At 35.5% G+C, this 72,089-nt stretch overlaps 1 pseudogene; it reads left to right on the forward strand.

The window, feature by feature from the left end:
* The first annotated feature begins 33,069 nt into the window (after positions 1-33,069).
* LOC141391874 (kinesin-like protein GA13060) lies at positions 33,070-42,685 on the forward strand (annotated as a pseudogene).
* The last annotated feature ends 29,404 nt before the right edge of the window (positions 42,686-72,089 follow it).

Genomic DNA, 72,089 nt, shown 5'->3' on the forward strand with positions numbered 1-72,089 from the left:
AATATTCAAAATATTAAAAGAAAAATCAGCGACTGCTGGCAAATATTGCAAAAAATCCAACACTGCTGGAAAATATTTTGAAAAATATAACACTGCTTGAAAAACATTTTAAAAATCCGCGACTGGTGGAAAAATATTTTAAAAAATTAACGATTGCAGCAAACATATTTAAAAAAACACGACGTCTGCAAATATATTTTTAAAAATCCAAAACAGCTGGTAAATTATTTTAAAAAATCCACGACAGCTGGAATTTTTTTTTTTGAAAAATCCACTACTGCTGGAAGAATATTTTAAATAATCCACTACTGCTGGAAAAATATTTTAAATAATCCACTACTGCTGGAAAAATATTTTAAATAATCCACGATTGCTTTGAAAATATTTTAAAATAAGACCTACAGAGCCGCTAGAAAATTGGATAAATATTATGTTTTTGGTCCATTTCAGCCACCACCAATAAGAATAGGGATCTATTCTGATCTGAACCCGACCTCCATACAAAATTTTGTGACGATCGGTCCATAATTGCGGCCTGGAGCGTGTTTACAATTTATAATGGACAGACGGACGGAAACACATCTCAAAATAGCTTTATCTCGTCGAGATATGAAGATTGGTATACCACATGGGGGGTCTTCGACGAATATTTCGCGGTGTTACATGAATTTTTACCAGAACAAACTTATAATACCCTTTTCCACATTGTGGTATAGGGTATAAAAATCTACTACTGCTGGAAAAATATTTTAAGAAGTCCACGACTAATGGAAAAATATTTTAAAAAATCCACGACTGCTAACAAATACTTAAAAAAATCCACGACTGTTGGAAAAATATTCTAAAAAAAGACTACTGGAAAAATATTCTAAAAAACACAACTACTGAAAAAATATTATAAAAAATCCACGACTGCTGAAAAAATATTTTAAAAAATCAACGACTGCTGAAAAAATATTTTAAAAAATCAGCGACTGCTGGCAAATATTGCAAAAAATCCAACACTGCTGGAAAATATTTTGAAAAATATAACACTGCTTGAAAAACATTTTAAAAATCCGCGACTGGTGGAAAAATATTTTAAAAAATTAACGATTGCAGCAAACATATTTAAAAAAACACGACGTCTGCAAATATATTTTTAAAAATCCAAAACAGCTGGTAAATTATTTTAAAAAATCCACGACAGCTGGAATTTTTTTTTTGAAAAATCCACTACTGCTGGAAGAATATTTTAAATAATCCACTACTGCTGGAAAAATATTTTAAATAATCCACTACTGCTGGAAAAATATTTTAAATAATCCACGATTGCTTTGAAAATATTTTAAAATAAGACCTACAGAGCCGCTAGAAAATTGGATAAATATTATGTTTTTGGTCCATTTCAGCCACCACCAATAAGAATAGGGATCTATTCTGATCTGAACCCGACCTCCATACAAAATTTTGTGACGATCGGTCCATAATTGCGGCCTGGAGCGTGTTTACAATTTATAATGGACAGACGGACGGAAACACATCTCAAAATAGCTTTATCTCGTCGAGATATGAAGATTGGTATACCACATGGGGGGTCTTCGACGAATATTTCGCGGTGTTACATGAATTTTTACCAGAACAAACTTATAATACCCTTTTCCACATTGTGGTATAGGGTATAAAAATCTACTACTGCTGGAAAAATATTTTAAGAAGTCCACGACTAATGGAAAAATATTTTAAAAAATCCACGACTGCTAACAAATACTTAAAAAAATCCACGACTGTTGGAAAAATATTCTAAAAAAAGACTACTGGAAAAATATTCTAAAAAACACAACTACTGAAAAAATATTATAAAAAATCCACGACTGCTGAAAAAATATTTTAAAAAATCAACGACTGCTGAAAAAATATTTTAAAAAATCAACGACTGCTGGCAAGATATTTTAAAAAAGTTTACGATTGCTGGAAAAATATATTAAAAGCTCCACGACTGCTGGAGAAATATTTTAAAAAATCCACGACTGCTGGAAGCCTTTGTTTTTAAAAATCCACGACTGCTGGAAAAATATTTAAAAAATACAGAACTGCTGGAAAAATATTTTAAAAAATCCACCACTGCTGGAAAAATATCTTATAAAATCCACCACTGCTGGAAAAATATCTTAAAAAATCCACCACTGCTGGAAAAATATTTAAAAAATCCACGAATGCTAGAAAAATATTTTAAAAAATCAAAGACTGCGGAAAAATATTAAAAAAAAATCACGACTGCTGGAAAAATATTTTAAAAAATCCACGACTGCTGGAAAAATATTAAAAAAAAATCACGACTGCTGGAAAAATATTTTAAAAAATCCACGACTGCTGGAAAAATATTTTAAAAAATCCACGACTGCTGGAAAAATATTTTATAAAATTCACGACTGCTGGAAAATTTTTTTAAAAAATCCACGACTGCTGGAACCATATTTTAAAAATTTAAAGACTTCTGGAAAAATATTTTAAAAAATTCACAAATGTTGGAAAAATATTTTAAAAAATCCACGACTGCTGGAAAAATATTTTAAAAAACCAAGACGGATGGAAAAATATTTTAAAATATCCACAACTGCTGGAAAATTAATTTTAAAAATCCAAGACTGCTGGAAATATATTTTAAAAAATCCACGATTGCTGGAAAAAATATTTTTAAAAATCCACGACTGCTGGAAATTTATTTAAAAAAATTCACGATTGCTGGAAAAATATTTTATAAAATTCACGACAGCTGGAAAAATATTTTAAAAAATCCACGACTCCTGGATAAATATTTTAAAAAGTCCACGACTGCTGGAAAAATATTTTAAAAAATCCACAATTGTTGGAAAATATTTTTCAAAATACATGAGTTTTTGCAAAAATTAACACATCTATCACTCTTGAAAAATTTAGAAAAAATGCACATTAAAAAAGTAAAAAAGGTATCAGTCGGCTTTGCTGACAGAGATATACTCTCAGCTCTCTCTCAGTGTGGATTGAAATACTTTTTTCCCAAAAAAAAAAAAAAAAAACTTATGTATTTAGGGAGGTTTTCAAAATTTTGGGCATATGCACCGACAAAAGTATGGATAAGATTAAAGCTCAAAATTTCCGGGGATATCGATAGATAGGGCTTTTTTATCACACTAGCCTACGAAAAACATAATATCGCTGTAAACAGGGCCACTAGGAAAACCTTCAGTAAAAATGTCCAAAGGATCCTCGAACCACACAAAAATGTTGAACCATTGTGTCGGTGGTACCACAATGGTTGGACAGATATGGCCCAAATTTTAACATAAACTAAGTTTCGACAATACAGTTGAACCTCGATTATCCGTGAATCGATTATCCTAGAACCTCCATTATCCGTGATAGAAAAGAAATGTTGGATTTTTTTCCATTTCTTCTATTTTTCGTTATAAACTTCATTGCCCGGGAGTAAAAAAACACTTTCCAATTCATTTAATTAAGCAAACATATTTGACATAGCAAACATAGCTTACCTTCATTCCCAAGCAAAAGCCTTTAATGTTTAGGGTAACCTAAAAAACACGATTTGGGTTGCAAAGCTTAAAGATTTTCTTGGCCCAATTTTCCATTCGTTGTACTTCTTAATTTTCTTTGTAAAATATCCTTCACACACATTCTTGGTGTTTTAATTTTGTTTATTGTCCTATTATGATAAGGGGCGAGAATACTACCTTTGTTGTTGGTCTTAACATTTGTTCTTTGATTGTTATTTTTGGTTGTTTTTTATCATGCATGCCGCTTTACTATTGCCAAAGTTTCAATGAACTTGACAGCGAAAATATTTTGATTTAATTGTGTCTACCATGCAAAACCAATTTGAACAGCCAACAAAACGCTAAAAACTTCAAGTCATTGCCAATCAACCACAACCCACAAGCGACCAGTGGAAATAATTGTCAATGTTTGTTTTTAATGTATACAGATTTAACCTCTTCGTGTTAAACCCGTTTTTTCCTTCTACTTATTTCTCATCGACCTCAATGAATTAAGTTTCATCCACATTTTTGTTTCTTTCTTTGGGGCGACTTTGTTTTGTTATTTTTCAAAATAGAATTTCCGTTTATTGGTGGCGTAAGCTACTACGCATCCAAAACGACCCAAAACGTTCACGTACACATAATTCGTGGAGTTTTGTTTAAGTCAACGGAATTCATTGGCGTTTATCCCCTCCTCTCTTAATTATTTGTTTGGTTGCGGTTTCTTTGGGCTGCGGCAAAACCAAAGGAATGGGCAAAGGATTTCAAAAGACCTTTGTTATCGCTTATTTATGTGAGCTGTACGCATTCGAAGAGCCAAAAAGTGCGATATAACCGCTCACAATAATTAAATTGTGAATTGGTGTTAAAAAAGGGAAATGGCATATTAAAAAACGCTTAAATTTATAAAAGCTTTTAAAAGAGGGTAGATGAAGGGTTAACTTCTTTGTTTGTCACTTTTTGGGAATGGGGGGTGTAAATTATAAATCATTATAGCCCATTTTCTCTAATCAATTCGACTAAATGTTAAACTAACTCAAAGTTGACTAACTGATGCTAGAAGATTCACAAAGAAATTCGACAATGACCGCCTAAAAGTATGCATCGCACATCCAACTATTTTATTTAATTTTCTACAGATGATTTTATTTTGTTTGAAAAAATTTTCTGTTAGGGCGAAGATCATTTAATATTAATGTTAATGAATTACTCGTTGGAGTTGAGCTGAATGTTCGAAGATTTTTTGCAATTGAAAATCTTCGGTATTCCCTTTTCACTTGCAAGAAAATCTTCGATCGTTCAGCTCAAATCTAACGAGAAATTAATTTAAAGTTCGGCAAGGCAGAATTTTTTATACCCTAAATCTAATCTAAAAAATGTATTTAATCAGGTGAAACCTTAATATGGGTGCTATAACAAAGTGTGTCTCTATCTTGACAAAGCTATTGCGAACTCAACTTTCAATTCTCAATTTTGGCAGCCAGTTTTCCGTGTATAAAAGACCTGATCTTTCGTTTATAAAAGACTTGTTAAAAAATTGTCGGTTATAGAAGACCTGTTAAAGATCTTCTGTCAGTAAAAAACCTCTAAAGGGTATCTGTCTATAGAAACCTGTGAACGGTATTTTATCCATGGAAGATCCGAAAAAGGTCTTTTGACCAAAGATGACCTGTCTACAGAAGACCTGTGGTATCGTGTCCAATAAAAATCAGCCAGTTTTCTTCTCTACAAAGTAGTAATAGGTCTTCTATCGTTAGAAGACCTGTTTATGGTATCCTGTTTATAGAAGATTAGGAAACGTTATCCTGTCTATAGATCTGTAAAAGGTATATTCTGAGACATTAATTGCTACAAGGGACACATTACAATTCATAACAATGGCGGTAACCTACATCATGATTTGTGTATGCTCCTGTAAAAACATTCCAAACAGTACTAAAGTTTCCGTATGCCCCGCATTTGGGACTAAGTTAAAAGTCGTGTTTCGGATTTTTGCAAATCCACACAGCCAAACCGAAATAAACGAAACTCAAATCAATTTCACTTTCCCTCAACAGCCAAATGAAACTTTGGTGTTAACTTTTAATTTGGCTAACAACGCAGACACTGATGGAGACAGTTATTTAGACAAGAACAGAGATGAATACCCAGTCACACACCACTGGTTTGAGGTGGACAGACGATGCCCGGCTTGTTGTTGTCCAATAACAACAACTATGATAAATGGCAAAATACTACAATATAACTTTTATTTTTGCAAAAAAAAGTCATGACACCAAAAACACATAAAAACATCAACACTTTTTTCCTGGGTTCAACACCCAGACGAGATATTGTTCCTTCCGTTGTTTTTCTTTCTATACCAGACTTATGTATGTCTCTACCAAAACAGAAAAATGTGCAAATCACTTCCACTTAATTATACTACATTTTCAATAGTGCATGATTTGACAAGAAAAATATTTTGACTCTTGTAATAAAAACTAAATTAAATTAATGAAGGAGAACGTAACAGTGAAAAGCACAAGGACAACAACAACAACATAGAATACATGTTAAATACCACAACATGATCTGATTTGAGTATGATTGACAGTAGCTCACCCAACATCGTCATCATCGTCATGATTGAAAATCGAAAAAAACATTGAAAATTGAAAACAGATACTTCCTTGCCCCCTCGCAAGCAATGTTCGTTTGCCTTTGTTTGACATGTTATTTTTTGCAGGGAGTGCGGGTAAGGAACTGTCCAAGCATTAAACTTCAATTAACAGCAATACCAAGCCATAATACCAAAAACAACAGCAGCCCCACAATTTAATGCTATTTTGTTGTTATTCATCCCTTATTTGATGTAATTTGTTGGTTGGGAGACTATGACGACCAGACATCCACTGACGCACTGCCGACAATGATTACATTGACAACAACACCGGGTATTATGTCAACTTTTGATGGCTTTGATGGCACTTTTTCGGTGTCTACTTTTAAATTTTAATCAGGATTAAATTTAAAGGACATTTTTGCGTATTTTTGCCGCATTTCCTTTCTTAATGAAGTCCTGTAATGTACTTCGTGTTTGGAGTGGGCACTTAAGTACATACTTATTAAACATGAGAGTTAATTCATTACCTTCTCAATGGAAAATATCTCTTAAAGGGATGCAGTGGATAGTTATGTATATCTCTTTAAATAGTGTTGAAAAGAAAAAACCCAAATTCACTTCACAAGAGGCAACAACAAATCAGGTACATGAGACACGCTCTAGAAAGCCATTTCCTTGTGGGTAGTATATAGTCAATATGTTTTCTGTACTCCCAGATTAGCTTTAAGGATTTTCTGCCCAATATTTCTAAAAAAATAAGAAGCCATTCGGAAGTTTGTAAACTTTTCATTAAATCATTGCAATGGAATGACCGGATTCAATAATAGCCATATTATGTCTTTTTATGTTTGATTCTATTGCTTTTTCATAACCCACCACTCCTCGCCATTTGGAAAAAGTAAAATAAACTTTGTTTTTAGATGTCAGGTTGATTTTATGGACACCAAAAGAAAACGAACAAAAACACATAACAAAGGGTCAAATCATGATTTTCATTCCCCATTTTCTTTCTTTAAGAACAAAAAATTGTTGATGTTGTCTCGAAAAATAAAGCTGAAGTTGGTATATCTTTTATGGTTATTTAAATTGTATGTCAAGGAGTTGAAGGACTAGAAAGAACAACCAACTACACAACTATGAACAAATATAAACTTGAAATGTTTTACAAAAACCTTATGTCCGTGCGTTAAATTACCTCATCTCACTCCTCCCTCCATCCTGACAACTTTTGGAAGTAAGGATGCTTAGGATGTTTTTTTTATACCCTCCACCATAGTATGGAGGGTATATTAAGTTTGTTTTTCCGTTTGTAACGCATTGAAATACTCATTTGCGACCCTATAAAGTATATATATTCTTGATCATGGTAAAATCCTTAGTCGATGTGAGCAAGTCCGTCCGTCCGTCTGTGGTAATCACTCTAGCATCCACAAAAATAGAGATAGGACGCAAAAATAGAGATAGAAATTTTGAGAAAATGCGTCTTTTGTTTGCAGGCAGGTCAAGTTCGATGATGGGCTATATCGGTCCACGTTTTGGTATAGCCCCCATATAACGGTACCCCCCGATTTACGGTATTTTGACGTTTTTAGCTACATTTTCAGACCGATTTGGCTATAATTTGACATTTAGGGTTCTTAAGTGTTGATAAACTTATAAATTAGAAGTTGTGGACATAGGTCCACGTTTTGGTATAGCCCCCATATAACGGTACCCCCCGATTTGCGGTATTTTGAAGTTTTTAGCTACATTTTTAGACCGATTTAGCTATAATTGAAATTTAGGGTTCTTAAGTATCAGTAAACTTATATAACAAAAGTTGTGGACATAGGTCCACGTTTTGGTATAGCCCCAATATAACGGTACCCCCCGATATACGGTATTTTGACGTTTTTAGCTACATTATCAGACCGATGTAGCTATAATTTGACATTTAGGGTTCTTAAGTGTTGATAAACTTATAAATTAGAAGTTGTGGACATAGGTCCACGTTTTGGTATAGCCCCCATATAACGTTACCCCCCGATTTACGGTATTTTGACGGGTTTAGCTACATTTTCAGACCGATTTAGCTATAATTTGACATTTAGGGTTCTTAAAAGTCAATAAACTTATATAGCAAAAGTTGTGGACATAGGTCCACGTATTGGTATAGCCCCCATATAACGGTACCCCCCGATTTACGGTATTTTGACGGGTTTAGCTACATTTTCAGACCGATTTAGGTATAATTTGACATTTAGGGTTCTTAAAAGTCAAAAAACTTATATAACAAAAGTTGTGGACATAGGTCCACGTATTGGTAAAGCCCCCATATAACGGTACCCCCGATTTACGGTATTTTGACGGGTTTAGCTAAATTTTCAGAACGATTTAGCTATAATTTGACATTTGAAGTTCTTAAATGTCAATAAACTTATGTGAGAAAACTTGTGGACATAGGTCCACGTTTTGGTATAGCCCCCATATAACGGTACCCCCCGATTTACGGTATTTTGACGTTTTTAGCTACATTTTCAGACCGATATAGCTATAATTTGACATTTAGGGTTGTTAAGTGTAACTAAATTTATATAACAAAAGTTGTGGACCTAGGTCCAAGTTTTGGTATAGCCCCCATATAACGGTACCCCCGATTTACGGCATTTTGACGTTTTTATCTACATTTTCAGACCGATTTAGCTATCAATTGACATTTAAGGTTCTTAAATGTCAATAAACTTATATAACTAGTGGACATAGGTCCATGTTTTGGAATAGCCCCCATAAAACGTTACCGCCCGATTTAAGGTATTTTGAGAATTTTACCAAAAAGTTTTAACCGAATTATCTGTAATTTGAACATTTGACATTTGAAATTCTTAGTGGTCACCACGCCTCTCCAGCAAAAATTGTCAAGAAAGCTACAATATTAAACCGAACAAGCAGTAATTTGACATTTGAAGTTCTTAGTGGTCACAACACCTCTCCATCAAAAATTGTCAACATAGGTCCATGTTCGGATATAGCTCCCATGTAACGGTACCTCCCAATTTTCAGTAATTTGGCAATTTTAGCTACAATTTTTAACAGAACTAACTGTAATTTGACATTTGAAGGTTGTAGTGGTCACCACACATCTGCATCAACAATTTTCAACATAGCCCCAATATAACGATACTTCCCTATTTTCGGTACTTCGAGGATTTTACTTAAAATGTTTAACCGAACGTAGGTCCATGTTTTTGTATAGCCCCAAAACAAACCTCCCGATTTTCCGTACCTTAGCTTTATTTTTTGGACGAACTTTCTGTAATTTGAAATTTAAAAGTCAACAAAAATTCTGCAACAAAAATTGTTCATATTTTCATATAGCCCAGATACCTCCGAACTAGCTGTTAATGACATTTGAAGTTCCCACGTTATGTACCGATTTTCGATATTTTGAGGATTCTAGCTAATTTTTTAACCGAATTAGGAGTTATTTGACATTAAAGGCTCCCATCAAAAACTGTCAACATAGGCCCATGTTTTATTATAACCCCTATATAACAGTACCTCCCAATTTCTAGCCCACCAAAAATTGTCAACAGTTAGATATAGGCACCATAAAAAAGGGTCTCCCGAATGAAGCATTTTATGTATGTACATTATCTGACATTTTAACGTACTCACTTAAAGTTGGGCACAGGAATGAATATTATTTAATGGTGGAGGGTATGAAAAGTTCGGCCCGGCCGAACTTAATGCTTTTTTACTTGTTTTAATGTGTGTATGTTTGAGTTGCCAATTGTATGAGTAAATAAATGGCATATATTGTTAACTGAGAAGAAAAAGGAGAAAAAGCAGAATGAAATATATGGCCCAAAGGGTTATGTTATTTTTTTTTTTCTTTTTATTTATTTATTTTGCAAAAGGTAAATAAGGCTACTTCTTTCCAAATGGCATTAAACAACATGGGCACTTAAAGGCCTAAATAGCTCTCTTGGAAATATATTCTGGGATTTTTGTTATAAACAAGTAAGAGAGGGCTATAGTCGGACGGGGCCGACAATTTGACACCCTACACCACTTCCCCTGTGCACTAGTTTGCCGGGGAATTTATTTACATAAATAAATAAATACGGGGACTAAAGAAAATGTTGTAGCAGTGAAAATTTTCTACAACATTTTTTTGAGTCCATTTCAATAAGGCTTGCAGTTTCCAAGCAAAATCATGAAAACCTAAAAATCCAAAAAAATGTGAACTCTGACCGCTAGTTATTTAAAAATCCCTTAGTCGATTTTTTGTTTTTTTTTATTTTTATCATCTATGAACATTATAGATTCAGAATCAGGCGCGTCGTAATTCCTTTATCTAACTAATGTATTGATATAATTTGCATCTACTGAGATTTCAAGAGTTGGGTTTCAAGTTAAGTTTTCGTAAGTTGTCCGAATATGCCCCAGAATTTAAATTACTGATTAAAAATTAAAAATGGATATTTTTCCAACAAAAGTTATGGTAAATTTTACACGCTAAATACTATCCGATCATCACACTGTGCTTCAGGAAAAATTTGCAGGGGTTCTGATGCATAAATTCGGTTTTGTGGGAGTTCATGGAAGACGAAAATGCCTTTGGTTCTTTGGGTCACTTCGTTTTTTGATTTTTTAACGGCAAAAGTAGTGAAAAACGGGGTTTTCATCTTTAAACGTGCATAACTTATTTTTTCCATAACGGATTTTTACAGCTTCTTCTTTCTTTGGAAGGCGAGAATAATGTCTTTAAAAAAAGCCATAGATTTTTTCTAACTGCTACATCGATATAATTTGCATCAAGTGAGAGGTCAAGAGTTGATTTTCAAGTTTAGTTTTCATTAGTTGTCCGAATATGCCCCCAGCATTTAAATTACTGATTTAGAATTAAATGTTGATGTTTTTCTCACAAATGTTATGGTCAATTTTACACCCTAAATACTATGGTTGCACTACCCACAATTTAAACTGAGGGATCCCTGCATAAACTACGATGTAAATCTGTTATTTGATCACGTACATCAACATAATTAGCATCAATTGAAAGGTCAAGCGTTCCTCTTCTACATATATTTTACACTTGTTTAACACAGAGTCCATGTATAAAGATTAGTCATTTCACTAACAAAAGTTCTAGTCAATTTAACCCGCTAAATATTATGTGATCATCACGTTAAATTGTAAGCTAGATCTCGGTCGTAAACCCAAACCCTACATAAAATTTTGCGCCGATCAGACTACCATTCTGACCTACAGAGCCGTTACAAAATTGTTAAACATTTTGTTTTTAGTCCATTTCATCACCTAAATATTTCACGATCATCACCAAAAACTATAGGGAAGATTGGTCCATAATTGCGGACTGAAGCGTGTGTACAATTTTTAATGGACGGACACACATCTCAAAATCGCTTTATCTTGTCGAGATATGAATTTTGGTATACCACATACTACGAAAATTAGAACACCTATACGACGAATATTTCGTGGTGTTATATCAATTTTCCGAAAAACAAACTTATTGCACATTGTGATGTAGGGTATAAAATGAAAAAGTGGGATGTACGCCAACCTATCTTGCATCATTATAAATGTGATCTTTTCTTCTTCCATTGCCAGGCTTTGTCCTCGGAATACCCCTACTAGAAGCGGAGATATTCGCCTAAGAAAACTTTGAATATTCTCCACATAAGGTTTTTTTGCGCATTCTGACAGCTGAATATTATTCGACCATCACCAAACTCAATGTACATCTTCCTCTCTGTGACCTGTAGCTGGATTACAACAAGTAAAAAAGTATCAGTCGGATTTACCGACAGAGATATACCCTCAGCCTGTGTGGATTGAAATACTCTTTCCAAAAAAAAAAAAAAAAAAAACAAAAGCTTATGAATTTAGTTGGGTTTTCAACATTTTGGGCGTATGAACCGACAAAAGATTTGCAGGGATATTGGTAGATAGGGCTTTTTTAACACACTAGCCTACGAAAAACATAATATCGCTGTAAACAGGGCCAATAGGAAAACCTTCGGTAAAAATTTCCAAAGGATCCTCGAACAGACCATTAACCACACAAAAAATTTTGAACATTTGTGTGGATGGTACCACACGGATTGAACAGATAGGGCCAACATTTGAACATAAACTAAGTTTCGACAATATTTAGAGATCCAAAGTTTGGACCAAATTGGTTGCTACGTCTATGAGAAACCATGCGTACCATTTTAGCGAATATTTTCGAACTTTCGTGGGGGACCTATACAATGGAGTGGACCTATACAATATCCACAGTGTGGACGAACGCAGTATTCGGTTCGAGCTCTCCAGCCACTGCATACAGTGCCCGGCATAATTAATTTGACAAGTTTGAAAAAATTATGCGTTTGGTTTTTTACCGGATTAGTCTACTACAAAAATATGAAAAAAATATTCTTGATAATCCTTTACTATAGTACTTAAAATTAGTAATAAATGTTATCACTTCAAATATAATCTTGCACTTTTGTAATTTGAATTAAATTTCATAAGTATTTTGACAAAATGTATCTATTGATTTTTAGACCTCAACAATTAAAAATGTATTTTTTATATGTTTTATTATTAACAGTTACGGTAAAAATAATATATTTCACAAACATCTGTACCATTATGGTCCCATTTACTGATCGATATTTGAAGGATATAGGGATATTCAAGAGATTTATCATTAAGCAACACTTTCGATGGTTTTCCCCCATTATCTAAAAATATTTTCTCTAACAAAGTTCATATTTGAAGGAAATAACTTTAAGTTTGAATACGAAATACGCTCCAAACGTGCTCCAGAAAATTCAGTCTTACCATAGTAGCAGTGTTCTCCAAATGAATACATAACACTTCGATCAGTTTACTACCATGTTGTTATGAAAGACAGTTCAATGTGGCAAAAGATTCATTATAGTCCACAGCATTAATGTAAAAACTAAATATCGCAGCATTTTAAATGATGGATCAACCTATAGTGATGCCTGGGAGAATTTGGTCATGGCAATACCATCAGAAGGACATTTATTTCAGAAAGATACCAAGCTTTTTGGCTGTTTTTTGACACAAGCTTAATGAAAAGTGTATTTTAAAATTAATTATGTTTAAATATATTTTTATCAATTAGTCCGCAATATGCTCTGATTGTGGGGTTTAAATGATTTTTATTGAAAATCTATTTGAAACTTTTTTGACAGCTATGCCTTATCAACGGAATGGAATATCAAAATATGACCTCAAATTAATTTTTGTTCTAATGCCTAGAAGTTCTAGTCTCAATAGAGAGCTTGCTTTGTCATCCAAATCGCCCAGAATATGAGGATTCTGTGCATAAGTAATATTAGATTTGCAATTCTGCTCTATTTACCTGATAGCAACTTCTGTAATTTCACATTTTCTGCCTAGATCGCGCATATTTACGGCGTTTTCAGTATTTTGTTATTTGTTCGTTACAAAATAAATAGATAACTGCAGCAATATCTACTCATTAGCTACACTTGTCACCGAAACTGTAATTTTAAATTTCATTACATCTTATGACACCAACATTCCCCATTTTAATTTAAAATCTATGACTGTCAAGTACATTTTTTCTTAAATGTTAATAATTTATATAAAACAATCAATTTTGGTACCAAAAGGTACGATTACGTACCATAAGTAACATAATTAATACGTGTCAAAATAAGTATGCCGTTTTGTTTTTACCTCCCTATTTAAACATTCGCTTAACTTATCACAAATTAAGCTGGAATTTCTTTGATCCATTAATTTTTAATGCAAGTTGCTTCAACAAAAATCAAAGTGATTCGAGAGCAGGTCTTATAGTGAATTTATACCTGAAGGAGTGGCCCAATATGGCTTATCTTCGAACTTAAGCTAAGCTTGGACACAATATTACGAAGGCCAAATTTAGGACGGAATCAGCATATCCGTTCGAGAATTATGTGGGAGGTACCTGAACGAGTGGACCGATTGAGTCCATAATGAAACCTCATCTAAGTCTGGTAGAAATTTCACGATGTGCAAAGTATGGACCAAATCGGTTACTACATTATGGTGCGCACAAATTTTCCGAACATTTCCAAATTTTTGTGGGGGAGGTACCGGGGTAGGTACCCATCTTCGAACTTAAACTAAGTTTGTGCAAAATATTACGAAGGCCAAATTTTGGACTAAATCGGTTGATCCGTTCGAGAGTTATCGACATAAAAATGTCGCTCCAGCCAGCCAGACAGACGGACGGACATGGCTAAATCAACTCCAAATTATCAGAAACACATTTCGTCCAAACATACTTGAGGTCTAAAACCATTACTTCAATGAGGCACATTTTGTCCTATGAAAGTGTATATGGCAAAACCGAAAATTTCTTTGCAATTCCATTTGAAAAAAATTAAACAAATTTTTTGCGAGCACATCTACGATTTTTGGTATAGAGGTAAAGGAAAACAAATGTGGTTTCAAATCTGCTCGCGTTCACGAAATTGGCCAATGCGCGCAAAAGTTATAGCGGTTTTTATCCTCTTATAAAGAAAGAAATTTAAAAATTTTTTTTATGTTGTATTGAGAAAATGTATGCATACATATCAGTAACAGCATTTGATATCCATCTCTAGATGCACCGAAATTTCTAAAATGTGTTTTTATTTTCGCGGAAAATCAAAAATATTAAAACAAATCTGGGAGTAAATCTAAATTATACTATCTAAGAGTCCGTATAAACCTCTAAACAAATAAATTAAAAATACGTACAGAATCTAGGCAACGCGAAAAAAATACCAAACCAAAATTATAAACATTGGCTTCATAAGTTGCATGTTATAGTAACAAAAAAGAGAAGAAAACTTATTGTTAAAATATTTTTCAAAACACATTTTTTGGATCGATTAGAAAAATTAAAAAAAAAAATATTTCGGAGTTCTCCGACTATTTCGCTAAAATCCCATACAATAATTAATGTATACTGATTAAACTTCATCAAGAAATATGGGTTACCTTCGCTAGAGCTTAACTGCTTACTGTGATAATTTATAAGTATAGGAAATTAAGAGTAATATTGTTTTTTTTTTTTTTTTTTTTTTTTTTTTTTTTTTATTTTTTTTTATTAAAATTTATTTTATCTTATTCTATGTTATCACATTTTTACAGAGTTTTAGCTATGTATGCTTTTCTTCTAAGAAACAATATGTTGATATATATAAGTGTTTATAGATAAATCATAGACGTAAGTTCTTACAGAGGTAAATATATGTAGGAATTCTCTGATAACACATGAAAGATAAATGTTTTACAAATTATAAAAGAAAATCAATTATATAATTGATTTATTAGAGGGTTGTTTGAATTGTTACATCGATACTTAAATTTTTCGTTTAAAGAATTGATTTTATCATATATTAGCTTGATGTTATAATTTTTGTGCAAATCAAAGAGTAATATTGAAATTACAATCATTCAAAAAATATGAAAATTAAAATGCCTATTATTCGCGAATTAGTTAAAATCAGTTGATGCGCTTCCTTTTTTGGATGCAGCGAATCAGGCTCGTTCAATATTTATGCATATTTCGATGTTTCACGCAGCGGCCATTGTGTGCCGTCAGTTGCATCTCACAATGCCAAAAACCTTTTAGTGGGTAAAAGTCGCGCAATGTGCATACGTTTTTGATGCGCATCCGATTTCATTAGCGCCCATCAAAAATACTTCAATATACATCTATTTCAAATAGATTCTTCAAGAACCGCGGATGTGCCTCCACATTCTATTTTGTGTAAGATACCAATATTACTCGCGTATCTCCGTAATTTATGACACGCGTTTTCGCAAATAGTATAATCGCGTATAAGGGAGTCCATTAATGCAAAAAATTTTAAAGACAATCGCGGTTTAGTACGCAGATTTGTCAAAATATATTTTTGCTGATTTTGCTATATTCATGGTATCTATATCCGCGGTTTTAGTAGATGGATTCGATCGCGGAAGGGCTCATTAGATCCGTCGCGTAGAAAAACTAAAATCATGCGGCGTTCAAAAGAAAAAATAGGTTTCTTAAAAAAATGCACGCATCAAATGTTGACCTTCAGACTCCAATTACTAGGATACGGTAAGGAGCACATTCATGGGATATACATTGAACGAGGTAAAATCACGAGTTTAAATCCTATTATGAGTTTGGAATATAATCTTGTTGCGCGTCCGGATTACTAAAGAAATTCAAAAAACCCCGAAATTCCGGCTTCAAAATGTCTGCATCAATTTTAGGTGGATGCAGTGGATATATCGAAAAATGGTTCACTAGTATCATATTGCCCATGGAGTATTCTGCGATTCTTTCCTTGACCATAGGTCAATAGAATGTAAGGTTAAGCCAGAAATCGGAAGAGAACAAAAAAAAAAAAAACTTTAACCATATTTGTTCTCTTCTCATATTTGTTGTTTTCAGTAATCAATTTTAACTACGTCCCACTTTAAACTTGTTGTTTTTAAATTTGAAAACAACAAATATGAGATTAAGCTTGACCTACCTACAAATAGTAAATAAAATATAATATCAAAATATGAAATATAAACTATAATCCCAATACTTGTTGTTCTTTAATAGAAATAAATGAATAAAAACCAAAATCTTTGTTTGTAATTTGGGAAACACTTGAAATGATTTCCCACAAACACGAATATTTAATTTACTTTCAACATTTATTGTGTGAAAAATTGGGTGGGTATTCAATTTTCCACATTCCTTAACATATAACGGTTTTTCTCATTCATTACTTTTGCCCCAAAAACTTGTTTAATATCTTTCTGTCAGTCTGTATATCCATATATCCGCTGAATTAATTCTCTCCACACATCATTCTTCGTCTTCTTTTACAAATCCGATGATATTCAACTGGTATGAACGATTGTGATAATTGTGTTTTTTTTTTGTGTTAAAAGTAATTCCCAATTTGTTTTTTTTTTCACTTGTGGCGTTTTATTTGTTCTGCAAAGCTTACAAATGTTTTGCAATTACTGCAACATATTCTACTGTTGCTGTGTTTCTTTTTTATACCCTCAGCCTTTAGGCTAAGGAGGGTATATACACTTTGATACGATGAAAATGTGCCTCATCGAAATAATGGTTTTAGACCCCAAGTATGTTTGGACGAAATGTGTTTCAGTCAATTTGGAGTCGATCTAGCCATGTCCGTCCGTCTGTCTGTCTGTCCTGCTGGCTGGAGCGCACGATAACTCTCGAACGGATGAACCGATTCGGTTCAAATTTTGGCTTTCGTAATATTTTGCCCAAACTTAGTTTAAGTTCGAAGATGAGCTACATCGGACCACTCCTTCCGGTACCTCCCCCACAAAAGTTCGAAAATGTTCGGAAAGTTTGTGCGCACGATAACTCTTGAAGGGAGTGACCGATTTGGTCCATACTTTGTATAGTGTAAACTTTCTACCAGAGTAATATGAGTTTCCAATATGGTCTCAATAGGTCCACTCCTTCGGGTACCTCCCACACAAAATTTCGGAAAAATTCACTTTAGGGCCATCTCTCGAATCGCTTTGATTTTTGTTTTAGCAAGTTGTATTCACTGCCCTCCATACGACGGTACAAGTTTCATCAGGGGCAAGTCCATACTTCCTGAGAAAATAGCATGAAAGTTGCAAAAAACCCCTATGACACCGTGTAAGGTTGTTGGAGCGCAAGATAACTCTCGAACGGATCTTCTGATTCGGTCCAAAATATGGTCTTAGTAATATTTTGTCCAAAAATAGTTTAAGTTTGAAGATAAGCCATATCGGTCCACTCCTTAAGGTACCTCCCCCACAAAAGTTGAAAAATGTTCGGAAAAATTGTTCGTACGGTAACCCTTGAAGGGAGTGGCCGAATTGGTCTATACTTTACACATCCTAATATATCTACCAGATATAGATCAGGTTCAAATATGGACTATATTTGTCAACTGCATCCGGTACCTCCCACACAAAATTTCGGATAAGTTCACTTTAAGACCTGATATCGAATCACTTTGATTTTTGTTGAAGCAACTTGCAATCGCTGCCTCATTTACGATGGTAAAAGTTTTTAGGGGCAAGTCCATACTTCTTGAGCAAACAGATCGAAGAGTGTAAAAACCCCCTATGGCACCATATGTTGCGGCTGGAGATCCACTTCCATAACGACCAATGTGGATCCATTTCTTTTAGTATCTCCTCCGCAAAACTTTTGATCTTTAATCCTAATCAACATTTTTCTCTGTTCAAACGCCCAAAATGTTTAAAATCCCCTAAATACATACGTATTTTGGGAACAAATTGTTTCAATATACACATACTGAGGGTATATCTCTGTCGGCAAAGCCGACTGATACTTTTTTATTTGTTTTTCATTTTATTCCAAACAATTTATATCAATTTTCCTTTGTGTGTTGAATTGTGGTTTTTGTAGCTTATTTGATTTTTTGCTACCTCGAACTATGTTGTAAGCTGCAGATTTGTGTAAAGTTTGTGTATTTTCATATGGGATAATCGCATTTTTTCCACTTGATGTTGGCAATCATATTATTACAAGTTTAAAAAATTTATGTAATATTTTAATTGTATTTTTCTGTGGAAGAGAAACCACATGGAATCGAAATTTTTTTATAAGCAATAATGTTTGTTTAAACAAAAATAAAATTAAATTAAATAAATGTATTTATATAAAATTACAAGGATTGATAAATGCGGAGGAAAAAGGGATATATAGTAATAAAGATTATGAGTTTTTGTTGGAAATATTTTTTTCAAGAGACTGGCACCTTTGGAAATTAAGTTTTACTACGTCGTATGAAAAAATGTTCTTTAGTGGACTTCTATGTAAATATACCTCTAATGCTACAATCTCACATTACCAACTCTAATGTATCGAATAAATATGCATAAATGAAATGAAATATTTATTTGTTAACCAAAATCTTCAAATTTTTAATTACAAAATTGTAGATTTTTCATTTTATTTTTCCGCCTGTAGCTTTTATTTACATTGTTTACACATTATCATCTGTCAGCAAATAAAAATCAAATCTGTGTGATAGGAAAATAAAAATCAAGGACTTTAATTGTGGCACTTTTTGTTTTCTTTTCAATATTCACTTCCGAAAAATGTGGAAAATGTAATTACTTTTATTGCTGTTTATAATTTTAACAGAACTAATAATAGAAGCCAGAACAACGCATATGGTGAGGCGAAGCTGGCAAATAGATAACGTACTATGTTGTTGCGCCATGAGGCGCAAAACCAACCAAATATTTGTGAAAAAATTAGTTTTTGAAAATGAATTCCCGTAGATTATTGCCAGATAAATACTCAGGACAGGAAATTCTTTAAATAATTAACAGATTATATTTCTGTATTTTTGTTGACATATTTTATGTTTTGCTATGGATGGTGATGTTCTCTATGTTCTAGAGAGTGAAAGGCAGGTCTTTACTGTTCGGCATCTTTATTGAGAGTGATCTTATTCTACTTCAATGCTGTTCTTTGGTATTGTTAAAGATACGAAGTTTTTCGGCAATTCACACACACATGACGCTAACGCAACGAAAGAGCACACAAAAGAGAGCAAATTTTTTGATTTGTTTTTGTTTTGCAGCATGCATGCGTACAACCTTACTAACACACTGTCAAAAGTTGACAATATTCAGAATGTTGTGTGTTCTCTTCTTGGTCGGCTGTGTTCTACTTAAATGGTAAACACGAAACCTTATTTCTACCTACACAATGTGTGTGCATGATCCTAATTACATTTTAATTATCTCTACTGTATGTGTGTGTGTTGCCATAATGTAACTCATACATATGGTACTTCCAACAGTTTCTGTAGAAAATTTCAAATTTTCCAGAGAGCAAAGAAAAAAGACTTATTAAATTTTGTATGTAATACAAAACATAAAACTTAAAAATTTGTTCTACGAAAAAAAATTTAATTTTTTAATAATGTAAATATTTTAGAAACTTGTATTTGTATGAGTGATTATTATAATTTTACCCGAAACAAGTATGTGGAAAGGTTATTATAAGTTTGTTTTGGAAAAAACTCATGTAACACCGCGAAATATTCGTCGTAGACCCCCAATGTGGTATACCAATCTTCATATCTCGACGAGATAAAGCTATTTTTAGGTGTGCGTCTGTCCATCCGTCTGTCCATTATAAATTGTTATCAAAGTCCTTGCCGCAATTATGGACCGATCGTCACGAAATTTTGTATGGAGCTCGGGTTCAGACCAGAGTATACACTTACTGTTATTGGTGATGATCGTAAAATATTTAGCGGCTCTGTAGGTCGCAATAATAGACCGATCAGTTTTAAATAAGATAAGAGTATATGACAAAAAAAAAGACTGCAATAAACCGGCTGAAGAATAATAAGGCAGCTGGAGCTGATGGCCTACCAGCCGAGCTTTTTAAAACCGGAGGCGACACGCTGATAAGGTGTATGCATCAGCTAGTTAGCTCCATCTGGCAGGAAGAACGCATACCCGACGATTGGAACCTGAACATACTGTGTCCCGTACATAAGAAAGGAGATAAGACTTAATGCTCCAACTATAGGGGCATAAGTCTTCTCCCTATCGCACAGTGGATCCACCCATTGGCCAAAAATAAAAAAATTAATGTCAAAATTTTGGTACAACATCTGGCACCTCTGACAGCTATGACATGGACCTTTTTAAATATATATTAGTTTTTGTTTCATTCGAACGCGAACTTCTCAAGGAAGCTTCAAAAGTCAGAAGATTTGAGTAATATTTTTTTGTTGTGAATACAACCTAAATTTTAAGTGCAAGTAAATATATTCAAAATGTCGCGAAACTAATACGTATAGCAAAATATTATAGTGGATTTTTAAGGAGGAGGTAATAGCTTAATTTTCATTAAAAAATATATAACACTATTTGTGTTGTGAAATTCTAGTTAGCTGCATATTTTCTTAGTGTATTTTGTAATGCCAATTCGATCATATACTTAAATTTGACCTAAGGTTTTAGTCATGATGCCCACCAGTGCCCACCTCGGGAATAATTTTCCAAAGTAGGTCATGGGTTTAAGATTATTCAGTATTAAAATCAGCTGCCATCTAGTGCCAGACTATAAATGGTGGGTCGCTCACTAAAGCTGCCCTAGATTAGGGTTTCTATGGATATATTAGCGTATAACTCTGTTATCTGACCACGTACATTAACATAATTGGCATCAGTGGCAAGATGAAGAAATCTTCTTCCAAACTTGTCTTACGTTGGCGGTACGTGCCTTCCAGGAAGAACGCTATAAGATCTATATTAAACATTTTACCAGTTTTCAGACAAAAATTTTGATTTTTTTTAATCCACTAAATTGGTTGGATTTTATGTTGTTTTGGAGACGGTTTTGTTTCCCCAAGCCTATTTTTGCATCAAAAGATAATCGGGACCTTTGTTCATGTCATTTTGTATTAACAGCATAAAACAATTCTTACCGTATACCCCCTCCAGAGGGGAAAGGGGGGAGAATGCTACGCTCGTGGTTTCTTAAAACACTCTTTGCAGCACCACAAAGCTGTAACTGGCGCATTGGCTTGATTTTTACACTCTAAATATTTTTGGCCACTTTCTCCATACAAGTGGATCCACTGTGTATCGCCTACAATATGCATAGTGTCAGGGATATTGTGCGAACGACTAAAGCCCAGGGTCAACGAAATAATTGGACCATACCAATGCGGCTTTAGACCTGGCAAGTCCACCATTGACCAGATATTTACACTGCGGCAAATCCTGGAGAATACCCAAGAGATGCAGATCGACACCTAACACCTTTTTGTCGATTATAAAGCAGACGTCGACATCCCGCTACGTTCAAAGCTATTCCAAGCAATGTCTGAATTTGGTATCCTCGCAAAGCTCATTCGGCTTTGTAAAATGACTCTAACTGACACAAGATCTTCAATTAAAATAGGAAAGAACCTCTCCGAAGAGTTTTGTACCAAAAGAGGTTTCAGTCAAGGAGACAGCCTTTCGTGTGATCTTTTCAACATCCTGCTAGAAAAGGTTATACGAGAGGCAAACGTCAAAAGAAGTGGCACAATCTACACCAATAGCCACATGTTACTTGCTTATGCTGATGATATAGACATCACGGGACGATCAGTAAAAGAAGTAACCGATACCTTTATGAAGGTCGAAGGAGAATCTGCTAAAGTGGGTCTGGCGGTAAACGGTGAGAAGACCAAGTTGATGGTGTCGACGCGCAATGCGTCCATTGAGCTCGGACCGACTGTGAAAGTTGGTTCCTATAATATTAGTAAAAGACTTCGTCTACCTCGGCACCTCCGTAAACACAACAAACGACACCAGTTGTGAAATAAAAAGAAGAATTGTATTGGCCAACAGATGCTACTATGGTTTAAGTAAGCAATTTAAAAACAAAGCCACATTTCGTGAAACAAAAATAACACTATACAAAACGCTGATAAATACCTGCTAATGTACGGCTCCGAAGCATGGGTATTTGCGCAAGCAGATAAGGCAGTGCTTGGTGTGTTTGAGAGGAAAATTCTGCGAAAAATCTAAGGGCCGATTTGCGTTGACGGTGAATATCGACGTCGTATGAACCACGAGCTATATAAGCTATACAAAGACATGAATATAGTTAAACGTATCGAGATGCAACGATTGCGTTGGCTAGGCCATATCATGAGAATGGGTGATGATGAACCCGCTAAAAAGGCGTATGAATACATGCCACATGGTGGTGCACGCAGAATTCGCAGGCCAAAGAATAGATGGTGCAATCAAGTGGATGAAGAGGTGACAAGGCGTGGTGGTATTATGATATTTTCCCCAGACCATGGGAAAAGTGATAGGAAGTGGCAACCCTGTTAGGATATCAAATGCAAATTCTTTCTAAAATGACACTATCATGCCCCAAGCGACAAATTTAAGTCAAAAGTAAAGCTAATTAAAATCGATAACACTAAAATTTTTATACCCTACACCACTATGTGGGGAGGGTATTATAAGTTGGTTTTGGCCAAAAAGTTTGTAACGCATCGAAATAATGGTCGTAGACCCATACTTATATATACCAAAATGAATGTCTCGACGAGCTGAGTCGATCTGGCTATGTGTGTCCGTCCGTCAGTCCGTCTGTCCATCTAAACCTTGTAATCACGCTACAGGTCGCAATTTTGATCGGATCTTCACGAAATTTTGGATGTTGATGGGGGTCCCTGATTGATTTTGGTGATGGTCGGATAATATTTAGGGGTCGGAATGGGCAAAAAACTTATGTGGATAAAAAGACAACGTTTTTTTCCAAAGCGAATATCTCAGCTCCTATACGAGGTATACCAAAAGCAGAACCTGGCCATGAAAGTAGAAAATATCGCCTTTCTAATGATGTAAAGTAGGTTCTCGTAGGTGATCAAACAACGAATATATCTCAATAGCCGCAAATAGAACCCAACTTTTCATTTTTAGCGATTTTAATTATACTGACGATTATCACAGCTTTGGTTGGGGACTTTCCAAAAGCAAAGCCTGGCTATGAAAGTAGAAGATCCCATCTTTACAATGATGTAAACTAGGTCGGGGTAGGTGACCAAATAACGGAGATTTCGCAATAGTCGGTAATACATCCCATTTTTCCACTTTTTTGGAAATCACGCTACAGGTCGCAATTTTGATCGGATCGTCACGATATTTTAAGAGTAAATGGGGGTCACACAGATGAAGAAGCCTATTGATTTTGGTGATGGTCGGATAATATTTAGGGGTCGCAATGGGCAAAAAACTTATTTGGAGAAAAGGACAACGTTTTTTTCCTAAGCGAATATCTCAGCTTCAATATGGGGTATACCAAAAGCAGAACCTGGCCATGAAAGTAGAAATTATCGCCTTTCTAATGATGTAAAGTAGGTTCTCGTAGGTGATCAAACACCGAAAATCGCAATAGCCGCTAATAGAACCCAACTTTTTATTTTTGCGATTTTAATAATAAAGACGAATATCACAGCTTCGGTTGGGGATCTTTCAAAAACAAAGTCCGACTATGAAAGTAGAAAATCCCATCTTTACTGTTATGCAAAGTAGGTTGGCGTAGGTTGCCGCATAACGGAGATATCACAATAGTCGGCAATACATCCCATTTTTTAATTTTTTGTAATCACGCTACAGGTCGCAATTTTGATCGGATCGTCACGAGATTTTGGGGGTTAATGGGGGTCACACATATGAAGAAGCATATTGATTTTGGTGATGGTCGGATAATATTCAGGGTTCGGAATGGGAAAAAAACTTATTTAGAGAAAAAGTCAACGTTTTATTTCAAAGCGAATATCTCCGCTTCTAAAAGGCGTATATCAAAATCAAAACCTGCTAATGAAAGTAGAAAATATCACCTTTGCGACGTAGGTTGTCGAAGGTGGTCAAACAACTTAGATATCGCAATAGCCGCTAATAGAACACAACTTTTCATTTTTGCGATTTTAATAATAATGACGAATATCACAGCTTTGGTTGGGAACCTTCCAGAAGCAAAGTCTAACAATGAAAGGAAAAAATCTCATCATTACAATGATGTAAAGCAGGTTGGCGTAGGTATCCAATTAACGGAGATATCGCAATAGTCGGTAATACATCCCATTTTTCTACTTTTTTTAAATCACGCTACAGGTCGCAATTTTAATTGGATCGTCACGAAATTTTGGGTGTTATTGGGGGTCCCACAGAGGAAAAAATTCTTAGATTTTTGATAATGGGCGGATATTACTCAGGGGTCGGAATGTGAAAAAAAATATTTGGAAAAAGACCAACGTTTTATTTCAAAGTTAATATCTCCCTTCTGCATGAGGTATATCGAAAGCAAAACCTGGCAAGGAAAGTAGAAAATATCACATTACAACGATGTGAAATAGGTTGTCATAGGTGGTCAAACAACAGAGATATCGCAATAGTCCATTTTTGTGCAATCACACTACGAAATTTTGATCGGATCCTCACGAAAGTTTGGGGGTTGATGGGGGTCTAACAGAGGAAGAATCCTGTTGATGGTTGGCATACATCCCACTTTTCCATTTTTTATTTGGGTTGTACTGCCGATGCACCCAAATGCGTTTCAAAAAAATTGACCTGTATTAATGAAGACATTCAGAGCAAAGGCGCTAAGCTATCCCAATTTTAATATTTTGAATTTTATTAGTCAAAAGCTTATGAACAGGGGTAGTGGTGTAGGGTATCGCATAGTCGGCCCCGACCCGACTATAGCCTTGGCTCACTTGTTAATTATATTATATTGTTGCTTTTGTTCTGCACTCCCCATTTTCAAGGATCAGCCAATATTGTTGTTGTTATCCCATCCAACTACAAAGTACAGAAACAACTTGTTGAAAGCTCTCTGCACATATCAATGAACAACAGGGCACAAAATATTATATTTTAAAAAATATTAACGGATCCAAAAATTAAATTAATTTATAATCCTGGATTTGTTGCTTTTGATATGCGCAACACTGTATGTATGTATATAGCCAAAACGGTATATGTGTCCATTATAAAATAAAGAAAATAACACCTAACGTTTTTAATAATGAACACAAATAGATTTCAGATTTGATTTAAATATATAGCTACATTAAAGACGCATAACAAGTCAGTTAAGAAGAGAAGTAACTAAAATAAGCATGCGAGAGGATACAAACCAACAACATATCTATAAAACATAGAATACAACATTCATAAAATAATATCACATATGTATGTACATTTCTCCGTTCCAAAGCAGAAATTATTTATGTTATTGAAATATACTTGTTTTGCCTCTGAAAATAAACATAAACAAAAACAAGATGGCATACATTCAATCCATAGAGATGACTAATTTACCAATGCACAGAGAAAAGCAACTCATTTTGCAATTGTTTCTTTATAAGCCTGGGAAATTGTAACACTTTCCATATCTCTGCGTATGTTGTTTGTTAAAGTAATGAAACCCATACATATACATAAATAATATTAACAATGTATGGGTTCGCGCAGTATGTGTGTAAAGTTCTTGGAAATTGTTGTTTATTTGTGTTAATGTTTCTCACACACAAAAAGGAATTAAAATTGTTCTTCATTGCGGTTATGTATTTCACCAGCCACAACAGACACTATCATACCTCCTCCATTCGAGGTCCTCGGGACTCTTTATATGTATGTCTGTCTATTTGTCTTGACTTCATGACTCAAGCTGCTTGTATGTTTGTTTTTACAAGCAATTTTCCGTTTAGTTTGTTTGTATTTATAATTCTACTTTATATATGACAGATGTAGTTTACTTGTTGTTGCAAGAAAATGTAATCTAATATTGGGTGAGTATAAGTGTGGTTTTTAAAGGACAGTGTTTTATGTGAGAATAACAAGTGATGAGAAAAAACATTCCAAAATTCTTGCTGAAAAGATATTTTTCAAAAAATCCATATTCTTTAAAAAACCCATGGTGTCTGAAATAATATTCTTTGAAAAATCCACATTGGTTGAAAAAATTTTCTTTAAAAATCAACTTGACTGAAAACATATTCTTTAAAATCCATTTTGGTTGAAAAAATATTCTTTAAAATATCCAGGTTGGTTGAAAAATATTCTTTAGCAAGTCCACGTTGGTTGAAAAAATATTTTTCAAAAAATCCATGTTGGTTGAAAGAATATTTAAAAAAAAAACCGTGTTGGTTGGAAAAACTTTTTTTAAAAAATTCATGTTTGTTAAAAAATTAAGAAAAAATATTCTTTAAAAATCAATGTTGGTTAAACAAATATTCTTTAAAAATCAACGTTGGTTAAAAAAAATTCTTTAAAAACACCACGTTGGTCGAAAAATTATTAATTTTTTTTGGTTAAAAAATATTCCTTAAAAAATCCAGGTTGATTAAAGAAATATTCTTCAAGAAATCCACGTCGGTTAAAAAGGTTTTCTGTAAAAAGTCCTGGTTGGTTGAAAAAATGGTTGGTTTTAAAAGTATACCCTAAAAAACCGACGTTGGTTGAAAACATATTCTGTAAAAAATCCACTTTGGTTTAAAAATACACTTAAAAAATCCGTGTTGGTTAAAAAAAATCTTCTTGTTTGAAAATTTATTGTTTTAAAACTTCAGCCGTTTTTTATTTTTTTCCACCATGTTTATTATTCTGTTTTTGTACCACTGTCCAACATACTTCAAAGTTACCTTTGTTTTCACAAACATGTGTCGGATGTGTATTCATCTTGACATTGTTTGTCCTTTTTGTATTTTGTGGCGTTGTTAATTAACGTATTACCAACAACAGTAATTTGTCTGGTGATATACTACATCAGTTAAGAATGGTGTTATCCCCTGATCCACAAAAGCATGTTTGTTGCTTTCCTTCTGTACCTTTGAGTTTTATTAATACTTTTGCTTTTGTCTCTCTCATTTTTATACAACTGTCAAGGATTTAGGATTTGTAGACATTGGACTATATTTTTGTTATTTTACTTTGTGGGGCCTCAAAGGGATTTTTCCAAAACACAGGTATCAGGGAAAACCCGTTGGTAAAATTTAAACAATTTATTATGAAACATGATTTGTGTGGTGAGAGGGAGGAAATACAACTGTCTTTATTTTTAAAAGTTACCATTAATTTGTCTAGCCAACATTTAAAGGTATTTTTGAGTTTTTTCTCCTTGCTGGGGTAATTTCAAAATATGTAAGACCATTATTTAATCCCTTAATAAAACATTTCATATTCAGATAGTGTCACCTAATATTTACTCTGTTCCAGAACCTGCAAGAAGCTACTATTTTTTACTACGATAACATTTCTTCCTTTATGTTATCGGAAAAATAGTAAAAATTAGTAGATTCTTGCAGTACTGGAACAGACCAATAGTTATGAAATAATAAGGAAAAATAATTGTTTTTCAGTATCTGCTCATTCTTAAACAAACATCACAAACGTATTTACGTAGCGAAACAATATGAATATTTGTCCCTTTGAAATTGCTTGTTATGGCCTCTAGGTGAACGAGAGTCCGTATTTGAGCTTTATTTTTTGCCAAACATTGCCTAATCTAGCCCTCTCATCCTGATCACTCTTACTTCATTTATTTTATTTTCTTGTAAATGTTTAAATAAGACCTTTAGGGTATATCTAGTTTCCCTTTTCGTTGTTTGTGGCGTATGCTTTTTTTAGTTTCACTAGGATTTACAACTTATTCTCTTTTGTGGGAGGCAAGAGTAGACCAAAAACATTCTTTTGACATGTTCCACATTCTATTTTTTCCCAAAGTCAAAGCCATAGAAATTAGTTTGCGGATCCTTAGTAGCCGGACAATGTATTTAAATATGAATTTCTGGGGTATTTTTGTAGATTTTCAATACTCTTTGTTGTGGTTGCCGTTGTTGTGTCACTAAACCTTTCGTCTATGTTTCCTTGTTGAGATATTCATATTAAAACAGTCTTAACAATTTTTTTTTTTTCGGCATTTGTTTAGGACGAACTTCGCATTACGGACCTTTACAGAATATTATATGAATTTATGTTATTAGTTTTGTGGATCTATTGTTATATTATTGTTTTGTTGTTCTAATGAAATACGATATGACATATGGTCGAGCTGAAGAAAGGATGCGGAGGCATTCCTATAATGTTCCACAAATATCCCAGGCGGGACATGGAAGACTTCTCTCATGCGGAGGCATGCATATTCTAAAATAAGTTAAAATTGCTACTACAAAGAATAGCTGCAAACATACAAATAAATCGTTAAGAACGGGGTTTATCTGACTGATTAATTTCACTGGAACAAAAACTTAAACATCAAATGGAACGACTAAACCAACTTGCACTTGAGATATTGACGACGTCTAATGACATTTCAAATTGTCTGAAGAGCTAACGAAAGGAAAACATTACATTACGACATGTAAAGATATGAAGAAGGGAGTTGTTCCTATATGAAAGAACGCTCTGAGAGAAGTACTCTACTATTTGGGGTAGAAGAAATGTCATAAAAATTAAAGTGAACAAAACCGGGAAAATGTCTTCTTGCACCAGTAGTAACATGGCAGTAACTCAGAAAGTATATAAGTGAAATTACAACTACAAATTAAAAGTTTGTTAAATTTCCAGTTGTTATGGGTTGGTATGTGGGTGTAGATGTTTCTGTGATAAAATGTTATGTTTCTGCCGGAACTGTCTTTTATTAAATGAGACACAAGAATACTTGGTCGATTTTTTTTCCTCTTAAAAAGTCAAGAAGAAGAAAGTGCAAGTCTTCTTGTGCAACATTTTTATGGTATCATACATTTTATTGGGTCGCTCATTAAAATGACAATAATTTAATACTTGGACTATTTGGGTAATAACATTATGTAATGATTTGCGGCTTTTAAGAGAGATCTCTTTTGATGAAATTTTATGAGGCTTTGATAAAATTGTATAGGTCGCCTCTGGAAATGGTAACTAAATGCAATAGGATTAATTGCTTTAATAAATGAAAATACATATAATTAAATGAAATAATCAATAATCAATTGTTTGTCTAACTCAAATATCCCTCTGCCGCAGCCGCTGCTTCTGCTTTTGTGCAATCATTAATAGAATTTGTAAAACAAATGAACATTCAAACAGCTTTAAGATAAGCAATTCAAACAAAGTAATAATCTTAAATAATATGACATTAAATGGTTAATATTGTATATTATTTTATACCCTAAGGACATGTGTGAATGATATTTCGTAAAACTTTTCAACCAACTTTTACAATTTTTAGGCAATTGAGACTATACTGGCGGTGCAAAAGTTAGCAGACACTTTGAAGTTCTTTAAATTATTTAACTGAAGTTTGTCTGAAAACCCAAAGCAGATAAAGTTGATCCTAAATATTTCGGCCTGGCACAACTAGAGAAAATACACACACACACATGTAGAGCTTTTATTTTTATTAAAATCCATGACAGGCAAAAATAACAAAACTGACAGCTGTCTAGAATATCGCACGACCCAACATTAGAATTTTGGAAACATACTTGACAGTTCATGGAGAAGACAGTTATACGAATTTGTCCTACTCCCTGACAAAATTAATTTTTGATTTGTTTTACTAAAATTTCTTTTAACCTTTTTGTTTTTGGAGAAAGCTCATCATGAGGTTCATTGGCTCCTTGCCATATGTCAATGATTTTGCACTTTGTAAACTTTTGCTTTTTTAATATTTAATGAAAAGTGAAATTGTTTTGGCAGCCAGAAACCACAAAAAATTGTGGTAAATAACCGTTATCACTGTCAAAAGAAACCACGAAAATACCTATGCCTAGATTTTTCTAAAATAAGGGAAATATTATTTTGTTTGTGAATATTCTTGTATGGCTATATAAAAATAAATTCTGTAAAAACGAATGATGCTAATTTTTTACCGTTTTAGGTAGAAAATTTATTGTCATCATGTGTCCAAATAGAAGATGTAGCACTTTCTATTTTTCAAAATACTATTTGCAAAAAAGTATATTGGCTTTGAAGACAATTACTTACCGTCAGTCGCCTGCAAGAATATAAAAAAATATCAAAAGAGGTTAAAAAATCTATTTTTCAATATTTTTTAAATTTTAAAAAATCTAAGTTTTTTAATTTTTTTTTTGAAATTGTAGATTTTTTAACAGCGAATAAAAATTATTTTTTCTGAATTGTAAAGTTTTTAAAACATCACATATTTTGTTTAAAATGATTTTTCAGAAATCTTAATTTTAATAGACAAGTTTTCGAAATTTAATTTTTTCTAATGTTTTTAATTATTTTTACTCATGTTTTTTTTTTCTCATATTTTTGAATGTTTTATGAATTTTTAAAAATAGTTTTCCTAAGTCGTGGATTTTTAAGTTAGTTTTATTTATAAATTACAAATGGAGATTTTTAACAGCGATTTTTACTAAATCGGAGATTTTTAAAAACTCATTTTTCAGAACATGTAGATTAAAAAAAATGGTTTTTGGAATATCTTATTTTTTAAGAATATTTTCTTACTTTTATTTTAAAAATATACATTTTTAAATATTTTGGTTCCCATCTTTTTAAATATCTTCATTAAATTTTTTTTTTTTTTAAATATTTTCCTGGCATTCTTGCAAATATTTTTCCGAAATTGTGGATTTTCAAAATTTTGTTCTTCAAAATAGTCAGGCTTAATCCCATAGTTGTTGTTTTAATATTTTATTAAAACAACTTCAATTTATTAGTGGCAAAAATTATTCAAAATATTTTATATAAATCATTTAAAAATATTTTTCGGAACGGATACTTTAACATATATATATTTTATTATCGTGGATTTTTTGTATTTTTTAATATTATTGCTTTTTTTGTACATAATTTTCGTGTTTTAATGTGCTTTGATCTTTTTCTGAAATTTTGATTTTTATTAAAATGTTTCCAATGGATTTATTTTTTAATAATCGGGATTTTTAAATATATGTTTTTCTTGATTTTTTTTAATAATATTTTTCACAAATCTTTGATTTTATAACTTGTTTCCCAATTCTTTGAAATTGTTCAAAGTACTTTTTCCAAATCGGATTTTTTTCCAAATCATGAATTTTATAAAAAACTAGCGGACCCGGCGAACTTCGTCTCGCTATTAAGGAATAAAATTTCATACAAAAACTCAATTTTCGATTTTTCCAATTTTCCGACTTTTCCAGAGAGATTTTCCAAAATTTTCTTCCGTAAAGACCTTCTCCTCGAAAATACGAATAACTGACAAAAAAATTTACAGAAATCGGCCTAGCCGTTCTCATTTTATGAATTACTATACATTTTTTACACCATTTTTATATATATATATAGATAGATATATTTCCAAATAGAAAATTTTTCCCAAATCGTGGATTTTTTAAAAATATTTTTTTCAAATCGTAAATTTCTTCAAAACATTTTTCTTAAATCGTAGATTTTTTCCAAATATTTTTTAACGAATTTTATACAAATGATTTTTGCAAATCGTGATTTCTTTAAAACATTTTTTTCTGTATTTTTTGGAAATCATTTTCCACGTTGGGAATTCTTAAACATATCTTTCCTAAATTTTAGATTAATGGCCTGTTTCTCTAAGAAGATTCGAATTCAAATTCGTTCGAATTACTACCAAACTCCTGATGTTGTAGAATTTTTTTATTTGAATAAAAAAATGAATCAAATAATTTTCAATTCAATTCAATTTTCAAAAACAGAAGTTTGGTAGTAGATCGAACGAATTTGTATTCCAATCGTCTAAGGTAAACAGGCTATTATTTCCAAAATATTTTTCCAAATCGTAGATTTTTCATTTCAATACATATTTATTTCAAATCGCGGATTTTATAAAAAAAACATTGTTTCCTAAATCGAAGATTTTTTCAAAATATTTTCCCCAAATCATGGTTTTTTTAGAACATGTCCCCCAATCCTGAATTTTTTCATAAAATTTTAACCAATCATGGATTTTTTTAAATATGTTTCTAAATCTTCATTTTTGTTTTTAAATATTATTTTTTTTTGTTTTTGTTAAAATAATCTTCTTAAATGCAGTTCTTTTAATGTTGTTTCTTGAATTTTGGAAAAACATTTTTCCAAAATCGTGTTTTTTTAATATTTTCCCAAATTTTGTTTTTTTTTATAATTTTCCCATATCATAGATTTTAATTTTTTTTTTTGTTTCAAAATATTTTTTCAATATCGTCGATTCCCAAATCGTTTACTTTTTCAAAATATTTTTCCCAGATCGTGGATTTTACACAAATATTTTTCCATCATTTTCTTAATTTTTAAATCCAAAATGTGGATTAAAAAAATAGTGGACTTAAAAATTAAATCCAAAATCATGGATTAAAAAATAAATGCGAAATAGAGGAAATAAAAATAAATCCAAAATCCTTTTTCTACTTGTAGAGCAACTCAAAAAATAGCAGCACAAAGCACATCAGCAAAATCATCACCCACCAGAGACAGGCCAAATACTTCCGCACGCAATGGTGGCTTCTGTGGCACCTTACAAAAGGCGCTACCGCCTCTGCCAACTGGTCTGACACGACATTTAACCAACAAGGAAAATTATGGTTTGTATTGGCAAGGTAAGTGGGATTTCGAAGTACCTAATAGCTTTCGCTTGTCAAATGAAAATCTGAAACATAAAAATATTTCTATGAACAAATTTTCCGGCAATCAACAAAAATGCTTCCTCGATATCCATAATGCTTAAAATCATTAAAAACAACTTAAAAGGGTTTTACATGGTTTTGTTTATAATTTTAGTAATTTTTCATTTTATTTCTATCATAATTTTCGTTTATACAATACTAGCAAAGTGCCCGCTACTTCGTATGCGGAAAGGATATAAAACACAAATAAACAATATATAATATTGAAATGGCGATCACTGAAAATTGAGTACCATTAAGTACTTTTCATATACTTATGGTACGTATTTCGACGACATATCCCAACCCTACACTGGCATTAATACAAAATAATAACAGTAATCGTAATTCCAAATCTCAAGATTCCAGCTGTATCCGTTCGTGCAATTCCAAATTGTACCAAACTTAGTACTATTTCGTATTCTTCGTACCCATATGTAAGATTTTCGAAAACTACTTCAATCCTTCAGTTATTTCCGAATTTCAGGACTCCAGCCCTATCCGTTAAACTAAATCCAAATTGTACCAAATTTTCATTCCTCAATTCAACAGGCCTACAATAATCATAATTTCAAATTGCAGGATTCTACCGCTATCCGTTAACCTAAATCCATATTGTACCAAATTTAGTACTTTTCGTAAACATAAGTACAATTTTTGAAAACTACCTGAATCCTACCCTTTGACTGTAATCGTAATTCCAAATTTCAGGATTCCAGCTCCATCCATTTTCCGAAATCAGAATTGTACCAAATTTAGTACCATTTTGTACTCTTTGATCCCATAAGCACGAATTTCCAAAACTACCATTCATATATTCCTATTCTCCAACAGTAATTGTAATATCAAATTTCAGGATTTCAGCACTATATGTTAATCCAAATCTTAACTGTACCAAATTTAGTACCGTTTACTACTTTTCGTACCCATAAGTACGAATTTCCAAAACTACCTCAATCCTACACTCTAACAGTAATCTTAATTCCAAATTTCAGAATTCCAACTCTTCCTGTTCGTCTAAATCCAAATTTATTACTATTTAGCTCTTTACCACCCATAAGTACTAATTTCCAAACTTATCTCAATCTTACACTCCAACAGTAATCTTAATTCCAAAATTGAAGATTCCAGCTCTTTTCGTTCACCTAAAACCCCATTGTATTTAGTACCATTTAGTACTTTTCATACACATAAATACGAAACTTCCCCAATCCTACACTCCAACTGTAATCTCAATTCCAAATTCCAGGTTGCCATTAGTACGAATTTCCAAAAGTATCCCAATCCCACACTCCAATAGTAATCTTAATTCCAAATTTCACTATTCCAGCTCTATCCGATCACTTAAATTCATACTGTACCAAATTTGGTACCATTTAGTACTTTTCGTACCCAAAAGTACGAATTTCCAAAATACCTCTATCCTGCACTCCGACAGTAATCCTAATTCTAAATTTCAGGATTCCAGCTCCATCCGTTTCCCCAAATCCAAATTGTAACTTATTTGGTACTATTTAGTACCTTTCGTACCCATATGTACGAATTTCGAAAACTACCTCCATATCTCAAACCTACACTCCAACTGTAATAGTAATTCCAAATTTCAGAATTCCAACTTTATCGGTTCGTCCAAATTCAAATTGCACCAAATTTAGTACCATTTAGTACTATTCGTACACATGAGTACACCTCCTCCTTATATCAACTCATCTTTTAAACCTTGATTTCCATTCCAAATTTCAAGATTTTAGCTCTATCCGTTCACGTAATACCAAATGGTACTAAATTTAGTAACTTTTAGTACTTTTCGTACACTTATAGTTCGAATTTCCAAAAACCCTTTGGTACACCTTTCTAACTCTCCATCAGTGAACCTCATTCCAAATTTCAGAATCCTAGCTCTTCGCGTTTGCCTAATACTAAGGGTACCATATTTAGTACTTTTTAGTACTTTTCGTACAGTTCTAGTTCGAATTTCCAAAAATCCAGCCTTATCTGACACCTTGGGACCAAGAGTGACACTCCCTCAAAATTTCAGGATTCTAGCTCCAGCCGTTTAGCCTGGGCGTTGATTATGAATCAGTCAGTCAGTCAGTGAATCAGTAAGTCATCATTACTGAACTCTTTTATAAGTATAGATAATGGTTCTTGCTTACAGGTTAAAGTTATGCTGCGTGTTTCCGATACTCACAAAAAGACCGGATACACCACACTTCATGGCAGTGGATAAGAAAAAGCATTAAGTTACATTAAGTTACAGATCCGGCAGCGGCCTCCAATTTCGCTGTTTGTCACAAGAACGTGTTCCCATGGTGGCTGCACCCAAAATGTTTGCATTCGATAATCTTTTTACAGTGCAAGATCAACAGGTGAGTGAAAGAGGGAATGCTGATATGTTGGTGTTTTTTATTGGCAATACAATTTGCCATGTCTCAACATTTTGTCTGAACATAAACACCCACCATTTTATGGTGTTCTAATGGTTTTTCTTTTCTGTTTCTTTTTGTTGTTTTTATCTTTTCTCCTTCTAGTCGGATGTCTGTGCATCTGCTTTGTCTGAAGTAATCCCAGCCGTTTTAGAAGGTTCCTATGGCTGTCTGCTTACAATTGGTTATCCAAATTCTGGTAAGTTGTCGTTTTGTGACTGCTGCGCCAAATGAAGTAGACTGCACACTGTCTGTCCTTGCATATATATATTCATTTCCTCATCATGTGCATGCACATTCACACACAAGGAAATTGCAATAAATTTCCTTGGTGCCTCAGTTCGTTAGACAATTAATCATTCTTATCTTGCTGTATTTTGCATGTTATATTCTATCATCATGTTGTTCTGCTTGAGCCGGGAGCAAGCTCGGTATACCATTACAGTTTCTATTTAACATGTTTCCCCAGTTTATAAAATAAGCTAGTTGCTGTAATGATTATTTTACATTCACATATTGTAATTAAAACAACACGTAATAGTTTTAAGTTATTATTTTTTATGCAATTGTGAACTTATTAATATTTTTCGAAAAGACTCAATAAAAAAAAAATTGAAAAAATTGTTGTTCTGCTTATTTTTGCTATCTTTTCTCTTTCATGTTTGTGTGCGGTATATCTGTCTACAGGTCAGTCCAAGACTATGCTGGGCGGTGTTAATCCACCCACGGAATTTGGTGGAATCCCTATATATCAGTGCGTGTCAGTGCTTTGCATGTTAGTGACACGAAACCCGATTCAACGTCAAAGGATTTATTAGCTGCTCATGAAACTGGTAAGTGTTGCATTAAGAAGGAACAAATTATGAGATATGTATATACTCGTATGTATGTAGTTTTATAGACTTTTTTATTAAAGTGCAAATGTTTTTGGTGGAAAGGTTCTAAAATAAGATTTTAGTGAAAAAGAAACAACTTTTAAATGACTTTTAAGATTTAAGGAGCGATTCTAAAAAATATTTTTCAAACTACTCCTAATATTATTAAGGACGTGATTCAAAACATTTTGTGTGGGCCTTTGAAGAGTATTTTACAAAATGATTTCTGGTTGATAATCATGATAATTTTAATAATAATATTATCGTAAACATCGTAGTTTATGGGTTGGAATTTTTTAAGAAGATTTTTTTGTCATTTATCTTATGTTTAAAGGAATACCTTAAGGAATGTCGGGTCATTAGTTTGAAGCTTTTAAACATTTTTTTTCTAGAGGGCTCTAAGCGTGAATTTTGAAGAATTAATTTATTAAATTTTATAGAAGAGTTGTGAGGGGATAGGGAGACTTCGCTCATATCAATGAATGAATGACCTTGGTGGATTTTAAGAATATTAATGACTTCTGGGCCATTATCTCACGATTGCTAAGAATAATTTTCTACAGGAGTTCAGGGAGATTGATTTAGAATATTCTGAATATTTAGAATATTCTGATGAGATCATGTGGCGAGGATCGAAACTAGTCTACACTGGCTTACCCCTTGGCGAACAATGCCAAACCTTCTCCACTAATAAATTATTTGTTTTAAATATTAAAACAACAACAATGGGATTAAGCCAGATTATTTTGAAAAATTAACTAACAAAAAACAAGTAAAAAAGTATCAGGCAGCATTGCCGACAGAGATATACCCTCAGCCTGTGAATATTGAAACAGTCTTTTTCCCAAAAACTTATGTATTTAGGGGGTTTAAAAAATGTTGGGCGTATGAACCGACAAACATGTTGATTAGGATTAAAGATCAAAAGTTTTGCGGAGGAGATACTTAAAGGAATGGATCGACATTTACCATTATGGAAGTGGAACTCCAGCCACTACATATGGTGCCATAGGGGGTTTTTACACCCTTCGAGCTTTTACCATCGTAATTGAGGCAGCGAATACAAGTTGCTTTAACAATAATCAAAGTGATTCGAGAGCAGGTTTTAAAGTGAACTTATCCGAAATTTTGTGTGGGAGGTACTGGATGGAGTGGACAAATATAGTAGATATATTAGGATGTGTAAGGTATGGACCAATTCGGCCACTTTTGTGGGGCAGGTACCTGAAGGAGTGGACCGATATGGCTTATATTCGAACTTAAACTATGTTTGGACAAAATATTACTAAGGCCAAATTTTGAACCGAATCGGCAAATCCGTCCGAGAGTTATCTTGCGCTCCAACCACCTCACACGGTGTCATGGGGGTTTTTAGCAACTTCCAGGCTATTTAATCAGGAAGTGTGGACTTGCTGCTGATGAAACTTGTACCTTCGTATGGGGGACAGTGAATACAAAATGTTACAAAAAAACCAAGGCGATTCTAGAGCAGGTCCTAAACTGAACTTATCCCAAATTTTGTGTGGGAGGTACCCGAAGGAGTGGACCGATTGAGTCCATATTGGAACCCCATCTAAGTCTGATAGACATTTCACGATTTTCAAAGTATGGACCAAATCATCTTCGAACTTTAACTAAGTTTGTACAAAATATTACAAATTATAAGCTCGAAATTTTTAGGAATAATTTTAAGGGGACTTCAGATTGTTTGGTGTATTTTAGAATAGTTTACCAAAGTAATTGAGGCCCATAAACTTGGATGTTCGAAAAATATTTTTTACAGTCCATAGGGTCGTTTGACATTTTTGGAGTATTTTTTAAATATTTTTGTAGAGGATCGTTGGGATTCATGGAAATTGTTAGTATATTCTTTAAGAGAACCTTAAGGTCACGTGGAATTTTCTTAAATATTGCGCAAGAGAACCCTACGGTAGGGTGGCAGTTTTTAAATTATTTTTCTAAGCTCCTTAGGGAAGCTTGCAATTTTTTGGAATATTTGTCTAGGAGACCCCAGGGTGGCGTTGCATTTGTAAGAAAATGTTTCTGAAGGAAACTCGCAGTTTTAGCATAACCCTTTCTAACGTTCCCCCTATTATTATGTTCATTAAAAATTATTAAAATTTCATAGACAAATCTAATAAAAAGTACCCACCTTGAACCCTTCCCTTTGACATCCATTCTAAATGCCTTGTTAAACTCGCATTTTCATATGTTATAAAGCAATAATCGTTGTCATTACATATTACATTCCACGTTTGTTTTTATTATACGCTATAGACGAACTTCCATTGCCTTTTTGGGTTCACAAATTCCTTAAAAGAAAATCGGCAATTTAAATTGTTATTATGGCCCAATTGCAAATCAAAATATTTATCTAACCTTTATTCTTGTGAGCAAACACCGTTTCACTTTCGCTCGCTCCTTTATAACGAACAATTTTAACCTGACAAAGAAGCTATCAAACGGCTGGCTAAAAGACGACTTCCTTTAAATTATTTTGCTTTGTCACCTTACCTTTGGCGTTTTTAACATACATATTATAACAACATTTAATATAAACAATAATGGTAGGGCACGAAAAAATTATTAAGGGAATGAAATGGCAAAGATAATCTAAAACTACTCCCCAAACGTGAATATGGTGCACTCATCCCACGGCCCCAATTAAAATGTTGGCTTTCGTTCCCTTTTACAATGTGCCCTTTACAACTATTTAGTTATTTGCTCCCCTTCTCATGTTTGTTTGCGAGGGATGGCTTGGTAACCACAATAGCTTACGCTGTTTTGAGTTGGCCCTGCCTCCACTCTTCCTGCTTCTGTTTGTCCCACAAAACCATTTGCATTTTATATTACTTTGAAGTGTGTTTGTTTAACGTTTAATTCCACATTATTTAACTGGCATTTTCATTTGTCGCTTTTTCTTCTTTTTCTCCAGCTTTCTCTGCTTTATTTGTTGACTTGTGTGTTCTGGTTGGTGCAGCATAACTTGGCCCATAAACCAGACTCTGATGACTGTCCTGGGGTTTATTTGCGTGACGATTTTTTGGGTGCTGAGGTCCCACTGAGTTGTGTGCCCCCCCATGCTGAACGTGCTGCCTTGTTCCTAGATGCTGCTCTATCAATACAGTCTATCACGTAAAGGTGGAGTTAAGTAAAGTTAAAGGACAAACAAGAACAAAAAAGTTAGTGCGTTTAAAAATTTCCTTAGAGCTAGCCAGCATATTTGCTGGATGAATTTCCACATTATCGTCTGGGAATGGCATTTTAATGTCATGAATTTTCATGGACATTTTTGTTTCTTCCTCTTTCAGCATTACATAGTGGCTGGTGTCCGAAGTCGTTTGCATCTTATCGATTTGGGTGGCTGTGCCAATTGTACGGGTGATCTGCCACTCTCCGACTTTGGTAATATTCTGCTGGCCATTTTGAGTGGCCAACGCCACTGCTGAAAGACTGTCTGGCACCATTGACGTGTCATTGTCTTCATTATGACTCATGTTATGCATACCAAGGTAAGTAGTTTTGAACGGCAAATGGAATGCAATGCACATGCAAAGGATGGCACTGTGGGAAGGGCAAGGATAATACGTGATAATGAATTCTTAATCATAATGTATGTGTTGAGAATTTTAATGTCATTCCTAGTTGTAAGGCAGAAAAGCATTCGTTAAGCCCTTTTCCACCCACTTCCGTCCAAACAAGGCCTGCCCAATACGAACAGATTGATTGTTTAGGGCCTAGGAGCTCAGTAACAGCTAACTGCATTGGTTTTGTTATGTTTCCAGTTGCATATGGATGCCTTGACAACTTTCACGTATGCACCGCATGTGACGGAGAAAACATCGCTTTCCATTGGGTGGTGATAAATCAGGTGTGGGTGGTCTCAGTTCCGGTCTAAATGGTAAGTTCTTTAGTAGCCTCTGTTACTACTACTTCTGATTAATTTGAAAATTAAGACGATAAATGTTGCTGTTAGGCCAACAACAGGCACAATCAACTAAGTACACACTAAAAAGTAAACAAATTTGTTGGCTTTTTCTCTTCCACTTTCTCTCCCTCTCTCTTTGCGCATCCAAAAGGTAATTAATCTACTGGTTCATCAGCGGGGCACTGACCAGGTGATGATGCCATGGATTGTGAACATCCCCCTGTCTACTTACCCTCGTTGAGTAGCGGTGATAATCTCTGTGTGATGAGCAAAGCCATCAAAGGTAGTGGTGTGGAGAAACAACAACCCAGACCCTCAAAAATACCAGTATCAGCAAAAAAGGTGGTTAGCTAAAAACAAACACCACAAAGTCCCAGCATTCACCCATAAGGCAAGCTGGTTCAAAACAAAATTTCAACACCTCGGCGAGCAACAACAATGAACAAGCCCAATTCTTTTCGCCTGTACACAGTGTTAAAATGTTCGGCATTATCAACGAAAATTGTGGCAGCTTCCTTAAGACATCCTGGTATGACCATGATAAGTTCGAGAGCTTCCAATGTGTCATCACCCAAGGGTTCACCTTTGAGGTGTCCTGGTGTAGGTGGAACAGTTAAACGGTTGAGTGCCCTGGCAGTCCCATGCGCAATATTACCGAAGAACAATGGATAGTTGGTCCACGGGTGTCCATGGACAAAATAGCTGAAGCTCGCTACCTATTGAGGGAGGTAAATCACATAAAACCATGTGAAACCTGGATAGATGGTTCCACATCAGAATCAAGTCTCTCCATAACTGCTGGAGACCTGCCCACTGCCCTCTCCCTGGCTCAGGGTCATGGTGTCATGGATTTCCATGATACGGCATCGGTTGCATTTCAAACTTCACAAGTCTTCCTAACGGTTTCGGCTGGATTCTTACCCACACACATCAGGAACAACAGACCAAGCATTTGTTGAAGCAAAAGTCTTTGGACAACACCGAAGACATCTATGCCATAAGTACAAGGCAACAGTCGCACCCTGTCTATGGTGGTTATCAGAGTACTCAACTGGAATTGGTGAAGCAAAAGTCATTGGACAACACCGAAGACATCTATGCCATAAGTACAAGGCAACAGTCGCACCCTGTCTATGGTGGTTATGAGAGTACTCAACTGGAATTGGTGAATCCCATGGATCCGGGTCTCACCACGGCAGTTAGTGCCACCAATGCCTCAGCACCTGCCGAAATACGAGAAGCCCATCACTATCGGCAAAACTCCACGCATTCTCAGCCACCAGCATCAATCATTATCCAGCCAACAGCCAATTTAATAACGAAGAGACTGATTTACACTCCTTACATTCACACATTAATGTGGGTTATGGTCACATTGTGGGTCAACATTATGCCCACAGTCACTGCTTCGGAAAATAATTTGCCCATAGACTGGCAAATTGATTGTAATGAAGATCAAGATAGTGGCCTCTCGGAGGTACAAACAGCACTGCCATTAATTTACCTCTGGTTTCGAGGGAAATTTCCCATGAAAGCTTACATCGCATATTGTCAAGGCATGACTCCAGGGAATTTCTATATCCGCAACATCATCATCACAGGAGTCGCAGCATCATCTCAAACAACAGCACCAGGAATTCAGACGCAGGAGGAGCAGAAACATTTATTGCAACGTCAACTGTCAATCTTCCCATCATAATTCGCAGCATAGTATGGGCATGTCCGATTGTGGTTTACAGGTGACAGGAGGGTAAGTTGTTGTACTTTCTTACATTTGTGGTTGGGGCGGGAGGAGTTTTTTAAAGGAGAGATTTTAATTGGATTTTGTATTTTCTTTTCCTTCTTCTTTTTGCAGGGTTCATCCTTTGGCTGCTTTGAGTCATGTGAAAAATATGTCCATTGTATCAAGTTTCAATATGGCTGGCGATGCGTTCAGTGATTGTGCCATGCGTTCAGTGATAATAATTGACAAATTAAAAATTTGGAATAAAAGACATTGGCATGGATAGGTCGAAAGAAATATGGAAGTACACGCAGAGAAAAAATATTTTTCGCTTTTGTTGGAACAAAAATATATGTTTTGGTTCCAAAAATGTATTTGTTTTGTTCAAACATTGTAATCCAAATCCAAAAATACCATCTTTTGTTCCAAACATAGAAAACAAAAACAACTTTCGAATTTCCGCAATATTGTTAAAATCGTTAACAATACCGATTGTAGGAACTATCATAATCTAATTTTGTTTACAAAAAGTATTGTCAATACAGAAAACCAGCCCAGAAATTTTTGATTTGAGTGTATATACTTCTCATATACACTTTTCGCATAACTTGGATATAAATGTCGCGTATAATATAGCAATCATTGATGAACACAATACATGGTTTGCTGCATTGGCTGACAACAAAGACAAACAAAAAGCCACAAGAACCCACCACAACATAAGGAATAACTAAACACCATAACAAACATGAAAAGGAAAGAAGAATGAAACAAAACAGAAACAAATAAAAACAAGAGTCTCACAAGTACATACACACAAAAACAAAGGTAAAGGCAGCATGTCATACAAACACACCACAACTCACCAAAATTGTTTTTTCAACACGGCATCGAATAGCGAGAGAAGAAAAGAGAGAAATATTTTCGAAGAAAAGAGAGAAATATTGTTCAGTTGACACAAACTATTTTTGGATTTATAATACTACATGAGGAATCCAACAATATGTTAACAATACATATTTTGCTCTTGGAATATTGTTGGATCAAACATATTTTTTTCTCTGCGTGTAGTATAATTAAAACTTAAAACCGCAAAGACAGGCGGATAAGGTTTAATGGGCAGGCGGATGTCACCGTCCATTGTAGCCCAATACTTTCCATGTTTTCTTTTCTGTCTTTGTATTGTTCACTTTCAGGAACCAATTTGATCAATTAGCGCCTTTATCTCACATGGAAGTAACACCGGTATTTCGTTGTGGTTGATAATATTTTATTATTTTGTTAAAGCCTATTTAATTCTATAAAAATATCACTCCAACGAGAAGATACTTCTATATATAAATAAACAATTAAAAACTATATTATAAAATAATATAACATAATTAATGTAATTATAATAGTCAAAGCAAAATAAACTGAAAAGAAAAATAACGAATAAAATACAACCCAAAACAAACATTTATATATAAACTAATCACAAACAATGGTGTTTTTATTTCCTCCAAATGGTGGTGAGATGAGTTTTTTTTGTGTGGAACTACATAAAAAAACAATAAGCCTTGGTCTCCAATTGCATGCTTAAAGGTTGTAAATTTGTGCCTCAACAAATAAAGAGAGAAAACATAAAACTCGCATTTTTTTTGTTTTTCTCCTTGATAACTTCCTCTTCATGTCGACGCCTCCAAACAATAGTATGCTATGTCGACTTAGCATGTTTTCAAGTTCTTTACATTTTTATATTTAACGTCCTTTAACTTAAATTCTGTCAAATTTTGGTAATGATCGGACAATCCGAACGGAATTTATAAACAAATATTTACTTAGCATAGTACTGAAGGTTAAAGAAATTTCCAAACTTTTAGAGCTTGTCCTGCAAAACTCGCTTTTCAGAATTAGCAAACTATTATTTGGAGGTGCCGAACGCCCTTTAACTTAAATTCTGTCTAATTTTGGTAATGATCGGTCAATCCGAACAGAAGTTATAAACAAATATTGACTTAGCATAGTACTGAAGTTCAAAAAAATTTCCAAACTTTGAGAGCTTCTCCTGCAAAACTCACTTTTTAGACTTAGCATACTATTATTTGGAGGTGTCGATGTTAACGAGTTTGTCCTGACTTCTGTGTGAAATAACCTTAAATGTCGCCACATACTGCAATTATTATTAGCTACATTCTTTTCAGCACGAAATTGAATGCACCTGCTTCATGTTTTTTATGTGAATATTTTCTAAGCTGTGCCCCATCATATCTTAACACGCAATTTAAAGTTTGTTTAATAATTGCGCCAATTTAAGGAAACATTAATGTTCATTATACCATGGTGTGTGCGATAAGATTAGGAACATTTTTAAATTTGAAAATTTAACATAAAATGAAACAAATGGTCTAACGTCCTGCAGCACTTATTATGGTTCACTCTGTTAATACACAGAAAACAAGTAAAGAGGATCTGTCGTTCTTGCTGCCTGAAATATACCCACATCTAAAGAAGAAAACAAGTATAAAAGTATCAGTCGGCTTTGCCAACAGAGATATACCCTCAGCCTATGTGAAATGAAACTTTCATCTACGGACAGATCGAATGTATATAGGGACTTTTCAGAATTTTGTGGCCCTTTTTACACATTTGAACTTACAGACTAAAATGTGGATTAGGATAAAAGTTCAAAAGTGTTGCGAAGTAGGTACTTGAAGAAATGGACCGACATAGTCCATTATGAGAGTGGATCTAATTTTGGGATTCATTTTTTCGATTGATATCGCACCCACTAGTCATTTCAGTGGGTCATCGTATAACATTTGGACCAATATGCCAGGAAGCATGAACTTGTCTACGGAAAACATAATATCGCTGTAAACAGGACCACAACGAATAGCATTGGTATACATTTCCAAAGGATCTTCGAACAGACTTTAAATAAAAATGTTGAACTTTTGCGGGAAAGGTACCTTAAGGAGAGGACCAATATGGGCCATTTTAGAAGTTAAATTTGGACAAAATATTATAAGATCCAAAGTGTGGACCAAATTGGTTGCCCCGTTTAAGGATGGTAGGGAAGTACTGGAAATTGTGGATCGGTATCGCCCATCTTCGAACTGAAACTAAGTTTGGACAAAATATGACGAAGGCCAAATTTCGGACCAAATTGGTTGACCAGTTCGAGTGCTGTAGTGCGCTCCAGCCACTACACATGGTGCCATATGGGTTTTTACAACTTTTTTTCAACAAAATCAAAGTGATTCGAGAGCAGATCCTAAAGTGAACTTATACGAAATTTTGTGTGGGAGGTACCCGACGGAGTGGACAAATATAGTCCATATTCGAACCTGGTAGATATATTATACCTGGTAGATATATTAGGATGTGCAAAGCAAGTCGGTCACTCCCTTCAAGAGTTATCGTGCGCATAATTTGTCCGAACATTTTGAACTTTTGTGGAAGAGGTATCTGAAGGCGTGGACCGACATGGCTTATCTTCGAACTTAAACTAAGTTTGGACAAAATCTTACTAAGACCAAATGTTCGACCAAATCGGCAGATCCGTTCGAGAGTTATCTTGCGCTGCAACAACTACACACGGTGTCATAGGGGTTTTTTGCAACTTTCAAGCTATTTTGTCGGAAAGTGTTTATTTGCCCCTGATCAAACTTGTACTGTCGTATGGGGCCAGTAAAACAAGTTGCTACAACAAAAATTAAAGCGATTCGAAAGCAGATCCTAAGGTGAACTTATCCGAAATTTTGTGTGGGAGGTACCCGAAGGAGTGCACCGATTTAGTCCATATTGGAACCTCACCTAAGACTGATAGAAATTTCAGGATGTGCAAATTATGGAATAAATTGGTTACTCCCTTCAAAAGTTATCGTGCGCACAAAATTTTCCGATAATTTTCGAACTTTTGTCAGTCATATTAAATCATTCGGGCCATTGTGTCAGGTACCATTTAAGTTCATACGAAAAAATTCGATGTAATTACCTACCTTCTGTGAAAATTTCAAAACCATCCTCGAGCAGCCTTTAATTTGCACATAAGCTAAAATTTTATATATATATACATTTGGAAGAAATATTACGACTAACAACGTTTTATACAAATCGGATACTCCATTAATTCGCAAGTGCTCATAAGTAATGTTATTGAAAGCAGCCAGAAATTTTAAATTTCAAAACGGTCCATGAAAAGCCCTTTAACTTCATTTGAGTGAACATTTCAAACATTTTTGAACCGATATCATTATATCATCCATTTTCATGATATGCCCTATCCAACGTAGTCGATGTAAATTGATACGTTTTTATCAATGAGTGCAGCTAGATTCCATATTTAGCTCAATGATGGGACTTTCTTTTTATCGTCCATCCAGAACGATATCACTTGTAAGGAAGGTGAGAGAGAATACTCGGAAAATGTATGCCAACTGGGGGGGTTTCGCCATACATGAACATTTTTGATGTTGACTACGCCGGGGATCGAAGGTTATGTTAAACCTATATTCGCCGTCTACGCTTATTGGTCCGTAAATTTGTCGAACCTTTTTTTCTTTAAACACACCAAGTACTGTCTTATCATAGAATAGAGGATGTAGATTCGGCCAAGATTAGTAGTTGCGTTTTGGGCGTTAATCTTACAACCGTTTATTGCCATATTCTCTTTCGCAGATTCCTTTTTCGAAATCTTTAAGGATATATCGACACCTCCAAATAATAGTATGCTAAGTCTAAAAAGTGAGTTTTGCAGGAGAAGCTCTCAAAGTTTGGAAATCTTTTTGAACTTCAGTATTATGCTAAATCAACATTTGTTTATAACTTCTGTTCGGATTGACCGATCATTACCAAAATTAGACAGAATTTAAGTTAAAGGACGTTCGACACCTCCAAATAATAGTTTGCTAATTCTGAAAAGCAAGTTTTGCAGGACAAGCTCTAAAAGTTTGGAAATTTCTTTGACCTTCAGTACTATGCTAAGTAAATATTTGTTTATAACTTCTGTTCGGATTGTCCGATCATTACCAAAATTTTACAGAATTAAGGTTAGAGGACGTTAAATATGAAAATGTAAAGAACTTGAAAACATGCTAAGTCGACTTAGCATACTATTGTTTGGAGGCGTCGATATGTTCATAGTTTGACTCATATATCATGAGTCTTTGGTATCTCGTATAACTTTATACAGCATGATATCGAAAAGATTGCACAAAGGCTGTCACCTTGTCTGAAACCTTGTTTGGTAATAAACAGTTCCTATATTAACCGAAGATTGTGTATCAGTTAATGCCGTATGAGCTTTGCTAGAATCCTGATTTCGGACATGATTTAGAAGAGCTTTTGGCGTATAGGGCTGTCGAATACAGCCTTATAGTTCACAAAAAGATGGTAAGTATAGATGAGCAGATACTTCATTTTGTCCTGTATAGTGGATTTGTCAGGTCTACATCGGCATTGATATGACCAAATTATTTTAATTACCATAATATGTTTTAGTCATTGTCACAGTATGCTGGAAAAGATTTTTGTCGATAGGGAGGTGACTATACCCTTTAATTTCGAGCATACAGACTTATCACGCATTTATTAGACGCTTCTATGCGTTCAGATAGTGTCAACATTGTGTTCACGCTGACCTTAAAAAGTTCTTCGGCGGTTTTTTAATCTTAAGCCGGACTATTTCAGTTGTCTTTATACAATACTATTGGATACAAACATATATGAAAAGTGATATTTCCATATCCTTAGCACGCCTTACCTTAATCATCTACACAGGAGAATGTACCTACAACATTCTCTGTATTTTATTCCATATATTGTACTGAATTTTATATCTCTGATAAGCACTCTGAGACTTTCCAATAGCCTGAGACTCTCCAATTTGACGAAATAATAATGACGATGACATCTTACCTTAATATGTAAAACAACTAAATGATGTAAGGAGTCATAACGCCATTTAGCTATTCTCATGTGAGGTATAAATATGTAACTGTCCCCACATTTTCAAAAACGTCCATCTCAATTTTACTTTATATTCCGTGGCATATTGCAATAATTTATTTGCCATAAAGAAGCATTTTTCGAACAATTAACGTAATGCAATTAAGTTGAAAACAACACCAAGTCCACTGGAACATACCAGACTGAATTGTTTGATTAAGTGGTTGGATAACGAAAGCGGATATCACTGCGGAATGGTGTCTGGTTTGTCGCCCAATCGATGATATTGAAATTATCTGAAATTTGTGTGTGCAGCGACCGACAGACAACGCAAATTAGCCATTAGCAACGAGTGGCGGGTGACACTAGAACACAAATTATAAAATGTTTAATTTTTTAATTTATCTCCTTTTTCCCTGAGTGAGAGAGTAAAACGGAAAAACTTGTTCGAACATTATATGAATTTTAATTTGGCGATTTATTTGTTTGGACACAATGTGTTGTAATTGGGGACGGGTATTCAACGAATATTAAAGATATAGCCAGTTCGGCGCCGGTAGCACTGAATTATGACCAAATTCAAATCGGCAAATTAACACTTAATGTGTTATGATGGAAGCGGTTGTGGTGGAATGAATTGGGCATAAGCAAATTATATTCACAACTAGCACATAACTACAACTATGCAAATGCATGTAAATACACACTCACACATGATTTCACTCTCCTCAAATGCATAATGTTTAACATTGAAAATTCGCATTATGAATGACTAATGTTTGGTTTACATTCGGCGTCTTTTCGTGATTTCGAAGGCGTTTCGTGATTTCGCGCGGAATCATGCAAAATTTATCATGATTTCGCATACAAAAATGAAATCATCTTATTTCGTGATTTCAGCGAAATCAACGTCGAAATCACAGTACACATGATATACAACCCTGGTTTTGCCTAAAAAAGTACCAAAAGTTGCAACACTTTTCACGTATCACAATAAACAAGGTAGATGGTCAATTGCTGCAACAAAAAAAATTTTGTATCAAAATTTGTAAACAATGTGAAAGAAATATTAAATTACTTTGTTACAATGCTATTTTTCATTGTGTTCCCGTACTTTTTAATGGTAATGTTAAAAAAAGAGCGAATTGTAAAAAATTGCTTCCCCATACAAATTTCTTAAAAAATACGGGAACGAAAAAATGACGGAAATTGCAAAAACTGCAGCAGAAATGTCAAAATCAACGTATCAGCTATCGTATCTAGATACCAATTAACATGCAGCTAGTTTATACTAGGCCAAAATTGTATTGCAAAAAACAGGAGAATATGGTTTTATTCGGCGCTATTTTTGTTCAAAGAGAAGTGCAAATCTTGCTAGATTTCGGAGTACGGGAACACATTTTTAGCACTAAACGGGAAAACTGCTGCAAATATTAATATTTTGCAAGTTCTGAACACAAATTTTATCTATCAAAATTTATTATTATTATGTCTCAACGATAAAATCATTTTGTGTTTTTTCATTTGTTAATACTATACACAATTTATACGATATATAGATAATTGTACGATAATTTTCGAAATAAAGTTGCAAAGTTCTATATTGTCGTATATTTTGATGACTAATTCAATTTACAACAACTTGTTTTGAAAATTCATGTTCGATCAGCTGCGCATATGCATCTACCTTGATTATTGTGATATGTTCGAAATCAACAAAAAACCAGCAAGGAAAGGATCAAAGTCGGGCGGGGCCGACTATATGATACCCTACACCACTGTGAATATGTAAAATATAAATCGGAGCTATATCCAGATCTAAACCGATTTTGATATAAGTTGGCACATTTATTTCCAGACCGAATTCAGTCACACATTCCAAATATCATTGAAATCCGACTTATATAGCGTGTTTGGAGCAGCAAACACGCGAAATCGGCCGAAAATATATATGGGTGCTATATCCAAATCTGAACCGATTTCGATATAATTTGGCACATTTATTTCTAGACTGAATTCAGTCACACATTCCAAATTTCATCGAAATCCGACTTATATAGCGTGTTTGGAGCAGCAAACACGCGAAATCGGCCGAAAATATATATGGGTGCTATATCCAAATCTGAACCGATTTCGATATAATTTGGCACATTTATTTCTAGACTGAATTCAGTCACACATTCCAAATTTCATCGAAATCGGAAATATATAGCGTGTTTGGTACAGAAAATACGTGAAATCGGCCGAAAATATATATGGGAGCTATATCCAAATCTGAACCGATTTCTATATAATTTGGCACACTTATTTCTATACCAAATTCAGTCAAACATTCCAAATTTCATTAAAATCGGACGTATATAGCGTGATTGGTACATCGAATACGTGAAATCGGGCGAACATATATATGGGAGCTATATCCAAATCTCAACCGATTTCGATATAATTTGGCACATTTATTTTTAGACCAAATTCAGTCACACATTCCAAATTTCATCGAAATCGGACATATATAGCGTGTGTGTTACAGAAAATACGTGAAATCGGCCGAAAATATATATGGGGGCTATACCAAAACTTGGACCGATATAGCCCATCTTCGAACTTGATCTTCCGACGGCTAAAAAAATGGTATTCCCCAATTTTCAGCGAAATCGGTCAACAAATGCGACCTGTATGTTGCGAACGGACGGACGGACGGACGGACATGCATAAATCGACTCAGAAAGTGATTCTATGTATATCCCTAGAAGGAACTATGGGTCTATCTCGCTTCCTTTTGTATGTTACATACAAATGCACTAACACATAATACCCCTTACCACATAGTGGTGTAGGGTATAAAAAATAAGTGTAAACACCGGGGTGTATTTCAGGATTTCGTGAAATCCAGTGGATTTTGGAGCGCAAGTATAAACTTGGCATAAGTTTTGTCCCTTGTGTAAAGGGGCTTATGGCTGGTTATCGTGCCGGTCGGAGGTCCGGCCCATAGTAAAGAGAATAATATTTTGCATAATTTTTGGCATTTATATAAAATCCATAAAATTTATGTGCGAACGCATTTTTGTTAAATCGACCAAGAATATTTTGTATGCATTTGAAGGTATGTAGACAAAGGACCGGTCATTAGAAATGCAAGGATAAAATATCCAAACAGACTGCGGTGTAGCCCCACTGGCTATGACATATTGTATTAAAAACTTATTGACACGACAGCACAACAGACATATTTTTAGACAACGCAATGCAGTGTTACGTCTCTGACAGTGAGTGCTTTAGTTCTTAAAAACACAAGCATAAAAGTTGATATTTACATGTAAGTGAGTAGGTTTGCCTTTCAAAAGCGCTATAGTTTCAAACCGGATATTAAATAAAAATGAGCTAGCTATGAAAAATATATAATCTGTGTGAAATTATGAGTCGATATATGCATGTTCGATGTTGTTGTAGCAATACAAATACGTTCGTTCGTATATTTTATTCAGTTATCTGCTTCTGATTCCTCTGTATTCAGATTCAAAAATTTCTGCAACTTGAACTGGCTGCGTCCATAAAGAATCAAGTAATTCTTTTGGTCCGTGCCGGGACGGAGGAAAACACTGGACCAATATATTCGTGCTCGGTTTGTCACATCCGCATCTTCACCCACATCCAGCCTTCGATGAGATACAATAGATGTCAGGAATTGTACACGTGAGGGACTACGACAGAGACTATGTTGCTGCATGCTGTTTGGATACAGTCCCCAGTAAGTCGTCATCGGATTACGAAACTTCCTCGTCGTCTGATTATGAGACTCCCCCGCAGTCCCCTCGACAACAACCGCACATGCAGCCTTTAACAACAGCCGTTGTTGCCCCAATCCCGGAAAATGCATCCTTTTTGCAATTTAATTGCAATGGAATCTGAGGCAGCGTTGCCGACAGTTTTTGATCAGAAATCGTCAAAAAAATCGTCAAATCGTCAACAATATTTGAAAAATCGTCAAAAAATCGTCAACTCGGTTTGGTTACCGTTTAATGCGATTTTTCGCTGCTATTTTTGTGAATGAGCCTGACAACATAAGATATACAATCCACAGCAATAAATCTAACCCAATATAACTTAAATACTGCTATAAAAACAGCTTTCAGAAGATGATAGTTTTCCTATGGTTATCGAGTTTGAAGCAATGCAGTATGGTAAAGCTGGGTACACATTGCCATTTTAAATGGTAGCTTAGCTCAAATATCGCATGCTTGACAGTGTGACTGTCCATATTTGTCCGTACACGTACATTTTGGTTGTTGGGCAGTCGAAAATCGAAAAAAAAATCTCATTCAAAACTGGCTGACAGCTTAAAGAGGGCATTTGTAGGAAGTTAATAAAACTGGACTCAAATTTTTTATAACAAAATATACATATATAAGTAATATTTTATCTCGAAAACTTTTTAAGGAAGATTTTCATCTATTACCAAAACTAAAGGAAAATTTTCAGCTCATGTAATTTGAATGTGGGGCAAAAACTATGAAATACCTGTGCCTAGATATTGCAGATATGCGCCTAAATATAGCCAATCCGTCTGGAAATTGCTATAAAACATCAAAAAGCTCAAAAATCGAGTTTGGAAAATTGCTTTCCTTAAAATCTTTCCTTATCGTCTTTTATTTCATGCATTTCTGGCTTAGGTGAAAAATCGTCATTTTGGACCATAAAATCGTCAAATCGTCATTTTTCAATTTTGGGCCAAAAAATCGTCAAAATGACGATAAATCAGCAAATTCGGCAACACTGCTCTGAGGTCAAATCTAGGAAATAGTAGATTTCATGAGTCGGAGAAATATCAAGGTCGCTGCGGTGCAAGAAACAATGCTCAAGAACAACGGTAACTTACAACGTAGTGATGGTTACAACGTGATAAGGAAGGATCGCTCAGATTATCTCAGATTACGTACCTAACATTAGCCCGCTTTTGGAAGGTCATAATCGTCTGGTATTGGGGGACTTTAATGGCATTCGGCCCTCGGAAACAACCAGAGAGGTACAGCGCTGGCTGAGCAGATTGACAGCGTTACCTGGCAACCCGTCATTTCCCTTGGTTCAGACCATCTCCCCATAATTGTCTCCATTAGCAGACCACCCGATTTCATTACCTCTAAACGCCGCACATTCGTCAGTCATAAGAAAGCTGATTGGCCGGGTTTCAGAAAGTTCACCAATCACCGCTTCAGAGAACTGCCCAATCCGTCTGATGTTCGGACGTTCCGAGTCATCATCACTGCTGCAGCCGCTCGCCATATCCCTGCAGGACCAAACTTCCCAGCAGAGGCGATGAGATTAGCAAATGAGCGTGATGAGCTTCGTCGAACCAACCTCAATGACCCCAGAGTAAGGGAGCTGACATTGGAAGTTAACAGGCTGGTCAGCGAGCATAAGCGGAACAAGTGGTTAAATCATCAGAAGAATTGCAACATTGGAGCCGGTATAGGTGAACTGTGGACCACTCTCGAACCCTGGAAGAAGGGAAGATAGGACTTCAGTGACATTTGGCGACGTTACGTTGACTGACCCGAAGAGGTGCGCAAGTTATTTCAATAGACAGTTTGTCGAGCACATCGAGAGTGACAGGGCGAAGAGAAGAGTATTACGTCGCATCAGATCTCTTCCTGCCGAGGAGGAACCACCACAGTTTACAATGGATGATGTTGCCAATGCCATCAGGAACGCAAAATCATCCAAAGGAATCACAATGGTAATACTGAAGCTGCTGGATGAACCGGGAGTGGAGTATCTCACTATAGTTCTCAATATGTCGCTCACCAATTTTATCACCATATCATTACATATACATATATCATTTTATGTCAAATAAAATTTTATTCCATATATCATATTAATTCAAAGTGGTTTGTGCGTAATTTTTCTTAATATTTAAAAGGAATATAAGTTGTTTTAGTTCTTAATAGGTAAAAAGTCATTCATTCGTGCAACTGGAAATATTTTTTTTTTAATTCTTTACTTTTCATAGTACTTTTTTCCAAAAAAAAAAAAAAAAAAAGAAAAATCATAATGGTTTGTCCACGACCTTTTCTAATAATTAAATGCAATAAACGTTATTTTTGGCATTAATAGGCAAAAGTTCATTCATTCTCCGCAAAGGAAATTATTTTTGAAAAAAGGCAAAAAAGTCACAAACCCTAATGTAGGCATTTAACGTATCACATATGCCATCGACGATTGGACCCGACGCCAAGATCGTACAGTCATCCGCATACTTTTCATTTCAGAACGGTAAAAAGTAAACTGTTCCTCCCCGCCTTGGGGAACTCTCTGTTTCACTGGACGGGTTTCGGACTTCTATTTCCTGAGTTTCGCAAACGTCTGGCGTCCACAGATATATGTGGTTGATTATCCAACGTCTCAAACACGGATGCAGGGAAATTTTCTCCGTATCCTCGAACATTACGACATTGCTGATGGTCCATAACTGTTCGGTCGCACGGACTGCTCTGGTTCAGTTCTCGACTGATATATGCAGATATGGCGTGAAATGCAACTAGGAAAAGGCTTCTTATCATGAGAAGGAGTGGTCCCACTAGAAACTTTGCTACTGGCGATAAAAGGGAGATCGGCCTGTACGATTCATCTCTGCTGGCATCCTTGATGGCTTCCTGGACCACACTTCCAACTTTTCAGGCTTCTGGTGCAATTTGGGTGGCTAACGATAGATTGAGGACACTTCTTAAATACCATCCCCGGGTTCAACCAGTTACTTAAGCATTACCATTGAGGTTCCATGTGGGCCCAACGAATAGGACGATTTCGCATTTCTTGTACGATCCATCCACAAAACATTGTGATTATCGCAACTTTGCAAGTTACATGTGACGGTTAGCCTTGTTTCTGGATCGCGGCGACCATGATGATTGCAGGATTAATAAATTTGCGGGGAGCTGAACAACAACATGAAATTTAGTTTGCTGCATGTGTTGCTGTTCAGTGGACTGTGGGAGTTTTTCGTATTCCGACGACGACGAAGAATGTGACAATGAATTGGAAACACGCTTGTAGATATTGCAGTGCAGCAAGTAGTAAATAAAGTCGTATCGCAGTGGTTCTGTGCTGATGGCCCCTTTCACCATGGCACAATTGTTTTCGTCCATACTTTCAGAAATAACGTTTCAAAAGCTCTAAAAAAACCTGATATATCCCCCATAGATATGTACCCCTAAAGAATGGTACCTCCTTATATACCCAAAAGAACGGTACCTCCCGATTTTCGGTATTGTGAAGGATTTAGCCTCAATATCCAATAACGATTTTAGGTATCTTGAAAGTCCTAGCCACGTGTCCCCGAACTTAAAGCATACATATGTCTATGTATACTGCTATACGAGCAGTGGAAGCACACGCCTCTACCTACTCCTAGCAACACACATTTCAATTGCGTAGCACAACTACGACTGGTATTGGTAATGCGTTTCATATCCGCAAACAAATCTTTCCAGTGGAGGAAACTTCTATACGCTTTGCGAAATGTCAAGATACAATAGAAACAGGAACAGAGTTCTATGACAGAACAATATATGGCTATTCATTGTGTGTCGCTGACAATGTACCTCCTCCACCACCCTTTATGACCACACAACCTGCCAGTTCCTTTCTATTATAAAATTATGCAAGTGAATGCATTTGAATATGTCAGGATAAAATATAGAGAAAATGAAACATTGCGCAAATAATATCGATTGCTAGGTGACAGTAATTTATAATACCTTGGGGGGTATAAATTTTACTATAACGGACATTTGAAAAACTTCAACTACAACTGGCAAAACGAAAACTTTTGGAGTTTTGCATATGTTGTACATATTATTGTTAAATGTATTTGGTTGAGGGGAATTCTTGTTAATTTTCGAAATTACATATCAAAATATGACATATGCTGGAAATAATGTAAAGTGAAGTTTCAAATTCAGAACGCTTAAATTAATTATTAATTCTTATTTAAGAATTTGTTTTACTCGAAGATATATAAAAAGCCTGCAAACAAGTAGTATGGAAACCACAAATTTTACACAAACAAGTAAGTGAAACGAATATCCTTCCACTAACTATTTAAAATATGGACTTACCATTCCATCCAAACACACAATTTCTTCCTTTGTTTTAACGATACCAGTTTACGTCAAAACTTTTTGTCTTCCCAAAAAAAAGTGATGTTGTCAGGCCTGGAAAACACACCGCAGTGACAGGTTGAATTCTTTCCTATGGCAGTTATTAAACTTAAAAACTTTTATCTTCGATGTTCAGAACTGTGCCGGTCGTCTTCTTTTCATAACATTCGTGTAGGTTATGTAAGTGTCTACTATCTCCAATATTACCTCCTCTTATTCAATTTCACTTACAAAAGATTTCATCAAATAGTTCATCAACCGCAGAAAAAGCAACAGCTCCGTACAAACAAACAAAATTACCACACACCCTTCCTCACAATTTATTTTAATTTATCCTTTGAAAACACACACCAACCCTAACAACAATATTATTGTCCTATGGTATATGGCTAGAAAGTAACAATCTCGCAAGTGTTGCTTTCAAAATAATTTTCTCAGAATTTGGTGAATTGTGAACAAAATAATTTATCATCTAAACTATTTCAAATATGTTTAATTAATTCTCTTTCGAGTTGAGCTGTTAGGCCTTTAGAGATACATTGAAAAATTAGGAGTCTACCGAAGTCCCACACATCCAACCATTACACTACGTTTCACGGGTGGTAAATCCGATCTTCAGGTGTATTAGGATGTTGTTTTTGTGGCAGACGAAGGCAAAGCTTGGTAACTGGTATATATATCGAACTTCATTAGATAAATGTATATGCGAAATTATGTCAGTTAATTGAAACTCCAAACTTTTCCTATAGTCCTGCTTTGGTGATCCCATTTTTGTTTGTTTTGGCTTTTGGTTAAGAAAACTTTCAAAACTAATTTGGGAAATGATACATATTTTTATTTCCTATTTTAAACATGATGGAGGTTGGTGTGGCGATGATTCATAACAAAGTGTTTAAAGTTTGATTATGTATATAAAGGGAGTGTACATATAAAAAATATTACCTGGGACACGAGACCTGAAAATGTCTAGGAATAGCGAAAATATATTTGATTAATCTTAAATAACTGTACGAATATTTAGAGTGAGTGCTAATTGGAATATATTTTAGATTTTGTAGAAAATCTATAGTTCTTAAGTTTTGCTTTAACCATCACGTAAAAACAAGTAAGAAATTACTATAGATTGGCGGGGTTCAACATGTAATACACTACAACGCTATGATTTTAAAAGTGAATACGAACAAGATCATAAGCATATCCTTTAATTCTGCGCCAGTTTGTGACAATAACTATAAGATGGTTATTTCAAAATATGGCAACATGAGTTCAGCTTTCACCTACAACAGAAGTCCTATGCAAATGGAACTCTTCGAGAACACTTTTCTCAATTTTTTATGGGAATTATCCATTGACATGTCTTTACAAAAGGCAAGCATCAGTTTCATAAGTTATGACCTTTCTAATGAGATTAACCATAATTACCAAAATGGTCACATTTTTTTGTGCTAGCCATGTTTTAGCTATTTTTCGATATATGTACATTCATTTTTTATGAGGGAAGTACCCGATGTTGTGGTCCGATATAGTCCATCTACGAACTTGATTTAAGGTAGGAAATAATATTACGATGTACAAAGTTTGGACCAAATCGGTTACTTCCTTCGAGAGGTGCCGTATTAACCAGCCCGATATAAGGACGGAGATAGCTAGGTTAGGTTGTAACGACAAGTCTCCTCCGGTTGCTGGAATAGACTCATGGGGGTAGGGTTCGTCACAGAAAATTTATATTGAAGTGACTGAGAGTGACAGAAAGAGTTTAGGTTAAAAATTCGGAGGGTACACTTTATTGAATAACTCGAAATATTACTCTATCTTATTATACTTATTCTACGCAGGTTCGGGCACGATTGGGTCGTCTTGAAGGTGGGCTGCTTCGCTGCTGTGGCGGTGGGGACGACTTCGGCTCAGCGGCTTATGTCGGTGTCGTAGTCGGCGTTTCACCAGACCCACGACGGTACTGGTGTCGGCTCCCTCGGTAAAGACTGGCGTCAATGCCCACGACGGCGCTTGACCAAAATTACGCACTCTTTGCTTATGTTCTGGCCCACGACGGCGCCTGAAAAAGGTATCGATCGCTTTTTCTTATGTTCTGGCCCACGACGGCTCTTGAACAGGATTTCGGTCACTTTTCCTAATGTTCTGGCCCACGACAGCTCTTAAACGAAATTTCGGTCACTTTTCCTTATGATCTTGCCCACGACGACTCTTTAACGAGATCACTTTTCTAATGTTCTGGCACACTAAAATTCGTAAATCCAGACCAACGACGGTTCTTGAACTTCGCTACAAAATCTATGAAAATCACTTAAAATTCATAAGTTCAGACCAACGACGGTTCTTGAACTTCACGACAAAATCTATTAAAATCACTTAACTCCGTAAGTTCAGACCAACGACGGTTCTTGAACTTCGCTACAAAATCTATGAAAATCACTTAAAATTCATAAGTTCAGACCAACGACGGTTCTTGAACTTCGCGGCAAAATCTATTAAAATCACTTAAATCCCTAAGTTCAGACCAACGACGGTTCTTGAACTTCGCAGCAAAATCTATTAATATCACTCAAATCCTTAAGTTCAGACCAACGGCGGTTCTTGAACTTCGCGGGAGAATCTATAAACTTCACTTAAAATTCTTAAGTTCAGACCAACGATGGTTCTTGAAATTCATGGGTTATTTGTTGGGACAAAAGTGAGGGACGGTTTTTGTCCTCACACCACCCCCCTGCTTAGCGGGGCTTAACGACCGCCAATTCTTGGCGAGAAATGGTGATTCGGAATCTACGACCCCCTGCTGTCACCAACAGGTTGGTTTGTTGACCCCGGCTGCGTGTGGCTGTGGCCGTTGCCACCCATGGCTCCAGCCTGGCACATATTTACTGGGGCAGCGCCTCTTTACAAACAAAATTCTTCCGGACACGGTCCTGGTTTCTATTCCCCTCTTCGTCCCCGTGCACGGTCCAAGTCTCACCACCGTACGATTCAAGCGGCGAAGTGTCGAAGGAGATGATGTTTGAAGGTGAGCATGGTCTGGCGATGGCCGCTGAAGAGGTAGATGGAGACGACCCGGACGAGGAGGACGGGGATGACGTCGTCGGTGAGACCGATGTGGACGACGACGAACTGATGTAGATGGGGTTGTCTGTATCCCCTCGTCCCAGAGAGATCGACAGCAGTGCGTTGTTGACGACTCGCTTCCCGTGGTACTACCCACCTCAATCGGCTTTGTGGATTGGGGGTTGCAATCCCAGTGGTAAAGCACTTTCTCGAACGCTTTTTGCATCCGCCTATCTTGCTTCATTGCGCGGATGCTCCACGGCGATACGTCCGGAGTGGTGACATTCAAGGTTTCTTCAATGGATATCAAGATGATCTTATCCTCCGGCAATATGGCACCCGCTCCGCTATTCCACCCCCAGTCTGGAGTACCACGCAACAGGCCATGGTTAAATATGGGGCTAGCTCTTCCGCCGACATACGATGCAGCGCCACCCAGCAACGACGGCTTACACCTCCTGTGCGGTTGTCGAAGAAGATGATGGTTGAAGGTGAGCATGGTCTGGCTATGGCCGCTGAAGAGGTAGATGGAGACGACCCGGACGGGGATGACGTCTTGTCCGAGGATTTGGGAGATACCGAAGAAGTGGACGACGACGAACTGATGTAGATGGGGTTGTCTGTATCCCCTCGTCCCAGAGAGATCGGCAGCAGTGCGTTGTTGACGTATGTAGACGACTCGCTTCCCGTGGTACTACCCACCTCAATCGGCTTTGTGGATGGGGGTAGCAATCCCAGTGGTAAAGCACTTTCTCGAACGATTCTTGCATCCGATAACTTACTTTACTGCGCGGGTGCTCCACGGCGATACGTCCGCTGGCGGTGGCCCAGGACTTACGGGGTGACAAGCACGGTATCTCGTCGTCACTGGATATCACGATGGTCTCTTTCTCCGAAACTAAATCAATGACCTCGACCTCTGATATGGGCGCCGTGATCGGGCTATATGGCACCCGCTCCGCTATTTCACCCCCAGTCTGGAGTACCACGCAACAGGGCCTGGTTAAATATGGGGCTAGCTCTTCCGCCGTCATACGATGCAGCGCCACCCAGCAACGACGGGTTGCACCTCCTGTGCGGTTGTCATTCGGATAGGTCATCATGTCCAGGTGCACATGGGCCATTCCAGCTGTCGCTACAATTTTTTGTAGTACTCCTTTGTGCGACAACTCCGAGTTTCCATGTCGACAAGGTAATCTGTGAAGGAGATGGGAAAACAAGGTAGAAAGAAAAGAAAGTTAGGCATGGTAATTAAGAGGTGAACTGCTCACGTGGAGAGTCTGGATTAGTAACTACAACTTACGGTTCTTGAACTTCGCGGCAAAATCGATTAAAATCCCTTAAATCCTTAAGTTCAGACCAACGACGGTTCTTGAAATTCGTGGGTTATTTGTTGGGACAAAATTGAGGAACGATTTTTGTCTTCACACCACCCCCCTCCTTAACGGGGCTTAACGACCGCCAATCCTTGTCGAGAAATTGTGATTGGGAATCTCCGACCCCCTGATGTCACCAACAGGTTGGTTTGTTAACCCCTGTGGCTATTGCCGTTGTCACCCATGGCTGCAGCCTGGAAATTATTTTCTGGGGCAGGACCTCTTTACAAACAAAATTCTGCCGGACACGGTCCTGGTTTCTATTCCCCTCTTCGCAAGTCTCACCATCGTACGATTCAAGCGACGAAGTGTCGAAGGAGATGATGGTTGAAGGTGAGCATGGTCTGGCGATGGGCGCTGAAGAGGTAGATGGAGACGACCCGGACAAGGAGGACGGGGATGACGTCGTGTCCGAGGATGTGGGTGAGACCGATGAAGTGGACGACGACGAACTGATGTACATGGGGTTGTCAGTATCCCGTCGTCCCAGATAGATCGACAGCAGTGCGTTGTTGACGTATGTAGACGACTCGCTTCCCGTGGTACTACCCAGCTCAATCGGCTTTGTCGATGGGGGATAGCAATCCCAGTGGTAAAGCACTTTCTCGAACGCTTCTTGCATCCGCCTATCTTGCTTCACTGCGCGGATGCTCCGGAGTGGGGCCGCTGGCGGTGGCCCAGGACTTACGGGGTGACATGCACGGTTTCTCGTCGTCACTAGATATCACGATGATCTCATCCTCCGAAACTAAATCAATGACCTCAAACTCTGATATATGCGCCGTGATCGGACAATATGGCACCCGCTCCGCTATTCCACCCCCAGTCTGGAGTACCACTCAACAGGGCCTGGTTAAATATGGGGCTAGCTCTTCCGCCGTCATACGATGCAGCGCCACCCAACAATGACGGGTTGCACCTCCTGTACGGTTGTCATTCGGCGGGGTCATCATGTCCAGGCGCACATGGGGCCCTCCAGCTGTCGGTACAATTCTTTGTAGTACCCCTTAGTGCGGCAACTCCTAGTTTCCATGCCGGCAAGGTAATCTGTGAAGGAGATGGGAAAACAAGGTAGAAAGAAAATAAAGTTAGGCATGGTAATAAGAGGTGAACTGCTCCCGTGGTGAGTCTGGGTTAGTAACTACAGCTTACGTTTCTTGAACTTCGCGAAAAAATCTACTAAAATGACTTAAATCCTTAAGTTCAGACCAACGACGGTTCTTGAACTTCGCGACAAAATCGATTAAAATCACTTATATTCGTATCGTTTAAATTTGGTTTAAATCACTTGTTTTCTTCGCTTTACCTCTTCGGTCTGGTATCCAGGTCGACAGCTGTGCACTAACTGATCGTTTCCTCGTTCTTACCGGTTTAAAGGTCTTACTCCGACTGAATCCCCAGCTTGGTTTGTCTCTGCCTTTTATACCCTCGGCAGCGGCTTCCAGGCTACTTCCAGCAGACTTCCCGACGCTGCTGCGCCGACCATGTGACTTCTCGGTTAACGGGAACTTGTTTACAAAATTTATGTTAATGGTAACGGGAACTTGTTATTGTCTACATGATTTCGAATTAGTTCTGATTTAACTACATTTAATAAGCACAACTGTACCTATTATTATTTTCGAGAAACAATTATTCTTTTTATTATTGTTATGACTATTGATTATGGTGATGACTGTTATTAATGACATTATTATAAAATTCATAATATTTATGGGAAATGCTACATCTTCATATATATTCAATTTTTCATTAAACAATCAAATAAAAAGAAAAATAATATTTGAATGGATACTAAAAAAGCATATTGCCGGTGTAGACAGAAATAAGGGACGATTTTTGTCGTCACAAGGTTCATCCTGGATAGATTTGAAGATAATAATGAGAAGATTGTTGAATTAAGGTTGATTATGAAGAAATGTCCGGGATAGTGCTGTATTGTTGCTCGCTTAGATATTTCTGCCAAACCAAGACGGATTTTTACATATTTATACATTATAATGGGATCTACTATGTCTGATAAGAGAATCTATCTCATATTTATAGAGTAGTCGATACTTTCCCTGTCCCCTACTAGCCTTTTCAGTCTTTTCAAGATCAGCGCAATGGATCGCTGGTTTGTGTGTAAAGAGGCTTCAAGCAACGACAGCAGCGTATCCTACCACCTAACTTACCATCAGTGACTTCAGAAAAATCGATTACCAAACCTTAACTTAAATTTAAGATACATATCACATGTAAATCTTGCATAATCTGGAAAATCTCAAAAGTTGGCTTTTGCGAGTATTCGTTCAGAAGGGAGTGGTCAAAGCTTAAGCAAAAAAGGAGATCTACAAATTTGGTGCCAATTGCAGCAACGTAGAAATTCCATCCTTAGTTTGGCTGCAAGATAAAACGTTATATTTATTATGAACATAAGTAGGTAGGATCCTTAAAGATCCTTAAATTTTAAAGTTCACGACAAATAGCTTATTTTTGCCATTAAACTTATTTTTTTATATTTTTCACAACTCTCAGTTGCAATCCAAAATTTTATTATACCTTCTTTTTTATTTCAAGACTTCCGAACATGAATGTCAACTTTTGCTATGTGCTGGTGCGATGCGGTGGTCAAGAGCATTAAAACGTTTTAAAAAATTGATTTTTTATGCTAATAACTAAGCAAGTATTCCTAGGCTGTTTTTTATGCCCAAGAAGCGTGTCTCATAAAAATAAAGAAAACAACCTTCGTTTTGGTATCTTCGGGCATTTTAAATGACAAAGATAAACTTGTCTACCTTGAAGTTGTTCGGTAGTGATAAGTTAATGTAAATTTTGATTGCCAAAATGATTTATGGGGAAAGGTGTGAGTGTAGGTGTATGTGCCTTGGTTTTCGTATGACAATAATTGAGACATCCGAACCAAACAAAGAAACAGGTGGTTCTGTTTAACTGGCAAAATATATTTTGTTGGTCATGGAAAACAAAATATTGTTACAATTATCTGTATATTAAAGACTTTAAAACGTTTTTTTTATTTTTACGATTGTTTTAAACAAAATGATTTCGACAATCTAAATTTATAATTGATTTTTATGGGCAACGGCACATAAAGCAAACAGTTTTACTAATTGTTTCAATGTCCGGCTTCAGACAAAAAATGCTCCTAACATTTAATTTTAGTAATATCGATTTTTCGTGCTTTGTGAATTAAGCGAGGTTCGACTGTAGTAAAATGCCTTACAAGATAAAGTGATATATTAAGTTCTTAACAAAATAAATGACCTTTATTTGGAAAGCTAAATTATGGATTTCACTTTTCTATTAGTCCTGTGCTCTTTCTCCCTGCTATCATCTCATCATATGGGATTTTAATATGAAATCAGTAGGTATGTACATTAGGCCGGGGCGATTTGAAAACCTTAATGAGCCCTTCGAGTTTCTGATTCCTGGGATTGAACTGAGCAAAAAAGTCCACTAGACCATAGGTCTACCGCGAAAATCGAGCCTCCCGATTTTGACTTTAAGTTTTTTATCCGCGTTTTTTGGACATTTTAGCATATAACGGCCAAACCATTGAGATTTTCGATCCAATTCAAAGACAAAAATTGTAGCCAAGGCAGTGATTAAGAACTCTCTAATATATCGCAAAAGCATTGGAACGCTCCTTCAGGCAGTTTTGGCCTTGAGAAAGTGCAAACTTTTCGAAAAATGTCGATAAATGGCACTGTGCTACAAAAGTTGACCAGAAAAATATTCAAGCGTTCTGATTCAAAATTATATCGTGTTGGGATCCATGGACAACGACAATGCCTTTAGTTCGTTTGTGTCACTTCGTTTTTTTTATAACGGTAAAAGTAGTGAAAATCTGGGTTTCTTTCATTTTAAAATTTAAACGGGCATATCTTCTTTTTTCACAACGGATTTCTATTGATCCTTCTTCCTTTCCTGTGGTCTAGTGGACTTTTTTGCTCAGTTCAATCCCAGGAATCAGAATCGCGAAGGGCCCATTAAAGTTTTTTTTCCTTCCATACAAATCGCCCCGCCCTAATGTACATCTGTGTGTGTGCGTATTTGTTTTATGGTCGGTGATCCTAGTTTTTATACCATTGGCTTGGTTGACTCCATTTTGTTAGTTAATGACTTCTATGTAGCATGTCATTTTGACACTTGCCTGTCACTTTTCAAGTCCCATAGGAGTGAGTGGTGGTGGTGCCAGTCACTTGTGTCTGTCTGTGTGTTATGTGCATCATTGGAATAGATGTTGTAGAAGATTGATAAGTGGAAAGGTGGGCTGGATTGTCTGGATTGTTTTGCTTGGATTATAAAAGCAACACTTTAACATCCGAACGTCTGACCACACATTGGTTGGCATATTGGCACATATGTTGTTACACACAGCGAAGACTGCCGCTGTGAATTGTTTTAACTTTGTTTGCATTTCCTCAGTGAAGTGTTTGGTAAAGAGTGAACAGCAGGGTTAGCTCTTTTTGTTGACATTAAATCGAGCACAAGGCACATTTATGTAAGGTAGAGGGGACAGTCAGTTGTATTTTTTTCTTTTTTTGTAAATTTGGTTTTCAAAATGTAATAGGGTCTACTCATGAAATTTGGAACTTCGAAATTTGTTACTTAAAGCAATTCTTTTCATCCTAAGCGTGTTATAAAAATGACATACGACAGTTCTGAGTGCTATATATTTACATTGTGATTCAAATTTGTTCTATTTTAGAGCATTATCAAAAAGTATTTATGTTTTTCCTGAGAAAATTTTAAGAACTACCCTGTTTTTTAATATTTTCTTTGATATTAAATTTTCAATAACAACAATGCTGTTTTTGTAAAATTTTAGTTGTTGTAATTCATGCATATACCTTATATAAATATGCCTTGACCAAGCATAACATTAGATACATAGACTGTTGCAGGTACATATTTTGTGATAAAGGGAAGGCACCCATCTAGAATAGATGACTATCGAATGGAGAAGAGAATATCGCTTAGGATCATTTGATGCAACACCTAATGATAAAAATGTAAAACGCGTCCAACAATTTGTAGGCGATTTATCCCATTTGACCCGTCCGTCTGTCTGGCTCGAGCCCAATATAACTTTCGAACAGATCAGCAGATTTCGTCCAAATTTTGGATTTCGTAATATTTTGCTCAAAGTTCCTTTGGACACTTCCCCAGCCAGACTTCAAAATGTTTCCCTAAAATCTTGAGCAAAGTCCAATTCGATTTTTTCGAGACCTAGATTAGGTTCGTTCCAACAAAAAATTTCAATTATCCGATTTGACCGAAACTTTAAACATCCCCAAATTACTTTCAAACGTACATATATCAAGTACAAAGAGGGTCTATTTGGGAAAACATCTTCGGATACATTCCCCACAAAAGTCCAACCTCAGTGTAGTAGTATAAGGGCTGTTCGAGGAGCATTGCATATTTTGATCAATGTTACTTCTTGGGGTTACGTTTACAGCGATATTGCATTTTTCGTGTGTGAGCCCACTGTTTTGTCAGCATTGGTCCAAAAGCTCTAAATCTTACGCCGTTCAACTACTTTGACTTCCAAAGTTAGGTCCACTTCCAAAATGGACTTTATCAGTCGATTCTTTTAGGTATAGTCTGTACAAAAGTGCAAAACTTTTGTGCTTTCATGGAAGTCACATTTTTTAGCATAACGCCAACAATCGAGAAGTTGTACACCCCAAATTTTTCGAAATTATAGTCGGAAAATGTATACGTCCACAAAAGGAGACGAAATTCTGAAACTACCTGGCTAAAATTTACAGAAAAAAAATGTGGCTATGCAGCCTGTATTCGATTTGTCTATATATAAAAGTCTGAACTAACACAGGCTGAGGGTATATCTCTGTAGGCAAACCCGACTGTTACTTTTTCTTGTTTTCCAGAAAACAAAAGTTATGCATTTTCATAAGTTTGCCTCCGCTGTGCCGACAGAAGGGATTGGTCGTTGGAAACCATTGATGTATCTGATGCAGTTTTTCGTCTTAAACTATTTTTTAGGATTTAGCGAAAATATCGCCGAGCTTTTTGTAGAGATATTTTTTCGATTATGTTTTGGGAAGTCTCAAACAGTACTGCGAGTAGGATTCGGAGTGTATGAGTCGTAGATTGCATCGCCCGGCTCCTGATTTTTTTCTTTATTTAATATATTTTTCTGAATTTTTTGTGCACTTAAAGAATATTATTTTCTTACAATAATACAAAACTTTTTTAATGACACTGAAGTTAGTTTGTGTAAAATATGTACTTTAAAGAAGAAACGGCGTTATGTTCGAGTCGAATTGTTTATATCCTCCAAACATATGTCTAATCGACATATTCGCACTTTTAGCATGGAAGTTCTTCCACCAAAAAGATTTCCAAATCCATATTACCATATTTTTAAAAATTATGCTAATAGCCTCGAATTATAGAAAATCTTTCGCTGTGGGATTTAGAACCCAAAATACCAAATAAGAGCTAATGTGGTTGAATACTAAACAGTATGCATTTGAAATTCTCATTGGAAAATTTGATTAAAAACTTTTGTATGGGGACAATAACGACCAAAAATCATGAAAATTAAAAATGTTGTGTATCGTTACATAACGCTATTTTAAACGTTTTTAGTTGATTTTATGTATATGCAATATTGCCACAAAGTATATACATTCAATAGACAGAGATCACAATATTTTAGAAACAAGATTGAAATTTGGAATATTAGTCCTTGGATGTATAGAATTGAAAATGAACCGTATCAGACCACGTTCGGTATAGTCCCATACAAAAGTGTTTAACCAAATTCTCCAACAGAATTGAAGCTATAACTAAAAAATATTTCAAATGAATATTACCCATATACATATATTTACGTTTTTACCCATATAGATTTACGTTTTGTTGTATCCCAGAATTTTCACCCACATTACCTCTTATTTGGCATTTTGGGTTTTAAATCCCGCAGAAAATAGCATTCGAAAGATTTTCTATAATTCTAGGCAATTAGCATAATTTTTAAAAATATCGTAAGTAAAATTTGTTTTGGAAATCCTTTTGGTGGGAGAACCTCCAAGCAAAAAGTGGTGAAAATATATCCACGTTCGAATACAGGGATTGCAATCGCGAATATGTCGAATAGAGATATACAGTGGTTGGAAGTTATAAACATAGTACATATCCAGATATCACACACTAACTTCAGTCGAATTAAAAAAGTTTTTTATTATTGTAAGAAAATAATTTTCTTTAATGACATAAAAACACCAAAACTTTACTATTATACCAAAAGCGATAGAGTCCGTAAAATCCAACTTAAAATTCAGAAAATTACATTAAAAAAGAAAACATTTTTATCAAGAGCCGGGCGATACAATCTACGACTCATAGACTCCGAATTCAACACGCAGTATTGTTTGAGAGTCCTGAAAAAATAGGTTAAGTCGAAAAACTCCATCTGATACCTCAATGGCTGTTGTTCCCGCTTATTTATATCTTATTTGTACGACAAGAAGTTTATGGACTCGATGACATTAAAAACTTTCCAATCACTTCTGTCGGCACAGCAGAGGCAAACTTATGAAAATTCAAAAGAATAGACTGATATAGTCCATTTTGGAAGTCATTCCTTCTGACAGTTATGGTGTCAAGTCGTCAATTTAGTTGGTCGCCGTAAGATTTAGAGCTTTTGGACCAATCCTGACATAACCTGTAAACAAGACAGCAAGGAGTACCATTGGTCAAAATGTGCAATGACTCTTCGAATAGCCCTTAAACTACACTTATGTTGAATTTTGTGAGGGATGTATCCGAAGATGTTGTCCTAAATTGACTCTCTTGGTACTTGATATATGTACGTAAGGAAGTAATTTTAGGATGTTCAAAGTTTCGGTCAAATCGGATAATTGAAATTCTGTGTTCAAGGAACCTGAAAGAGTTGATTGATATAATCCATATTCGAACCTAATCTATGTCTGGAAAAAATCGATTTGGACTTTCGAGAGTTATTGTGCTCAAGATTATAGGGAAACATTTTGAAGTCTTTCGGGGAAACCGATATGACTTAAAATTTGGATAAAATATTGGGAGACCCAAAATTGGAACAAATCTATTGATCGGTTCGGATGAACTGGAATAAATCGACTCCAAATTGTTTGACGCGGGTTTCATCAAAACAATATTTCGCTGAGGTACATTTTTATCGTTAGCCTAACGGCTGATGGTGCAATATCACGGTGCTCCTTAACCAACGTTAAATGAAAGGAGCTTACAACTGGGAATTGCTGCGGGTTCTGAAACAGCAATATTCATAGATGAGAAAAATCCAAAAATAAGAAATCATCGCTGCAGGGATTTTAAATAAATGACGGCCTAAGTTTTTAGGTGTTCGCTATTTTGAAAATGTTTTAGCTGTGGAAATTTGTTTGATTTGTTCCTAGGTTTTACCATTTTTATGATATAGAAGTTGAGGTCACATGTTTATCTTTTTTATTGGGTTTTCGCGATTTGCTTGAAAACGGTAAGTCTTATCGAAATGAGACTAGAGCAAATCTTATAGCAAATTTTCTCTACAAGATTGGCATTCATAATTTTTTCCTTGGTAGTACCATTTTTGAGATACATATATAAGTCATGCAGTCATTACATTGTTTTATAAGGAGACGATACAGTCAGTGAAATGAGTCCTACGAAAATATCATAAAGGACAATATTGTAGAGAATTTTCACTGCTACAACATTTTCTTTAGTTCCATTTCCCAGCAAAATCAAAAAAAAAAAAAAAAAAAAACTAAGAAACCCCGTTTTTTTATAGCCTCCACATAACGACACCTCCCGATTTTTGGTGTTTTAGGGTTATATCAATAATATTTAGCCGAACAGGTGGTTCCCAATGGCCACAAAACTTTTCCATCAAAAATTGTCAACATAGGTCCACACTTGGATATAGACGCCATATAAAGGTGCCGCCCGGTTGAAGAAATTTTTAGGTAAAGTTTATGACCCAATTTAGGCATGTGGGATATCCGTGGTAATAAAATATATCCGCCTAAAGTTGTGGATAGGAATGAAAACCAATTATTCCATTTAAGATCTGAATATGTCAAGGTGGAGGGTATGAAAAGTTCGGCCTAATCGAACTTGTTTTTTGTTTTTTGAATATATTAGGGAAGAACCATTTGTTCAAATCGACAATTGAGGGATCTTTATACCCTCAGCATTTATGCTAACGAGGGTATAAACACTTTCATACGGACAAAATGTGCCTAATCGATAATAATGGTTTTAGACCCCAAGTATGTTTGGACCAAATGTGTTTCAGACAATTTGGAGTCGATTTAGCAATGTCCGTCTGGCTGGCTGGTGCGCACGATAACTCTCGAACGGTTGAACCGATTTGGTCCAAGATTTTGCTTTCGTAATATTTTGTCCAAACTTAGTTTAATTTCGAAGATGGGTTATATCGGTCCACTCCTTCCGGTACCTCCCGCACAAAAGTTCGGAAATGTTCAGAACATTTGTGTGCACTATAATTCTTGAAGGGAGTAACCGATTAGGTCCATACTTTGTACATCGTGAAATTTCTACCAGACTTATATGAGGTTCTAGTATGGACTCAATCGGTCCACTACTTCGGGTTCCTCCCACACAAAATTTCGGAAAAGTTCAGTTGTAGCAACTTGTATTCACTGCCCCGCTTACGACGGTACAAGTCCATACTTCCATAGAAAATAGCCTGAAAGTTGCAAAAAACCCTATGACACCGTGTGTTGTGGTTGGAACGCAAGACAACTCTCGAACGGATCACACGATTTGGTTTAAGTTCCATCATAAGCTATATCGGTCCACTTCTTCCACTCCACAAACATTCAAAAATGTTCGGAAAAATTGTTCGCCCGATAACTCTTGAAGGGAGTGAACGATTTAGTCCATACTTTGCACATCCTAATGTGTCTAACAGATATAGATTAGGTTCGAATATGGATTACGTTTGTCCACTCCTTCGGGTACCTATCACCCAAGAGTACGGCTAAGTTCACGTTAAGACCTGCTCTCGTATCACTTTGATTTTTTTGAAGCAACTTCCATTCGCTGTCTCGACGGTAAAAGTTTTTTTCAGGGTCAAGTCCATACTTCTTGAGAATACTGTCCGAAAGGTGTAAAAAACCCTATGGCACCATATGTAGTGGCTGGAGAGCACGATAACTTTCGAACTAACCGATTTGGTCCAAATTTGGTCTTCCTGATATTTTGACATACTTTCAGTTCGAAGATAGGCAATACCGGCCCACAGCTTCCGGTAGCTCCCCCGAATTAATTGGTATGCACGATACCCCTTGAACAAATTTGGTCCAAACTTTGGATCTCCTAATATGTTGTCCACATTTAGTTTAACTTCTAAAATGGAGGTGCCTTAGGGAACCTCCTCCACAGAAGTTCAACATTTGTGTTTAAGTGCAGTTTAAGGTCTGTTAGAAGATCTTTTGAAAAGTATGCCGATGCTGTTCTTTGTTACCCTGCTTATAACGGTATTATGTTTTCCGTGGACAAGTCCATGCTTCCTTCCTTCAAAGCCACTGATACCTTTTTACTTGTTTTAATGTACATTTACGTTCATTACTTCTGGTAACGAACTTAAACGGATGTCATATAGCTGTTGGCTAAGCCGACTGATTCTTTTTAGTTGTTAAAGGAAAGAAGTTACCAAAAAGCATTAATAATAAGGAATACCTAAATAATTCTTGTTAAACAGTCTTTAACCATTTTTAACTAATTACTCATACGACACCATGTGTATCTATACACGTGTGCAGATACATATAGGTCGACGTGTATATTTCTAAAAAAGGTGGCAATAGGTTAAAGTGGTGTCATTGTTATTGTTATTCTATTTTATTTTAGCTCAAACTGTGTCATAGGTTAATGGAAACCTAAAGCCGCATAGGATGGCAGAGGTTTGCAACGGTAAAAAAATATATATATAAAAACCAGCACAAACTTGCTATTTTTATAACTTTTTTGTATATTGTTATTTTGAGTGACAGTTTGCCCATTCTATAAACATGCTAGATTTTCACCTTTCCCACTTTAATGCCAAAATGTTTTGTATGATTGTGTTCAACTTAATAAAATATTTAAATGTTGATCTTTACCACCATCACTTGAGACGTGTCACTTTTTTCGTTTGTTGGTTAAACTCAATTCGGATTAATTAAATATTTAGTTGTTAGGATTGGTTTAAGTGCATAATGGAAGAATGGACAACCATATTTTGTAATTGATAAACTCTGACAAACAGCACTTGTTTC

This window comes from Musca autumnalis, unplaced genomic scaffold (assembly GCF_047663935.1).
Source record: "Musca autumnalis isolate F117 unplaced genomic scaffold, ASM4766393v1 scaffold_182, whole genome shotgun sequence".
Lineage (NCBI taxonomy): Eukaryota > Metazoa > Arthropoda > Insecta > Diptera > Muscidae > Musca > Musca autumnalis.